We start from the raw sequence: 72,089 nt of genomic DNA on the forward strand, positions 1-72,089 counted from the left end.
TTTTCCCACGGCACACCTTATACTATGTCACGGCACACTAGTGTGCCGCGGCACAGTGGTTGAAAAACACTGGCCTAGACAACTGCTAGATGATAGGAAAAGGTTAGGCTTTCTGTATCTTTTTATCACCGTTAATGGCCATCCAGACTACTAATAAATAATTAGTTAGTGTATGAATACATTATCAAGCAAGGTCACATGATCAGTAAAGTTTATTCTTTTGAATAAAAACTGGTAAGCTTTGACAATATTAATTTTACATAATATATTTAGGGCAATTAGTCAGATTCCATTCAATGTACGAACCTGAGACCTATTCTTTCCACTAATTACATTCTCATTTTGCATTATATCATATACATATATGCAACAAAACAGATTCACAAACACCATGTATTTTCATTTAAAAAAACCTTCTGGTACCATATTGCAGTACCATATTCTATCTCATATTTTACATTTTCTAATGGCAAGGTCCAGCTAAAATGCTTTAATGAAATAAATTCAATATTTTCAAAATTCTGAATATTATAACCTGTAACTTCAGAAAACTAGAAATTATGTTGCATACCATTGATCTGTGAGTGAGGTGAGCCTTGAGCTTAAATAGACTCCAAGGGATGGTAGAGGACAGGAAGGCCTGGAGGAACGTTGTCCAAGGGGTCATGATGGACACGACTTCACGACTAACAACAACCAATGATCTTACCATTGAATTTAGTTGTAGCATAATGTAAACAATTAAACAGACCTATTTTTTTTAAAAAAAGATCTGATTTTTTTCCAGTTACTGGCTTAAATAAATAGCATGTAATTTCTTTGCAATATTCAAATGACCTGATAATTTTTACGGTATGTGATAATTAAGTAAATTATGAAATCCCGATATTTCTGTAATGTTTTTTAAATATAATAAAAATTAGTTTCATTTTTTTATTTATGAAAAGTTGTAGCAATCATGGTTTTTAAAACAATTCCCCAAGCATTTACAACATTTGATTTTTATAGTCTTCTTAAATTCATTTTCTCTTTAAAAAATAGCTTAGCCAAATATTAAAACGAAAGATATAAACATTGAGACAGTCATCTGTTACATTAAAACAAATTAATGGTTTAATATTTTTCCAACTTAAGTAAGTAAATGTAGTCCCTAATTTACGACCATAATTGAGCCCAAAATTTCTGCTGCAGACATGTAAATGATTTTGCCCCATAACAACCTTCCTTGAAACAGTTAAGTGAATCACTGCAGATGTTAATAACAGGTGTTAAGTGAATGTGGCTTCCGCATTGACTTCTTTTGCCCGAAGATCACAAAAGGGGACGATTCAGGACTTTGCAACCATCCTAAATATGAGTCAGTTGCCAAGTGTCTGACTTTTGAATATGTGACCATGGGGATACTGCAATGGTCATAGGTATGAAAAAAACATGCCACTTTTTTCAGTGCCATAACTTTGAACGGTCAGTAAATGAACTCTTGTAAGTCGAGGATTACCTGTACTTTTGTTGGTTTTAATTTTCTTGATTTATGTACAGTAATTAGAGTTTGTCATGGCTTTCTTCATTGATTTTTATAAAAATTAATATCTAGAGAGACCTTTAAATAATTAGGTTCTATGCTGATTTGGTGCAGGAATGACAGACCCCAGGCACTTCACTTCCCACTGTTTAAGGCACGCTGCCAATAAGTAAATCCACGAAATATGGTCACTGATCTTCCTAGCCAGTCTTTTTAAAACCATCCATTACGACAACCATAGTACAGGCAGCCCTCGGCTTACAACCACAACTGAGCCCCACATTTTCTGTTGCTAAGCGAGACATTTGTTAAGTAAGTTTTGCCCCATTTTACGACTATTCTTGCCACAGTTGTTAAGTGAATCGCTGCAATTGATAAGTCAATAACTAGTTATTAAGTCAATCTGGTTTCCCCATTAACTTTGCTTGTCAGAAGATTGTAAAAGAGGATCCCATGACCTCGGGACACTGCAACGGCCGTAAGTATGAACCAGTTGCCAAGCATCTGAATTTTGATCGTGTGATCATGGGAATGCTGCAAAGGGCGTAACTGTAAAAAAGGTCACGAGTTACTTTTTTCAGTGCAGTTGTAACTTTGAATGGTCACTAAATGAACTGTTGTAAGTCGAGGACTACGCGTACACGATTCTTGCTTGCTAGAGTAGGCCAATATTAGTGCCCATGCATCTTTAGGCCCATAGCTTCAAGTCTACTCAACACAGCCCTGAGATTTCTTGATAGGAAGTCTCTCCAACCATTCGGGTCCCACTGACACCCACCCACCCCCAACCCGGGGAATTCTCTCCCGAGACGGGCAATGCCTCGACTTGCAAGCGCTCCTCTTCGACGCGGCTTCTTCTTCTCCTCCGCCGCCGCTTCGTCCCTCTAAAGGCCCGTCCTCCGGCCGCTTCCCTCTGGCTCTGCGTAGCCATAGCCGGCCGCTGAGCCTGCCCTGCGCCAGCCGTCCAATCGCGGCGAGGAGTGGGCGGCCGAGCCGAGCGATGTGGGCCGGGCCTAGGCGCTCCCCGTGCCGTCGTCGCCGCCGCCATGATGCTTGTTTGCTTTCAATGAGTGTGAGAAGGAGGCGGAGGAGGAAAAGGAGGAGGAGGCGAAGAAGGAGGCGGGGGGAGCCAGTTCTCCTGTCCGGCCCGCGGCAGGAAACAAAGAGCCAGGCCGGCAGCTCAGAGACGGGGATGCTGCAGTTACAGGTACGGGGGAAGGGGGGGCAAGGGAGGGGGAGGCGCGGGCGGGGCTGTTCCGCTCCCTTCCTCCGTTCCCCCCCCCTCTCTGGAGGATCGATCAGGCGGCGGGGGGGGGGGAACGGAGGCCGGCCTGGGGGCAGACGGGAGGGCAACCGAGGAAAGGAGGGAAACGGTCGGGGCTCCTCGGGGTTAATGAAGTGAGTCTGCTGGGAGCAGGCGGCGGCGGCGGCGGGGGGGGGGATAAGAGGCGGAGGAAGCGGGCGCTGATATCCCGGAGCTGGGGAGGAAGCGAGGAAACCCGACCGTTGGGTCGGGGTGTCCGGGGGGGGGGAGGCGGAGAAATGATAGGTGTTGTGGAGGTCAGGGGAGCAGATGGTGAGCGGAGGTTGGGGGCTGTATTCGAGGGCCGGGCGTAGTAGTCAGTGCGGGTTTGTGGAAGAAGAAGAGGAAGCGAGAATTACTACTCTGAAGAGTAAGAGAGGTGTTGTTCTCAGGGGAAGAGTGGGAGGGGAGGGGAATGAGGACGAACGCCAGACCCAGCCAGCCGGGAGAGGTGGGGGGGGGGGAGACTTGAATTGGGTGGAGCGGTTGGTGAGGAATTCTGAAGGGGATGCGGGGTGGGGGGGGAAGGGAAAACTCCGAGGTGGGGGCTGCTGCCAGCACTACCGGAAGGAAACGGGGGTTGGCGACCATTCGTTCGAAAGGGATCTATTGCCGTCGGGGGAGGGTTGTGTACAAGGTTCTCTTAGATCTTTACGAAGGGGTGTGTGTGTAGTATGTGTGTGTGTTTGTGTGTGTGAGAGAGGGAGAAATATGGTGGTGTGTATGACGATCCGGGGAGCTTTAAAGCTGACGGAATTGGATCCAGAAAGCGGGGCTTTTTTTAAAGGGGAAGCGAGGAGCCTTCTTGAGGGGGTGGCAAGAACCATCCGAGTCCCTAAGAAGAAAAAGTTTTTTGAGTCTGCGAAAGAGGATGGATGTTTTGCACTAAAAGGGGCGGGTGAGCCTTCCTGGAAGCTATGGGAAGGTTCTGGAGGAAGTGACGTGTGCTCAGTCCTTGTTGACAAGAGCTGGGGTGGCAGGGGCGAGGAGGGGAAGAAGGGGTGGGCGGGGGAGAAGCTTTTCCTTGACGTTTTGGAAGCTCATTAAGTAACTTGGTCTGCCCTCCCCCCAAAAGACCCTTGGCTCCAGTGCACAGATATCCTTTAAGTATCAGTTTATACTAAAAAAAAAACCCAAAGCAATTGAGGGAATAATGACATGAGATGAAACTGGTTTAAACAAATGGAAGGCTGCTGCAACTCTTTAGGGCTATTTAGGAATAAGTAAAGGAAAAGAGGGGACTCCAACCTCTAAAACAATGTCTCTTCCTCTCTGCCATCTGAAAGAAAAATAGATTATGGCTTTAAGGAAATTTGCAGACGAATAAGCCCGATTGCTGGATCCATAGTTGGTGAAATATTGAAGCTTGTTTTTGCGGTGGTGGTGCTGAAAGGCCTAGTTGGTAATACGGATGTGACAATAGAAGGTCTGTGTCTGAAATAGAAAGGAAAGAGCATTAGCTGAAATGATTGGCAGCTGTGCTAGCCAGTGTAATAAAACAAGGGCAGGAGTTGAGTATGTGTAGAAAGACAGCTGGCCTACAGAGACAGCAAACCCCACATATAGGTATAAGCTGGAGAATTGAAATGCAAATGTTTGAGGCTAGAATATAAAAATAAGACTGTTTCCTGTTCTTTGAGTAGAGAGAATTATTTACTAAAGCCTAGTATGTTGGTGAGAAACCTGAACTTTTTTATGGTTGGGAATAAAGGGAAAGCCTACTTGGGCAACAAAAATGGTAAATTGCACTTTTGGAAGCCATGTTTTATGTGATATTTCTATATGCAGTGTTATTTTCATATTGGCCGTTTTGAATATGTAAGCGTTTAACTTGTAAATGTTTGCTAATAAACTTGTGTTAACTTATCAGTACCTGTTGTCTGTTGCAACAGTGTAATTATTAATCTTACATGGTATGTGGCAAGAGCGTTGATAACATTTTCCAAAATATTATAAATGTTATCTGGATCATTTCAGGATTTTTTAATATCTTAATAAACTAGATAATGATATGATTATACTCTTAACCCTTGTGTTCACGTGATTATGTTAAACATATTTCAATGAAGAAGATGGGAACTGTTCTAAACAATTATAAATTTTGGCATTTCAAAATTATCAGGTTGATAACAGACTTAAAATTTAAGAGGATTAATGTTTTGTGTGAAAAGTTTGCAAATATTGACTGGTGATTGTATTGTATTTTGCATTTGTTTTTATCCTAGAACAGGTGTCATAATTGGGGATTTATCAACATTTTCACTAGGGTAATTTTACAGAATTACCTATCCACCTTGTCTTCTCCCTACTGATTTGAATGGACTCTGGAGTGTGTTGCTAGGTATGAAGCCTTCTCTAGAGATTTATTCATATACTTGAAATCATTCACATGTGGTTTAAAGCTTTATTCCTTTTTCACCTGAATCTCTTGGATCAGTTCATTTTTATAAAGATGACTGATATGTATTTCTTGATATTTTCAATATATTTACTGAAAGAGCCATTTTTCTTCATGAAGCATAGAAACCAGGCCTTCTTCCTTTGGTCTGTCATCCATTGTGAACCATTTTGTTTCTTCCTTAACCTATGATTTTAAGTACTTACTTATGCATCATAAATGACAAAGGAAGATGGAAGGAAGGGTGCATCTTCCCTTTATCACAGACTGATTTAGAAAGTTAAGTTTGTTCATGCAAGACCAGCAATTACTATATTTATAATATGTCCAAAAATTCACTATCTGTGTGTTTAACATAACGATACCTCATGCTGGTAGCAGAGGAAAGACATAATCCTTTATAAACTTTGCTACCAATTCCTTGGATCTTACATTAGACAAATAAAAAGGACTTTTGCATTATCTATGCTCAAAATGGAAACAGCAGATTGGTAGATGAAGATGGATGAAATCCTTCATACTATTGTCTGAACTCATCTATTTTCCATGATGAATGCGATTTCTGTCTTCAAATAGAAACTGAATGAACCGTCGGGGGGGGGGGGGGGGGGGCAAAGCATTCCAGCCCTCTTTTAGTAATCTCGCTCACCTAGATGAAACATTTATTGCAGCCAGGAGAGTGAGTCATATGTTGCATTAATCCATAGTTTACACATTTATAGTGATGTGATTCACATATAACACAGATCTAATGGCTAGCCCCACAATTTCTTAGTGAAATAATATATATTAGCTTATATTATGATATAAGCTTAAAATACTCTAGACAATCTGGTTACTTCAGACTGAAATATGATACTAAGCAAATATTACAAAACATACAGTAATTTAGTGGAGCAATGAGGTAATTTTAAACTAGATTCATTTACAATGAGTTTAAAAATAAAATTAATTTTGATTGGCTAAACAACTAGCATCCTCCAGTGTAAATTAGGTTAAACTGTGGAAATATTTGGAAGGCAGTGCAGGTAGTCCTAAACTTATGACTACAATTGAGTCCAAGATTTCTGCTGCTAAGCAAACTTAGTAAGTGAATTTTGCCCATTTTATGACCTTTCTTGCCACAGTTATTAAGTGAATCTGCAGTTCTTACATTAGTAACATGATTGTTAAGTGAATCTGGCTTCCCTATTGGCTTTGCTTCTCAAAAAATCACAAATGGTGATCAAATGATCCCGGGGCCCTGTGGCCATCATAAATATGAGTCTGTTGACATGTGCCTGAATCTTAATCATGTGACTATAGGGATACTGCAAATGGTGTGAAAACTGGTCATAAGTTACTGTTTTCAGTGCTGTTATAACTTTGAACAATCATTAAATGAACTGTTGTAAGTTGAGGACTATCTGTATATTAAAACTTGTATATTTCTATTCCTAAAGCGCTTTTGATTCAAAATGACTATTCAGAGAAAAAGCATTAATAATTCCCCAGAATGTCTAGCTTAAAAATAAATTTGACAATTTAGTCTTGGCGAGCTAAATATATTTCCTGAAAAAGCTGAAAATAGATTAATGCTTAGTTTTCTTTTTTAGAAAGCAAACATTTTGATAAGTTTAAACAACCACTCTTGAACAAGTATTTTTTGTAAGAACACTTCTTGTTGCATGCTTACTGGACAACTTGAGCTTTATGTTCAAAACTGGAATTCTAATTCTAATTCTTCCTCATACACTTGCATATGAATATGATAGGATAGGATCATATCATATTCATATCATAGAATATGATATAGGATATGAAATTAGTCATTTGAATCCCTATTTTTTCAGTGGATGCTTTCCCCTGTGTTAGATGGAAAGAGTGCAAATGAAAAAAAAAAGATGTGTGTTCACTTACCTGTTTTGGGAACTGGATTGAAAATTGGGCCTAGGATGACACATGCAAAGCAGGAATTATTCTCCCATTTAAACAGATATAGCAAAATTTGTGTAAAATTTAGGGAATCGTTTATGCTAACACCAATAGAAAAAAACCTGCATTTTTATTTAGATGTCTTGCTGAATCTGCAGTAATGTAAAACTACAAATAAGAAAAACAGATTTTTCTTTAGCAAAATGAATCATGGTCTGATATAATTAACATTTGAGAAACCAAATTTTCTCAATAAAAATTAATGAAAGTAAATGTAATGGATAGCGTAGAACTCTGTTTTAATATTGTAATCCTTGGTAGCAGGCTACAAACATTAGTAGTTTACTGAAATTGCATCTTTTTATGCAATATAAAATCTTTTTTATACTGTAGTGGACAGTTGTTAAGATTGTTGCATGACATGAAGCTTGCTGAACCTCAGAACTCTAATACAGTACCTATTATGTTTTGCTATATTTCCACAAATTGAAAAAAAAAAGTGTAGCACTGATGTTTGCTGCAGGAGTTTGCTGGCAAATTAATTGAGAAGTCAATAACTTGTCCTTGCTTTTCTATATTGTGTTTAGATACCATTAATAAATTGTAGGATATTATATAATGTGTGTAACAAGGTTTCAGAATCAAAGTTATAATAAACCGTATTTGATAACATAGAATTTGAATGGGGGAAACATTCTGTTCTTTGTGTAAGAGAGAAATTGCATGATGCAATATGAAGTTTCTTAATTACTCTGAAAAGAATTTCAATTTTTACATGAGTCTTAAGCCAAATATTAATTTCACTCAGTTTTGTTTTTGTAATAGGTGCACAAACAAATGTCCATGTGGACAATCTCCTGTCCAACATCCGCTTACTACCAATACTATTTGTCTCTCTTAATTGCTTGAAGCACAGTCTACTTATAACATAATTAGGTCTGGAAAGAAGCTTAACTGCGGCTGTATTTTGCTAGAAAACTAAATTCATTTATGTTGTGCGCTGGAAATAGCTTTCTTGTTTATTACCACAACATCTGTTTACTCGAATATCAGTTCCTCATTTTTCTATTATTTATTTCTACTACTTAAGATTGGAAATTGCTAGCATGTGTATTTATACCCTGTTTTCCTGAAAATAAGACCTCGGGATAATAAGCCCAATCGGGCTTTTGAGCGCATGGGCTCAAATAAGCCCTCTCCTGAAAATAAGCTCTCCCTGAAAATATTGCAACACAGCAGCAGCCATGAGGTGACCACGCTCACTGCCTCCTGCGCCTCAAAAATAATAAGACCTCCCCGAAAATAAGGCCAAGCACTTATTTCGGGGGTCAAAAGAAAACAAGACCTTGTCTTATTTGGGGGGGGGGGCAAAAGAAAATAAGACCCTGTCTTATTTTCAGGGAAACACTGTAGTTATTAGCAATAGCACTAGCACTTAGACTTATATGCTGCTTCATAGTGCTTTTACAGCCCTCTCTACACGGTTTACAGAGTCAGCATATTGCCCCCAACAGTTATGCTCTTTCCTACTAAGGTTTAGTCCCTTCAATATAATATTTTCTGCTGCTTTTTGAAAGAATTTTTTCAGTGTTACCTGATCTCTTCTATGGGGCCATTTTTATATAGGTTCATAGAATCTAGTGAAAGACAGCTTGTCTTGTTGGATGTCATGTCTTCTTAACACAGAAGTGATCTATTTCCTTTTTCTGGTTTTCATTATGTCCAAGATTGTCATTACTTTACACTTTTCTGGATTTTGTCATTTCAGGTAATTATTGGAAATATGTCAAAGACTCAATGTAAACCATAATAGTAAAAATCCTTTAGTGTTTTACCATCTTAAACTATAATACACCAGGTCTTGCAGATATAACTCATATTGCTATCCACCATTATATCAAAAGGTATTGTTATCTATAAAACAATTCAAGATTCCTATATCTTTTTAAAAAAATAATATTGTAATTTATCCAAGAATGCTTGCATTTTGGTGAAGTTTTCTTAAAGCCCAAGTATTTTTCTATAAGATTAATTTATTTATGTCAGTCAATTATCAATCCAAATTTTAAAAAATGGTAGAGAGAAAGGGTGCAATAAAACCAAGTGTACAAATATGTTATTATTAAACAAATAAGTGATACGACAGTGCAACTAAAATTCTTGAATAAAAGTTGTATCTCAGTCAAAAAGGAGAAGTAAATATTCAATTTATAAAAGGATTTGACCAAAAAGCATAGATCATCCTATTAAAATTTAAAAGTTGTATATAAATCACAGCATCTACGAGAATTATTAGATACAAATATCAAGTAATTAACTAACATAAGCTTGAGACCAATTGTTTATGCACATGCAGGGCTATAACACAAAATGTTACAAGTCCACTTGTATAAATTTTCATATCTATTTTTTTCGGTTCTTTATTTAATCATCGTTAACATTTTTATTGCATTATAAAGTAATGTAAAATACAAAATACAAAGTAAATAGGAAAGCAGTGAGAGAGGGAAAGGGGAAGGAAAAGTGAGGAAAGATAAGAAAACAAAAGAAACATTGACTTCTGACTCTCTCTGTTACTCTCTCTACCTTTGTTTTCACATGGACACCACTTCTGAACTTCGTGCTTGTTATGGAGAATAATGAAACTCTGACTTTGGGTTTTAACAGTTAGACTGATAGATCTTTATAGAAAAGGCTTGTTCATATTATTCTGAAAAAGCAAAAAGTTGTGATTTGATTATATTGCCTTATTTTACTGCAACAGGGAATTTTCATATCTAAGAGAAGAAAACGGTCTTAAAATTCCTCAGGCCAACCTGGAATATAGGATGACAGAGGAAAGATTAGACTTTTTTGAATATCACAGTGTAACAGCACATGCAGGATGGGTTCAATTGAACCCTCATCAAAGGGTAGATTCAGCTAGGCATATAATTGTATTAAATTTCCCATGTAGAGCTGGTGAGGGAAGGCATTTTCTTTAAAAACTATTTTAAGTTTCTTATCATTTTCCATATCACAAAAATATAATACTACAAAGAAAATAAGCATATCATTTTACATACACTGACTGCATTCTCAGTCTTTAAAAGTGTTAATATCTAAGAAATTCTTCCAATCAAAACAGGGTTGTTCTTTTTCTTAGTGTGTTTCTTGCTTGGTTGCACAGATTGCTTGACTTGCATTGTGCCCATTTAGTTCTTTCAGTGAAGCTTATCCGTGCATGATGTAGTGAGTAAACCAGCTTAATGCAATGCCTGACATTGATTGGGATGAGAGGGAGTGACTATGCCAAGGTCATCCAACTGGCTTCCATGCCTAAGGGAGGACTAGAACCTGTGTCTTTATACTCTTCATCCAGCACATTAATCATTATGCCATGCTAGGTCTCATGTTTCCAATCAGAATATTAGGAGGAACTGGTCTGCAAAACCAAATAGAAGTTCTTAACAGTTACCCACCTAACCCAAAGCATAGGTAGTATGTCTATATAGGAGATTCCTAAAAAGAAAAACACTTTTCTATTCCATTTGACATATAAAGTTTGTGCTTTTATTTCTATGGGTAGGATAACTTTTGAGTACAGTTTTCCAGAGATGAAGAAGTTACATGGAACTCTGATAAATTCTATGGAATCACATCATCTTAAAAACTAGTTTTCTTTTAATCAGACCTACAAAACAGGTTGCCAAATAATCTAAAATAATTATAAATTATAGAACTAGGAGATGGTATAGAACATGAGTATGTGATGGCTAAAAGAGCTCTACTCTGCTTGTAAATTGTTTAAACAATGCAATGCACAAATACCTAACGCCAGATTAGGTCAAGCCAGAAATTAGTCTGGAATCTTTACGTAGGTCAAGAGGCCAAGGTCTCTCACACACACCCTTGAATGCCATTGATCTAGTCTAGCCCAGGTTCAATCATCAGTCTAGGAAGATTCCTGTAAAATAGGCATGAACAATAAAGTACTCTTTATTGAACTCTTCACATGTGGATCTGGTTTTTCACACCTGACATTTGCTGATTTTAAATTGGCATTTGATTTAATTTCAAGGCCTCTCCTATGGGCAAAACTCAAATGTTTTAGTACTGTCTTGAGATTACTATTTCTCAAACACAGATTCAGGATCTACCATCTAAGCTAATTTCAGCACAGAGAAATGTTGGGCATGGATGTATCATTGTTCCTACCCTATTTAATGTATCATGTAATCAGTGCTAAAGAACTCTTAAAACCCAAGCTTTTATCCCCTCAGAATTGCACATGTGAACGTCCCTTTATTACTTCATGCAATCATTATTTCCCCACTGCAGCTGGCCTTAACCACATTCTTAACACCTTAGTGTGCTACTGCAGGGAATATCAACTTCTGATTGGTTACCATTAAAAGACCAAAATAACAGTCTTTGATAAAACATTTAGGAGTCTCCACTGGATAATAGATGACCAAGGAACTGAGCAGGAGAATGTTTTTTGAATACTTAGGTTTGATCTTCAAGACATGAGGTCATGGCGTGAATATTTTAGCCATTCTAAAGTTCTTTCACACTAAAAAAGAAGATATCCCTGTGGCTGTAAAACTATTAACAGCTAAATCTCCGGCTCAGCTGCTTTATGGTTCCCAGCTAAGTCCTTGCCCAAATTATGGGTAAATGGAAATGATGCAAACTAAGTTGATCAGAATTCTGTTCCATGTCTCAAAATGCATATCCAAAAGTAGGTTAAGAGCTTGGTTAGTAATTATTAATTACTGGGTCAAGTGCCACTATATTCCAGCGGCTTCCATTGATTCCATACATCCTATGTGATAAACTACATGGTTTAAAAAACTCTCCCTTCCTGTGGCTTTTCTTTTGACTTCTCACAGCTTTTTTGAATTTATTCAGACTAAGAAAGTAATTAGAGAATGGCTCCTGGACATTGATTATCAGAATAAGAAAGGTCTTATTCCTAAATCTAGATAAATTCAGTTTAATTATTCCAGAGGGGAACCAGCCAATTATATAAATTCATTAATCTCCCCATCACAATTAAAGTTCTTTTTAAGAGCCAGATTCAAATGCCTTTGAGGTTGTGGACAATTGACAGATGACAATTATGCAACTGGGAAAGATAAGAGACAGAAAATGTATATATTGTTATTTGAAATACTTGAGCTATTAAGACACTATACAGATATAATTACATTCTACACATGTTGTTTGGATATTAGAAATTATATATGCCACATAATGATTGATCCAAAGGGACAGTTCTTGTTTCTCCCTGTGTTCTTTGTACTGTTGACATATATGTATTCTTGATTTCAACTCTCAACCTCTAACTAGGCTACTGTATGATCTGATTGATGTGCCAGAGTTGGATTGGTTGGCCTGTTGATCTAATGTGTAATAGATCAATTCAACTTATCACTTGTTTGGTATTTCCACCTTTCTTGTTGACTGTTCTCCCAAGTGATCTGGTGAAATTTAAAGTTAAAAATGACAGAAGGAACTTTATGATTCCTAGAGGAACCATTGTTTTTCTTATATCACTACCTCTCCTAGGCAGGCTGCCTGATAGATCATGCTGAGTTCATGCATCATGCTAAGTTATGTGGTTTTTGGCTTCTGTTTATTGTGTGAAGCTTTTGACTAGATTTGCATATGCAAAACATATTTTGCCTAACTATGATTTAGTGTATAAGCTACAGTTGTGAAGGTTATTGTTAAGCCATAAATTACATTTTACCAACAATGAGGTCCACACATATGCTAAACCAGGAAAACCTATAGTTGAACATGTTGTGCAAATCAGATTGCTGTTTTAGGTATTCTGTTATCACCTCCATTTCCTTATCTTTCTTGCCTTGCATACAGCTTATGGACCTATTACTTCTTCCACAGATTATTAAGTGAATTAATTATAAAGTTCATAATGATTAACTGGATTTTAACTCTGATTTAAGAGCAAAAAAGAAAATGAAGTACAATTTTAAATTGTATTACATTAATAGGCTTTATTGTAAAAGTTCACTCCGGTGATTGAGCTCCATGTTAGAGATGGTGACCTTGACTTTCAATTTTTTTTATTTTCTAAAGAAGGCTTAATTTACTTCACCAATAAATATGAATTATTTGAAAATCTTTGGTATACAGCAGTAAAAATGGTAGGATTTCAAATATTCTGCCTTAAGTAGTTAAAACAGTGCAAATAAGTTCTTAAGATTTCCAATTTTTAGCATATTTGCCCAAATTCCTTTTATTCCAAATAAGAACATTATTCTAACTGGATTTTCTCTTGTTCTTAATGTGGTTTTTGCAACTCTCCAAGTGATCAGCCATATGTTGTTTCCAGTGTGGCTTAGGCTGGGAGTACTACAAGTCTAACATCAGGGGGTGTAAAATACAAAGAAATGTAAACTTTCTTTAATATTCTGGCACACTTTTACCAGTAAATATTGTGTAAATTTGGCAGCTTTACAGCAATTGGGAGATAGAACTTCAATGGGAAAATCTTTGTTTAAAAAAATCATAGGATACTGTAAATATACCTGAAGAACCAAGAAGCTAGGCCAGAACTTTAGAGACTTGATGCTCCTCTTTCTTTTTATTCAAAATAAATAATTATTTTACAAAAATACCTTTTAAAATGTTCATTCCAAATGTTATATGGTATAACATTTACAGTGTCCGTATGATATTTAGAAAGAGAATTTCTTTTCGTGCTCTAATAGGATTCTGTTTGGACTTACTGAAGTGAAAAAATAATAAGAGCTTTATGATAGCACATAAGCATCACTTTCATAAAAAGTTAATGGGTGCTAACATCTAATGTCTCAATCAGTTGTATCTATTTTTAAAATTGAAGATAGCTAGGAATTTGCTGAGCTGTTTGAATGAACTCTTTGTTTCTCTTAGCAAGCTATATTGTATTCTCTATATTGTAGTTGCTTTGGAATTTAGTATTTATATCTGAAATCTAGTTTTTGCTGACATAGAGCTAATTTATTTAAAATATAGTGCTTGCATATTTTGGAGATATTTCCAAATGCAACTTTCACTGAACTGGAATTGTCATACTCTTGGGACTGCAATGCCCAGAATTAAGAGTATTTTTAATCATGATTTATTATAACGTAAAATAATTTTTGGTGCATTGAATTACATGTACCCTGGTATCTATTAATATTTTTATGCTTTTGATACTGTGAATTGCAGTATGATTTGCTTTTTGGGGTAATCCTGGCTAGTGAGCTTCCAAAAGGTAATATGGTATGATTTGTTTTTTTCCCATTATTTTTGAATTTCCTCATCCATTTTATTTGTGTATACAAAATAAGACAATTATAATTAGACAATTAGAGTTAAATCCACCACATTGCTTACTGAATATCTAGTTATGGCTGACACCTTATTAAATTGACTGAATTCATGAAACATAGGTAATTACTAATGCTATTAACTTTATAGTGATTTTTTTTGGTATTTCTTCCATCTAATTTAGATCTACTAGGAATAGTTGATTGTTTAGAATATACAAACAACTGAATAAATAGTACTGTAATGTAATATGTAAACCTAAAACATAATTGAAGATTCAAGTAATTGAGTTTTCAGTAGCTCAATGTTTGAAGGGAAGTAGCCATTCAACCACATTTTGTGAACTTTCCTATATATTTTGTAGATCAGAAATGAGGAATTGTGTTTAAAAAAACTTAAAGGAAGAAAAAAATTAAAATTAGGCAGAAAATGAAAAATACAAAGCTTATTTGGCTACATTAATATGGCTGTTAATCATGTTTATGGATACATGATTTATAAAATCTGAAATGAAATGGAAAAGGGAATTTGCTTATGTTTTGCAACAAATAATCCACCAATGTCTATCAGTCTTCAATATCCTGTAGAGTTTTAAGCTAGACTTAACGTCTGAAATGCATAGCTTCATGATTCCTCCCCCCCCAGATGATGCAGTTAAAGAAATGCATAAATATGTAGATAACTAATGTTGTTAAATGCTCAAAAGTCAAACCTGCAACACTACAAACTACAAATTTGTACAGGAAGTCCTACAAGTGAATTGATCGGTCTATTTTGCTTCCTCTTAGGATGGAAAGTAAGAGAGTTGTGAGGAAATTAGAGAGATATAGTATGTAGTCTTGGGTTTAATTAAAGTTGCTTTTTGTTTCTTTGAAACAACATTGTTCTGTATAAAGAAATTTTATCACTAATGTTACATTCCATATCATTTCCATATCAGATTACATAATATTAGTGAAATATTACAACAGTAAACATTCAAATTGATAAAATCTGAATCAAAATTATGTCACATGATTTCACTATGTATCAAATAATTGTGGACTATGCAAAGATAGACTAATTAAAGACACATCAACTGCTCTGACCACATTTTAGCTAATGAAATCTAAATGGTCTCTGTTTTGATTTCTTGCCTTAAAAATTAAAATCTTGTAAAAAGGAATCTGCTGCAGCTGTTTTTACTCTTTTATATTATGTGGTATTTTGCACCCAATTTAGATTAACCCAGTGTTTTTCAACCTTTTTTGTGCAAAGGCACACTTTTTTTCATGAAAAAAATCACGAGGCACACCACCATTAGAAAATGTTAAAAATTTTTAATTGTGCCTATATTGACTATATATAAAGTGTTTTTCCCACGGCACACCTTACACTATGTCACGGCACACTAGTGTGCCGCGGCACAGTGGTTGAAAAACACTGGATTAACCTGTCTTCATATTAAATTTAAAACAGAGTCTACTAATTGCATAAATGCTAGGTGCTTAAGAGACAACTTTTCAATCTATGTGTATGTTTTTATTGTTTTTGGCATGGATAGCCTTCTATTGTTGAGCCTCAGACACTCAAATTGAGCCTCGTTTGTTAAGCTTTTCCTAATCCAGTGAATCATAGGCATAGGAGAATGGCCTGTAATTCTTGCTGTGAAGCCTCCTAGGGCAGGTTATACTTTCTGTGCTCACTGTAAGTAGTTTCTTGAGGTTGATAGCATTGATTATATGTTGGGCCAGGTATAAGGTGCTAGATGTACAATACATTTGCTTTTCTGGGCTTAAAATAGATATAGCTGTATTTTCATAGTTAGCCCACCATTTTACACCACATATTTTTTCAAATACAGGTAGTCCTTGACTTGCAACAGTTCATTTAGTGACCATTCAAAGTTACAACAGCACTTTTCCAGAATCTCCGTGATCCTGTGATCAAAATTCAGACACTTGACACTACAGCAACCCTTGCTGTATCTCAAGGTCATGTGATTCCCTTTTGCAACCTTCTGAAAAGCAAAGTCAATGGGGAAGCCAGTGTCACTTAACAACCATGTTACTAACTTAACAATTGCAGTGAATCGCTTAACAACTGTGACAAGAAAAGTCATAACGTGGGGCAAGCCTCACTTAGCAAGTGTCTCATTTAAGAGCAAAAATGTTGGGGTCAATTGTGGTCGTAAGTCAACTACATGTAAATGCATTTACAGAAGGCTTTTGTTTTTGTGTAGGCTTCCCTGAGTTCACATTTGCAATTTTTCTTTTTGTTTATGATCCTTTTCTCTATCTCCAAAGTTCTTCTATAGGGTTTTTAAATGCTTTGGAGCAAATTCATAGGAACACAGGAGCTACAGAAAAAGAGAAAATCAGGAGGGAAATTCTTTCCTCTTTCACTTAGGGATATTTGAATTGATTCATACATCTTTAATCTGTTGACACAGTTGATTTATCTCTTACTTAATATTCCTGAAGAAATGGAATATGAAACAGCTATAAACGTAAAATTCTAGTGTACAAAGAGAGCATACAAAACTTCTATCAGTGTCTTTCCCATTTCAGTAGTTTTCAGGATCTATGTGTCATTCAGTGTGATTTGCATAGTAGGGAATGACTGAGAGCTATAACACCCCCCCCCCCCTTAGAGGTTAACTGGAAAGAACAACCAACTAGAAGCAGTACAAGGCAGGCTTCTATACCTTTACCTGTGTACAGGAAATTAAATTTAACAGCAGAATAATTGCTATTACTTTTTTATCTAATTAAAAGTATAGAGCTTTGTTTGCACTGATAGCAGTGTTCCGATATCTCAGGAGTTGCCACAAAGAAGAGGGAGTCAAGCTATTCTCCAATGCACCTGAGGGTAGGACAAGAAGCAATGGGTGGAAACTAATCATGGACAGAAGCAACTTAGAACTGAGGAGAAATTTCCTGATGGTTAGAACAATTAATCAATGGAACAGCTTGCCTCCAGAAGTTGTGAATGCCCTACCACTGAAAGTCTTTAAGAAGATGTTGGATAGCCATTTGTCTGAAGTGGTATAGGGTTTCCTGCTAAGGCAGGGGGTGAGACTAGAAGATCTCCAAGGTCCCTTCCAAGTCTGCTATTGTATTGCATTGTATTAGGCATTTTTTAAAAAGAAATACAGTATTGGGCTGTCAGAATATGTATCAGATTTAGCCAATTAACTGAAAAATGGGATAAATTGAGAGATGCAAGAATTTGGATTTTATTCTGTCACTTGTTTTACTGATGGATGGATACAAGTTACATTCACCAGAACAATTCCTTTTTTACCCATCTCTGCTGAGATTTATATTTGTCCCACAATTTAGATTGACCCAGATTAGATCAATTTGCATCTGAGAATCTAGGTATCTTCTAGAATGTAAGGATAACGGCATTCCACATGGACTTAATATCTAAAAAAGAAGTTGAGAATACCCTAGAGAATAAATTCTGATTTATGCAGCAACATTTTACATAACTGCTGTAAATAAGGTCATTGAATATATTAGGATGGGTTTTTGGCTTGACTAATTTTTTTAAATTATCTGAGCCTTTTAGAAGGAAACCCTTATCTAAAATCTCTAGGAATGCAAACTGCTATTGATAGCGCGCGCACACACACACACACATGCACACACCTCTTAGGAAAGAAATTGTAAAACGTAGCAGACATCCCAAGATAAGAGTGTAGAAAAATATTCTCTGCCTATTGGTAAAGGGAATGTCATATTGTCAATAAAATTTCATACTGACATTTTCAATTGTTCATTTTCTTATTACTTCCGGGTTCTACGGTGATATTAGATGATGATGTTTTATGTTCTCAACCTCAGAGGTTCCAACATATAAACTATTAAATATTATAAGTTTATTGCTTCATGGTTAGTGGTATAGAATTGTTGGAAATAAATGCATTCCAATGGCTTGCAAATGGCAATTTGTGTTATAAATTTTGGTATGGCTATGGAATAAATTGTTTAATATGCTGTCACATTTGGCAGTTTCATTGAAAACAGTTTGATAATTTAAATCCATGTCAAAAGGATTTAAATGTATGCTGGTGATAGGAATGGAAAGTAAACCACATATTTATCCATCATGTGCGGATAATATAAATTATCATTCATAGCTTTTTTCTTATCTCTAATCCGTTTAGTTTGAACAGAAGTCAAAGAAGCAAATGTGCAAATCTGTAAGATTTTAGAATTAAAATTAATATTATCTACAAAGCATTCTTAGGTAATAAATTTAACTAGCAGCAGGCCTGGTCTCATACCACACCCTAGCATTCTTTGTGAATTTTTTATGCTGCTTCACAAAAAATAAGCCAGCAAAATATACCTGAAAATCTCTCTCTCTCTCTCTCTCTCTCTCTCTCTCTCTCTCTCTCTCTCTCTCTCTCTCTCTCCCCCCCCCCTCTCCCTCCCTCCCTCCCTCCTCCCCCTCCCTCTCACACACACAAGAGTACACATAGTGCAAAATTTAAATTGAAAGAAACAAATGGGAACTGATTTCTGTTTGTGATTTATATATTACAGCAATAATATGAATGTCAGTTTTTTTCTAGTTTTTTCCTAAGGAAATCTTCACCCATTTTACTGCAACCCTTTTGCTTTATTTGTTAAGGCAGTTGTAAAATAGAAACAAAAGAGGACAACATTCTTTATTCTGCAAGCAGTGAAAGGAAATTCCCATTTTCAGAAGTATATTTTCACAGTTTGAACAGTAAAGAATTCAGAAGTACGGCTAAGGGTTGGCAGCACAGTTGGAAGAAAGGGCAAAGAAAAATAAAAAAACAAATACAGAAATAGAATCGCAAAATTTATTTCTCTGCCTAGTTTTTCCCCATAAGTACGGAGATGACTTTTTTCAGATCAACTAATTGTTGATTCATTGGTTGCAACTGGAATTGACCAACCAGCTTGTTGCCTGACTCTGATGTCCTGGGCTGGGAGATAATGACTGGGCCAAAGTCATCCAGGCAGCTTCCTTGCCTACGGTGGGACTCAACAGTCCCCTGATTTTTAGCCTTGTGCCTTAAGCAGTAGACCAAATCAACTACATCACAAAATGTAAGTAGCATTACAAATTAGGAAAATGAATCAATACATTAATTTGGGATTTTGATAACCTTCAATATGCATTTGAATTTTGGAGAACTTTTTTTTCGTACCTAAATGAAGGAACAACCTATCATAAATTATTTATAGGGCAGAAATTCTTCATAATCTGTAATTCATCAAACTCAGTCCCAATCCCCAGTCAAATATGAAAGCCTGGTAATGTCAGCTCCTATTTTTTGCAATCCCAGGCAGCCAATGGTAATAGTTTAGCAAGCCCCTGATGAGGCACAGGATATGTCTGGGAGTCTGTGTTCTGTTTGATGGATCACAGCAGGCCTATGTTAAGAATGACATTAAAACTAGCAGGATTAAGGAAATGAAATGGAGCAATTTAATATTGGTGTTAGCTCTGAAGCAGAATGCATTAATTAACAAAAGAAATAGAACTACATAGGCAGCACTAGAAATAACTGCTATCATTTATTTTGCCAATGATTTTGACTACTCTGGATCAGATCTTTTGTCATTTCAGTGAAAATTGTCTTTCATTCTGGGCTTTCTGAAATCTTGCCTTGCTGTGGTGCCACAAAGTGCTAAAGGATTTAAGAGCAGCCCCTACCTTGAATTCTTTTAGCACTTATGTAATATATGTGAGTGTTTCATTTTCTGTCTAAAATGAATGCTCTCAGCCATATAGCCTTGGTAAGAAGACTTTTTGTCATTGATTTATAAAGGTATGTTTAAAAACATTTTTAGCTTCATAGGTGGTGGTCTTTCATAGAAACAGATTCTTCTGTTAGAATTCATGAGATCAGCTTCAAAGTGGCCATTAAATCTAGTAGGTACTTTGAAATACAAATGTTTGTGTGTGACTTGAAAGACATATCACAGCATATATTTTATTTCAGTGTAGACTTAGAAAGAACTGCCAAAATCTGTTTTTCTTAGGTGGTGTCCCAGACGTCTATTTGAGAAAAACATAAAATAAAATAGTGATTTGGAGACACTTATTAAAGACAAAGCAAAATGAAAACATTTGAAAAGAAAACAATATAATTAAGTAGTACAAACTAATTTAAAATACTATATACACACTGATATCTACAGGGGGGTTCTTGCATATGTCTTACAAGATTTTTAACTTACTGTTGTCAAACTTTTCTTTATTACTTTATTTCTTTTTAAAGCATAAAATTTTAAAAGACCAAGAATTTTCAATGTAACTTTTGTAACTGATTTATATGGAACATTAGCTGTTATCGGTACATTGTCATGACTGATGATTGATTTCTTGATTAAAATTAATAGTGATCATTGCCTTAATGAAAACAACATGGAATGACCCTGTCACATGCCACATGCTTCTGAAATACTTCTCACAAGGTTTGTTTTTCTATAAACAGTTTCGATTCAACTTGTATTTTTTTTCCAGGAATGCCCAAAGAAAAGTACGAACCCCCTGATCCACGGAGGATGTACACAATTATGTCCTCAGAAGAAGCAGCCAATGGGAAAAAATCACACTGGGCAGAGTTGGAAATAAGCGGTAAGAAAAAAAAAGGGTGGGTCCATGGCAAAAAAGTGATTTTGGATTAATTATTGACAAGTCCGACCTCTTCATTATAACTTCAGTTATAGTAAATATTCTATTAAAATTTAATCTACTTCAAAATGAATGTAATATGCTGATAGTGATTTCAAACTTAGAACTAGATTCTTCACTTGGATTAAAACCGACTACCGTACTTTGTTAAAAAATACAGGTAATCTTCAATTTATGACCATTAGTTATGGTGGCACTGAACGTAATGACTTACAATTGGTCTCCAAAGTTATGGCCATTGCAGTGTCCCCAAGGTCATGTCATCAAAATTCAAGCACTTGTCAGCCTTCCCACACTTATGACCACTGGTTTTCTTCAGCTTTCCCATCCAGCTCTCCCCCCCCCCCATTCTAGGCCCTTTTGATACCCTGCACTCCCTGATGCCCTACCTGATCTTTTCCACCCCCTCCCCACTAAGGCTGACTAAGCCTATCTGAACTGTCCCTTTGCAAGGCAGCTACTGGCTAGACTTTCTTCCTTAGATTACACATGATGGTTTCCTTGCAAGACCTGGGAAAGATGTCTTTCTGTGGCCAGCAGCTGCTTTGCAAAGGTCTGAATGCATCTTGTCAGCAGTGGGAAGAAGGGGTCCATAGGTCAGGTAGTGTGGTGGAGCACAGGATGACAGGAGCCTCAGAGTGGAGGGAGGCAATGGTGTCTGTGCCTTGGCTGCAGCTTCATGCTGTATTACAGCTCAGAGGCTTCTTATAACCCCAGAGCCATGGGGTGCCAAGAAGCCCCTTCACTACTGGACTTGGCTTTGCACTGAGCTGTAGCTCAGGAGCTTCTTGCAGCCTGAGAGCTGTGGTGGTCAAAAGGTCCCTATGTGCTGCCTGTTGCACGACATCTTTGCACCACTGGGCTTCCCAGAGTGTAGTGGGATTATGCTGGGCTGGATTGGAGCATCTGAAGTTTCCAAGGGTGGCACATCTTCACACTGCCCTGGGGTTCAAGGGTTTCCAAGAAAAGCCTCTCTCATTTGCATAGATCCATATAACCCTGCATGCTTTTTTGCTGGCCTCCCTGAGTTTGCACTGCACTGCACCACCTCCCAGGTAATGCATAGCCTGCATATTCCCTTCCTCCTTACCTGGGGGCTTCCTGCTTAATGACCTATGTGTCCAGAGCTGCAACAGCAACTAGGACTTCTGAGATTGCGACATAAGCGATGTAGTCACATTATGACCTCATCACTTAATAGAAATTCTGGTTCCATTTTTTCTAAGTCAAGGACTATCTTTATGAGTCCAAACATTATGTATAAATCTTATTGGGGCTTGCATGTGGTATTACTATTAAAAAAAAACACAATTATGGGCCTGATCCAGTCCTGCTTTGTTCCCTTTCACAGGGGGAACAAAATAGATATTAACGAACGCCTCCATTGTAGTCTTCTGTTACTTATATGGTAAAGCAAGAATAAAAATAACTTGTATTGAATGAAAGTGGAAAATTGGAGAAGGATAAGAGAGAAGTGTGTGCTTTGGAAATGGTCTCGTACTGACAGTCTTTGACATTGCTGCTAGAAAATTCTGAATTATAAGTGCTTTTGTTCAGTGTCTTAGCTAGAGGACAAAGAGAGCAGAAAAAGGGGTCCATCTTTGATATTTATGTTGACCTTCCCTAATATACATCAGTGAGAGCCCTGTTCAATCAGATAAATAGGTTATCTAGCAATGACCCATCTGTCTCTCTACAGGATATTAAGCCTACACAGTACTCCAAGGCTTATGTTTCTGAATGTAGATTTTCCATTTTCTTTTATATATTTTTCATCCAAGCATTCAATTCCTTTTCAAAAGCAACCAAGTTAGTGAAGAATGTTTTTTTTTCCAGAGGGATGAGTGGGTTTGTTCTGATCTTACTGAAAGTCTATATCCTAATTTTTTCCCCCACCTTCGCAGAAATGCCTTCCATTTACTGTGTTTTCATACAAAGCTTGTACCATTCCAGATACTGTTTAAACACAGTTCCTAGTATCCATCCTCCCTAGCCTTCATAGGAATTGTGGAGGTTACTGATGAATAACTTCTGGAATGCCACAATTTATTTCCTATGCCACTATTTTGCTTCAATTTATTTTAAAATGTTTTAAAAAATTAGAAAATATTTTTTAAAATGGTTCTTAAATGAATTGTAGTGTTTTTCTGTCTGGTTATATCTTTGGATTTATTTCTTTGGATTCTTTGTTTTCATGTAATCTCTGGCTTTGTCTCTTAATATTTGCTGGATTACTTTTATCCATAAGATTTTATCCACAAAATTAGAAATGTGTCAAAGAAACTTCCCTTTGCAGAAATCATGTTGTATGTTCTTTAGCTATTGGTTGGTTTTGCATATGTTTAAAATTTCTACTTAATATAAACATATTTCCAATTAGTTTTCTGATTTAAATATTAAATAATCTGTAATTTTTAAATTCACGGTACTTCTATCTTCTGGTAAGGAGAGTAGTCTTAATTATTTGTTTCACTATCACAGTAATTTTGCATTTAAATTCTTCAAGAATTTTTAAGAATGTGCTATATATACTGAATGTTTTGATTTTCAGTTTAGATATTCCAACTTTTCCTCCTTAAAGATTTAACATTTAATATTTTATTATCTCATTTGCATTCTATTTATTCTTCTTTGTTCATGCTTTCATACTTTTCTAATAAAACTGCCTGCCTTTCGAGGGAGATTGGCTTTACATTCAGTAATTTTATTTGCAGACCCTTTCCAAATACAAGTGGCTCTTGACTTATGACCAAAATTTCCATTGCTAAGCAAGACAGTTGTTAAGTGAGTTTTGCCACATTTTATGGACTTACTTGCCACAGTTGTTAAGTGAATCACTGCAGTTGTTAAGTTAGTTACACAGTTCTTAAGTGAATCTGGCTTCCCCAATAACATTGTTGGAAAACAACTAGTGATTACATGACCCTGGAACACTGCAACCATCATAAATACATGCCAGTTGCCAAGCATCCAAATTTTAATCATGTGACCATGAAGATGCTGCAACTGTATAAGCTTGAAAAATGGTCATAGATCACTCTTTTTCAGTGGCATAGTAATTTGAAATGGTCACTAAATGAATAGTTGTAAGTTGAGGAGTACCTATAAGAAGGGCTCATTTTGCCAGGGGAAAATAGCATTCAGCAGAACTCGCTGCTTGAGGAGGGCAGAGTGATAATTTTTGCTATTTAAGGATAGCCCTCGACTTAAAACCACAATTGAGCCCAGGAATTTACGTTGCTAAGTGAGAAATTTGTTCAGTGAGTTTTGTCCCATTTTACAACTTTCCTTGCCACGTTTGTTAAGTGGATCACTACAGTTGTTAAATTAGTTACACGGTTAGGTGAATCTGGCTTCCTCCATTGACTTTGCTTGTCCGAAAGTCGCAAAAGATGATCACATGACCCCGTGACTCTGCAACTGCCATAATTATGAACCAGTTAGCAAGCATTTGATTATAAATCACGTGAGCATGGGGATATTGCAAGGGTCATAAGTGTGAAAAATGGTCACAAGTCCCTTTTTCAGTGCCATTGTAACTTCAAACAGTCACTAAATGAACAGTTGTAAGTTGAGGTCTAACTATCTGGTTTTGCTGATTACCTCTCTAGTAGTGTTGACCCTTTTCTCAGCCAGAAACAGGAGAAATAGTAATAGTATTGCACACCCCGTTTCTCATTAGGAGGGTCAACTCCAGCCAAACATTTCCAGCTGGTAATTGCTGCTGCTTCTTCCACCCATGGGTTTATATGCCCTTTTTGTACCGTTTCTTTGGGATGCATTAGTTTAAGTGATTGTAATTGAACTCTTTACACTCATTTCTAATGTTTTCCTTACTTACCTCTAGTCTGATGGACCAAACTACCATTATACCATTATCTTTTGACTACGGTGTCATCTTAAGCCAAGCGTTTTCAATTTTTTTGGGATGTTTCAGAGAAATCAATTTGAAAAGCTCAGTGACCTTTTTGATGTTAGCTACTGGTTGTTATCCAGTAAATCTGAAATTCTGATAAGGAATATAGAAATGACCATGTCAAAGTATAGGCACATACTTTTTATTAGCAAAATATTCAGTATACATTCATTTGGGGACTGGAGTAAACATTCTTTTAATCTATCCATGTTGGGTGCTGTACCAGTGAATATGTGATATATTTATTTGTATTACAGGTAGTCCTCAACTTACAACCACAATTAAGCCCAACATTTCTGTTACTGTGAGACAGGGCAGCTTCCAAAGGGCAACTGGGCAGCTAAAACAGATAGTTCTTAATTTACAACAGTTTGTTTCGTGACAATAGCACTGAAAAAAGAGAGCATCTCCACTCTCATGTGATCAAAATTTAGATGCTTGGCAACTGACTCATATTTATGACAGTGACAGTATCTTGGGGTCATGTGATCTTTTTTTGTCAACTTCTGACCAACAAAGTCAATGGAGAAGTCAGATTTACTTAACAACTATGTTACTAACTTAACAACTGCAGTGATTCACTTAACAACTGTGACAAGCAAGGTTGTAAAATGGAGCAAACCTCACCTAACAAAAGTCTCACTTGACAACAGAAATGTTGAGCTCAATTGTGGTTGAAAATCAAAGACTACCTGTATTTAAACCACAAACATTCTTTATAGGGAGTCCTCAACTTACAACCATAACTGAGCCCAACATTTCTGTCATTAAGAGAGACATTTATTAAGTGAGTTTTATTATCTTTCTTGCCATAGTTGTTAAGTGAATCACTGCAGTTGATAAGTTTGTAATCCAGTTAAACCCATTGCCAAGAATCTCAATTTTGATCACATGTTCCTAGGGATGCTAATAAGGTCATAACAGTGAAAAATGGTCATAATGGTCACTTTTTAAAGTGCCATTCTAACTTTGAACAGTCACTAAATGAACTGTTGTGAGTTGAGGACTACCTGTATACTTTTTAAAACTATTTTTTAATATCTTTTGGGGCTGTATTACCCAGGTTTGAGATGCCTGCTTTAAATTTTATGTTCAAATTTGCTTCCCTTTGTAATGTTGTTTTGAAGAACCATTTGATTGCTCCAGGCATTGATGAACTATGGCTCTCAGCAGCCTCAACTAGCATAGCCAGCAGTAAAGGAAGCTAGAACTTAGTAACATCTAGTTGCCGCTTTGCCACAATATATTAGAAGTGGAAGTGATCTAAAGTAGCCATATCGCTTTTGTTTTTTAGGGAAAGTCAGAAGCCTGAGTTCATCCTTGTGGTCACTGACTCACTTGACAGCTTTGCATCTCAGTGACAATTCCTTATCCCGTATTCCTTCAGATATTGCCAAGCTTCATAACCTGATTTATTTGGATCTGTCATCTAATAAGATTCGCAGTTTACCAGCTGAGCTCGGAAACATGGTGTCACTCAGGTAACACAATTGTTTAGACCATTGTGAACTCATTTCAGGTTCTGTGTCCTTTGGCATTTTGATTTGGCAGAAAGCTTCCAGTTCAGTAGGTGTGAAAATATACACTGAATCAAAGCTAAAGTATTTGTGGGTTTTGGGGTTTTTTTTTTTTTTTGAGATTTCAGTTTCCCTGTGCTTACTAATCCGTGTTAAACTTAATGGATCCGACTCATTATTAGTTGCAGACTGAAACCTGCTATGTGTATTTAATTAATAAGGCAAATAGTATATTTTGTAAGAATTAGAAACAGTAACATTTGAGAGGCGGGAGGTAATAAGAGATAAATATTCTGCACATTGACCTCTTCTCCCACTCTCTATCCACCCCTTTTGGACACTTTGGGTTATGCATTGCTTCAATGTTTTCTTGTGAAAACCTCTTCAAATTATTTGTACTTTCCCAGTTAGTTATCTTTATTGTGCACATGTCCACAAATATAGTCCTATCCATATAATACCTAGTTTTGTTTTTTCCTGGTTTATCTTTGGAGCTGTGTCATAGGTTGCACTATGAGCAGTGCAGTAGTAAATAGAAACTTGATTTCAGTGAGTTCTATAATAAAACACTGGATGAAACATGTTCCATCAATACTGAGCGTATATATTTTAAATCACTTACAATTTTATTGTTGCTTGGAATGAATTTATTTGGAATACTTGGGATAAAAAATGAGCCTAGTCTTTCCCCTTTTCAAACAATACTAAATAACCCTGTGATCCATTGGGCTAATCCTTTGAGAGAAAGGTGATCAGAATAACATTAAATTTTAGGCTGACCAATTTTTTTTTTATCCCAATCCTTGACAATCCCATGATCATCTCAAAAGAGTATATATCATAAATACAAAAACAATCACATTGAAAACAATCTTTAATAATAAGTCCTAAAGTTCTTACCAGAACAGGTAAACAGAATGGCCACAGATGGGCAAAACTGTGGAAATGAGAGTGATGTCCAACTTCCTTCCTGCTTCCCCATTGACTTTGCGTGCGAAAAGCTGAAATCACAATCACATGACCACAGAAACCCTGCAATGGTCACAGTTTTACAAATAAAGTTTATCTGAACATTGCAGACATTTGAATTCCACAGGAGAAGTGGATCTTAGATTTTTAGAGCATTCTTTAACTTAAAAGGATTTTAGGTACCTTGATTCAAAAATTGTTGTGATATTCCTAAATTATTCAGCTAACTTGAGGTTACAAACAAATAAATGAAATGAAAGTTTTAGTACTATATAAATGGATCCAAATGATGCTGTTCCTTCAAGAAGAGCAAAGGATGAAAGTCTGGACTTAAAAAATATTCTGTTTTTGTGTAAAGATCTAATTTACTGTTTTTGAAGTAAGAAATATTTATGAATTTTATATAGTTTTGAATAAGTATTTTTGAGTTATAATATGTGTTCATTGGATTAGCACTAGGAGATCTGGGTTCAAAGTCCCATTCAGTCATGAAATCCTCTGAGTGACCTTAAGCCACTCATTGTCTTTTGGCTACCATTTAAAAACTACTTACTTATTAGCTCCTTAAATCATTTTGATTAGTAATGCTGGCTTAGGAATTATTGCTTCATTGTTTTACTTTCCTAATAGTTCTAATAGGATTATGTTTAGAACACTAGCGGGTTTGTTTTAATTCATTGTGTTTAATATTATTTTATTAATCATAATATTTTGTAGTCTCCAATATTCCTAATCCTCATGGTTCAAGCTTCGTGTATTTTTGATGTGTGCTTTAATATTGTTTCTATTTTTCACTGAAAGGTTTAGTTTAATTAAATATGTTATCTTACTACTTTTTTTCTTTATGTGACTGAACATCAGGGAACTCCATTTAAATAACAACCTGTTACGAGTTCTACCATTTGAGCTGGGAAAACTGTTCCAGTTACAGACCTTGGGTTTGAAAGGTATGCATTTTCCATTTTGTACTTTTTCTCCATTTTTCATTTTGTTTTATCTTTAGCAGCTGTCACTTTCTGTCTGATATTAAATAAACAAGACTAGATTTAAACAGCTTTAAATTATATTAAAAAAATCTTTGTACTGCATTCTATTTCTGTTTTTAAATTTCCCCCTTTTAAGGCACTAAACCAGTCTTGTTTTTTTGTCACGCCTGAACAAAAGTAGTGTGTGAATTTCTTCTTCTCCCCTGCCCCCCAGCTGAATCCAATCTGGTTTACTGATAATTTTATGAAGTGAGAATCTCAGGTTTTCAGTAATTACTTGACTTCTGTTATTTTGAACTGAATTTCCCAGATACTAGCCATAATAATAAAACACCTAAATCTGTGTTCTTGAGCTTTCATTCTTCCTTTTGTCTAAACATTTCTGCAGGAAACCCACTTACACAGGACATTCTGAATCTTTATCAGGAACCAGATGGAACAAGAAGGCTACTGAATTATTTGCTTGATAATCTGGCAGGTACTGCAAAAAGAAGTAAGTAGTGCTTTCCAAATAAATATATGTGTATTCTTTATCACAAAAACTCTTTTATTGTTGAGATATTTTTGTTTTCCTCATTAGTTTCAACAGAACAGCCTCCTCCCAGATCTTGGATTATGCTGCAGGAACCAGATAGGACAAGACCAACAGGTAATGGTGAAGCAATCTTTTTAATAGATTTGCTTGACCAATTTCTTGAACCATGTTCTTCCATTTTAGAGGTGCATATCATATGGTAGCTTGAGGCTAATCGTGAAACAAAACTTCAATTATTTTTGGTCTGAAATACAGGAAGAGTAATTTAGTAGTATAAACCTTATCTTTTTTCTAGAGAAAAGTTTCTTTAGTTCTTAAGTTAAAGTGGTCTTGGGTTGGCTGTTACAAAAAAGATTTTGCAAAATTTTGCAATTTATTCTAAACACAGTTGTGTGGCAGTACAAATTAAAACCCCAAATGGGGTTGGTGTATGTTTATATGTGTTTTACTTAGATTAAAAAAAGATATATTCTTTTCTGATTAAAAAATTGGTGATGTTTAAAAATAACAATTTCACAAAAGCTACGATATAAAGTAGTTAATTTACAAGATTTGGTCAACAGTTAAACCAAAACATAGTATATGAATTATATTCCATAATTTAGTATTTATTTGTTTGTTTGTTAAATTTATCTCCTGCCTATCTCACCATAGAACTACTCTGGGCAGCTTACAACAATAAAAACAGAGAAATAAAAACAAGTGTAAACATAACAGTAGCAAAATAATAAAACAATGTAAATACAGTAATGTGAGATTTAAAGTTAGGTAGAAGAAGCAGCAATGTGGGGTGGAGGTGAGGTTTGTTTGATATGCAGGGATACTTGCTTTTTAAATATAAATTGTAGTACAATTTAGACAAAATATTTTAAAATATATTTATTAGAATATATATTTATTTATTAAAATGGTCTGAGTGAAACTTTTTTCTCTCCAGCTCTGTTTTCTGTCATGTGTTACAATGTTCTGTGTGATAAGTATGCTACTCGGCAGCTATATGGATATTGCCCATCATGGGCACTGAACTGGGAATACAGGAAAAAAGCTATAATGCAGGAAATTTTGAGTTGTAATGCTGACATCATAAGTCTTCAGGTAAGTGCATTTCCTTTTGTAATACGATGATCACCTTTTAAAGCTGTTAATATATAAGTTATAATGTATTTTTGTCATCTGTAGTATCCCTCACTGCCTTTATCACTAAAATGAGCCCTTAGCTTCTGCTTGTGAACTATTTGAAGGTAATCACAGACAAATGAATAGAGCAATAGTAAACAAGTACAATGAAGCTTAAATATTTTCTACCCCACCCCATAGTGAGAGGCACTGAAAGTCATTTCCTGATTTATCATTCATCTGTTGTGATTCAGTTGCTTTCCCATCTGTTTTAAGGATGGGCTACATGGTCACAGATGATGTGCCAAACTAACAGATGTATTGAAAAAAATAAAGTTGCAGAGCTTCTCTGCTAGGGATTACATGGGCCTTGAAGCAGAAAACAGGAATTAGGGTCAACCCCGCTGGCTAGTGCACACTTCACCAAGCCACGGAAATGCTAATTTGTTTTTTGTGTTAAATGTAGCTTGTCATCTCATGAGTTTATATTATATTATAGCTTGTCATCTCATGAGTTTAAAGTGTCCATCAATAGATATAAATTGGATGCTTTCTAAATAGCAATTAAATGGGCAAAAATAGTCCAGATTTCCAACCCTGCCTTTTGGAGTTTCATTTCTCTTCTGTTCTTCAAATGTGTAGCTTTTCATTGTGACCTAGGTTTTTTTCTGTTATAGACATATTTTTGCATAAATAATCTAGTAATCTAGTATTTTTGATCTTACCTTTTATGTGATGCACTTACCACTAGAATTCTGGCATAAATAAATAGCTCTCCTTCTTTATCTCCTAGTTCAGTGATGTGAACCTTTTCGGCATTGAATGCCCAAACCAGAACGCATGTGCATATGTGTGCATGCATGTGCATGTGTGGGCCAGCCAGCTGATCTTCGGGTTTCTGGCACGCACATGCCTGCCAGCCAGCTCATGTTCACAGAGCACTGGAAACCTGAAGACCAGCTGGCTGGCGCACATATGCCTATTTTTGGGGCGTTGATTAGGAGCTGTTTTCAAGCTGTTTTTTGGGCCGTTTTCCAGGCCACTTTCTGGCACTCAGACACCTGCGAAGACCAGTTCACCAGGAACCAGAAGAGCAGCTGGCGACGGCGTGTGTGCAAACAGAGAGAGGGCTCTGTGTGCCACCTCTGGCAGTCGTGCCATAGGTTCACCATCATAGTCCTAGTTTATTGAGGAAACTACATATTATAGGTCCCAAGTTTCTTAAGAGCTATTCTTTATTGATCTGGATTTTTCTGATCTTGAAAAATGCTCAAAAATATATATTTTGCTCCATAAATATAGAAGCTTTTATACCTGCATATTTTGTATATTTAAGTACTATCAGTGATCACTTAAAAGATTATTGCAGTTGCTAATGTGCTAAATTGAAAAGAATTGCTTAGAATTGAGCTCCTCAATTTTAGGGTCTAGCTGCCATTCAACTAGATTTTTTGTAAGTTCAGTGGACTCTAAACTAAATTCTTGATTGGCTGAAGTAACGAAATAATTGTTTTGTAATGATAGTTTAGTTAGGGCCTACCATGAGATCTTACAAATAGCATGTATTGATTGCTTTTCTATTTTGTATTGTTGTTCTCCGATGTTTTTATCTTCTAATTTTATTCTTCACTCAAATAGTTATTCTATTGCTGACTGATACCCTTACATTTTTGAGGCTTTAGACTATTCAGTCAGTTACTATTAGTTTAGTTTAATTAGATATGCACCGTGTGCTTTAGATAGATAATGTGCTTATTTCATGCTCAGTACAAAAGAGGCCCATATTAAAGCAGATTGAATTGGAATCTCCTCTTCACAGCAGAGAGTGTCATCCTTGTATTGTTAAATAAACCCATGAGACATACAGCCAGCATGCAGAGAACAAAGGGAGCTAATCGCTCATTGACAGTCTTTCTATCAGCACCTAGTTTTAGCAGTTAACAAACATTTAGTTCTTTAACAGAGCAGGCCTACTGTTTGTCTGGAAAGACCAGAAGAAGCCTGGTAACCCAGTACAGAAACATTGTGTATTCAGTTTGAAGCTTTGTTTTGTTATTACAAAAATTACTTTGAAATTATTGCACTGTAACTTAGCATTGCACTTAATAATTCTCTTACTATGGTGCGTTGATTTGGAAAGAGAAATTGTACGGTACCATAAAATAAACTGTTCTTTTGTCAGCAAGAAATAATGGAAAACTCACAACCAAACAAAAACATGGTCCCACATATACAGGGCTCAAGTCAAGAAAATTACACTGAGCAGAAGCCTAGCAACACAAAAAGATAAGAAAAGCTCACTGAAAACCGTAAAACAATATTGTCTCTGTTCTGACATTTTTAAATATTTTGGAACCCCAATACAATAGGAAGGCAATAGGAAGGCAACCTGAGCATGCACAGGTTGCTCAAATATACCAAAGCTTAACAAACTAACATGGTGTACAGTACTAGTAGTATTTGCATTTACACAAGCTCAATATCACTAGCAATATGCAAACACATATTTGAGTTATCTCAAGACACAGCAATGATTAGGCTTATTCCGTTAGTCTACATCAGAGGTGTCAAACTGAAGGACTGTGGGGTGCTTAGATCTGCCCTGCTAAACTGCTCTGGAAGCAGTGAAGAATTGGCCCGCCGTGCCTCTCCCAGCAAAAATGGGCTCCCAAGCTCCGTTTTCACTGGCAGAAGGTTGCAGGAGGCTGTCGCAGTCGAAAACGGAGCTCGGGAGTCTGTTTTAGCTGGCAGAGTGCTCGGCCCACCGCAGGCACCAACACGAGTGACATGCCTCGCCCCCCCTCGGTCAAAAAAACCCCCTGATGCGGCTGTCAATGAAATCGAGTTTGATACCCTTAGTCTGTATGTAATTTCAGTTATCTATCATTCTTAGGGCTCATGTTTGATTTAAACTAAAAGCATCCAGAGGGGACTGCGGGAAGGGATGATGCACTGATATAAAATGAGCTCTGACCTTTTGTATATAAGTTGCATGAAAGGATTAGTACAGACAGTGTGACAGCTTTTATCATCTTGATGAAAGTTCTGGATCCTGTGGATGCCTCTGGTTTAAACTATATTGTCATAACTTAATTTTTGGACAGTTATGTATCATTTTCTTATAGCAATTTATATGAAATTTAAATATTTCTACATTCTTAGGCTCTCAAGTTATTCAAATAGTGCCAAAACATGTAACATAACATGTAATTTGCTGAAGAATTTGTCTAAAATTAGTAAATAAAGTGTAATGGACGAGCCCTGTATAACTTTATTTTCCTCACAGAAGCTGTCACTAGAGATGTGCAAAATTATTCAATTTCAAACTTTGTGTAACAGAACACAATGGTTTCAAGCGCTAGTTAAGAGGTTTTTGACTGTTCAGAGCAGTATAATTGGGCAATAGTTTTGTGCTGTAATTGAGTTCTTTTCTCCATCCATTTTCCAGTCTAGCCAGTCATATCTTAGCTATTAATGCTTTAAACTCAGGGTGGGGGGTGGGGATACAATTAAACACATGATCAGACAGAAGAAACCTCGTCAAAGCTTCATGGCTGGCGGCCTGCCAAGTTCCTGCCATTAAAAAAAAACAGTGACTTTGCTCTGTGGAAATTAGAGTTCATGTAGGAAAGAGAGAGCTCTGATTTATTTTGCAGATAGGTATGATTGCAAAGGTATATGTGTGTTTGTACTTTATACAGAAATGTTCATATTAGTAGTCTTGACGTATAGACAGTGTTTTGGTTTGTTGAATCTTGATGTACATGGGTGTGCCATGCGTACTTTGATACCTTGTAAAGTTAATGATATGTGTTCAATTATTTCTGCAGCCAGCAATTGGGACAACAAAGTTTCTTTTGTTATGCTTGCATGTGGTATAAGGCTATGGAAGGAAAGGGAGGAGGAAGGAACAGTGACTGCTAAAATCAGATAAAGGGATTATTCTTTTAAAAAAATAACCCAAATCACTGCAGATTAATTAATTGAAAGACATTTTAAAAAGTTGAGCACTTTCAGTACTCTATTAACTGAAGAGGTTTATTTAAAGAACTTGAAAAGACAACTGTCAGGTTTGATAGTACATTCTAATTTAATCTAATTTTTTAGTTAGATAAGAGCAATATTTCCATTGTTTCCTGCGGGAATTTATGCTATTAATAATATTGAATAGGCCCAGTTTTCTGCGGTTTTAATAGTAGGTAGCATTCAGCATACAAATGTCTTCAATCTACTCTGGAACCATGAGGGAACAGAAACAAGCCCCAGAGTTTCATTATTGCATATAGTCAGAATACTTAAAAATAGAAGGCTTCTGCTGCTAAGGATTTTTTCCAATTTTGCAGTAACTTGTGTCTATATCTGAAGTTGGACATACTTTGGGCCTGTTGCTGGTGTACTATCCAACATTTTATCTAAGAACATTTAGGCTATCAGTCTTTTCCAGACCATATGCAGATGAAATTACAGCAATGTCTTGGCCAGAAGTGGATTTCACATAATTTTATCCACCGGCTCTCCACACACCAAAACTGAGTGTGCACGCACGCTTTGTGAGTGCGCACACACGCTTTGTGAGTGCGCACGCACGCTTTGTGAGTGCACACGCACGCTTTGTGAGTGCGCACGCACGCTTTGTGAGTGTGCATGATTTCTATGCATGCGCTTTGCTCACGCACATGGTTTGCACGCATGCACTGTTTAGAAAACGTGGCTAAATAGGACGGCATAGAGCCGGGGCGGATGGGCAGACCCATACACAGGTTGCCACTACTGGTTGGCATAGAGCGGGGCGGATGGGCAGACCCATACACAGGTTGCCACTACTGGTTTGCTCAAACTGGCTGAATACCATCGCTGGTCTTGGCAATATTATTACAAGAAAGTGTATACGATATTTTGTGGTGTGAGCTATGAAACCTGTGGGATGAATCCATACCTCTTAGGTACTTTAGGCAACCAGGAGGGAGATAAGGGGGAATGGATTCAGGATATTATTAATGCCTCTTTGATACAGGAAGTAAGTGAAAGAGGGGTTAGGTTGCCTGTTCTTAAGATGACTCTCAACCAGTCATATTGTTCAACTTCTTTTAGGGGAAGATTTTGATGGTACTTCAATTGCAAATTGTTCTAGGTAAAGTGGACTGACTGGATCACTTAGAATCAAGATCCAGACTTGGACATGAGATTAAGACTGTTCTGGCTGGTGAACTTGTACAAACTTCAATGAAGAGAGCACACCTGCCTAAACTCCTATTAGGTAGAACTTTTAATGTTAGGAATTAGTCTGAGTCTTCAGATTCAGAAGCTGAAGAGCTCAACCACTGACCCTAAGGCTACACTGCCTGTAGGGATTAGCTGAAGAGATTACTAAGAAGTCACAGTGCAGCTGAGTCAGCTGATCCAGAGCCTGAGTTAGGTAAACTCCTAAACCCAGCAATGCATCCCAAATTGCGAAGAGAAGGCCAAATGAAGTCACGCCACTGAAAGAAAGAAGCATGGCTCAGCAAATTAATCAAGATGATAGTAAGGGCTATGGAAAGGAAACTTGACAATTACCAAATCAATCTGCATGCATGTGATCATATATCAATGCTTCTTTGGATTGTCTGGATGAATTTAAAAACCTGCTCATTCTAGGACCACTTCTGAATTGGCCTCCACCCCACCCCTCTACTGTTAGTTGTTATGTTTTCATTCCCTAAGCCGAAAGTCTGCTGATTGCAATGTGTTTATGCCACTACAGTTAAGGATTTATGACTACAATAAAGACCTTGAGTTTGTATCAAAGCTGGCTATATGTGTGTGCAGTTGGCAGCACAAGATAGATGGAAAGTAAGTCCTTTAATTGCAGTCATTGACAATTGAAAACACAGCATTTCATCTGATCATACAAATTGTACAATGTAGAATGTAACAGCACCAGTTCAAAAATGCCCTGTTGTAGTGCCTGAAAATACTTTAGCCTTTTTAGCCCAGTGCAATTTGTATATGAGTTTTTGCATTGAAAACCTCCCATACACCATTTTCAAGCCAATTTTGTTTTTACTATCTAGTTCAGTAACAAAATGGGTTACATCTCCATCGTTTCCTTGTTTAATTATAGTGAGATTATCAACCATTTCAAGTTGAAATAAACACTGGGCTGTAACAGGGAAGTTGCTCAGTCATTATGCAAATGACTGTGACATCCTCTCACAAGAATTGAAGTGGAATGAGATAGCTGAGATGAACTAGTTGCAGAAAAGATTGACAGACAGGATCCTGACTGAGTTGGCCCGAGTAAAGTGCCCAATCTCTCTGCAGGACCTGATTCACTTATACCTGTGTATTGATGGATGCTTCCAACAATATAGAGGACTAGCTGAATACCTGTGGTCTGCTACGAAACTATGTGATCGGGCTTGATAAATTGACACAGGTTGAAAATTAGTGAGTAGTTACCATCAACCTCTCCTCTCCCCTTCTCTCCCTTAGGCTTGCCCCACAGAATCCTCCCCTATCCTATCCCCTTCTCTATCTCAGCCTGGCCCCACAGAAGCCTCTTTTTCTTTCCTATCCCATTCTCTCCCTCAGGCTTGTCCCACAGAAGCCCCACCTATCTTATCACTTTCTCTTCCTCAGATTTGCCCCACAGAAGCCCTACTTATCTTATCACCTTCTCTCCCTCAGGCTCCTCACCAAACTCCCAGCCAGCAGGCCGGGTGAGTCATACACGGGCCACACCCATGTCCAGGTTTTCAGGTAGGGAGGGGGGAATAGAATATCTAACTTAGGGGTCCTCAACTTTTTCAACAGGGGGGCCAATTCACGGTTCCTCAGACTGTTGGGGGTCTGGACTGGCTGGGTGTGCGTGGCTAGGTCATGTGACTAGGTGGGCATGGACAATTTAACAATCCACTGAACAATGCACACAAATTAAACTTTAGTTTGTTTTGCTCCAGGGGGTGTTTTATTTGCTTTTGTTTGCATACTGCTCTTTTGGTTGCCTTTTCTTTTTACTAGATCATTTTTTCAGTTGTTCAGGAGTCTAGTAGTCCTATTCGGAAACTCAGTTTTGCAGCAATTCTTCTCAGCCCAAGGAGCTTGAGAAATCTCTCTCTCTTCTCCCTCCCTCCCCCCTCTTTCTGTCTGTCTGTCTGTTTGTCTGTCTCTCTCCCCCCTCTCTCTTTATCTTGTGGAGGTGAGGGAGGTAAAGAACAGGCTGTTTTCGCCAGACTTTTAACCTCCTGGGGCGTCTGCGCCCTGTTTTTCACCCCCCTCACCTCCAGAAAATGTCTGCAGGCCAAATTTGTTGGTCTTAGCTTTCAGTTCCAGACCGTGGGGCTCGGAAGGTAAGTCCTGTGCTTGGCCGAAGTGTGGGCAGGGCAGTCTCCTGGTCCTGCGTGGGCCTGATTAATGGCTTTTCAGAACTCTCAACTTCTTCATCCTACCATCTCTGAAAAAATACACCATCCAGATGATAAACCTCAGGCAGAAAGGTTTCCAAGAATTAAATGACTCCTTCTCCACCCAGACTATATTCTAACATCCTAGCCCTCCTGAACTATTTGCAATGGAAACTAATAATTCTGATACCACAATAAATGTTATTTCAACTAGAAGAGAATAGCACTATATCATCTGGGATGAGAAACTCTTAGCTATGTAGGTAGCCTTTGTAACTTGGAGGCATTTACTGGAAGAAGCTCAAAACCCTGTTGAAGTTGGAACGGATCATTGTAAACTGGAATACTTACAAGCAACTCAGAAGTGCTACTAGCTGTTGTCAGAGACCAACCAAGGACTACCTAGACCCCAGAAAAGTGTATCTGTTCTTCATTATTGACTTATGTTGAAAAAAAGTGTTGATACTTTTTCTAAAATGGTACACTTTAATACCTTCTTCATACTTATCAACAAATTAGTTCAATTGTTCCTGAACCACATCCCCTATATTTATGCATTGCATAAACATTTTATTTTGGAGCATGAAATTCCATTCACATGAGAACTAGTTTGGTGTAATGGTTAAAGGCACTGGACTAGACATCCAGGAGATTCTGTGCTTCAGTCCTGCCTCAGGCATGATCTGGGTAACTTTTGGTCACACATTCAGTGCTAGAAGGCTGGAAAGACTGCTTGTTCTATGCCAAGTTTTTCATACCAATGCTTAAAGTCAAGCTTTATTATGGAACATAAGCCAAAATCCAGTACACGGTAAAAAGGCTGCAGCCATGCATAAACTACTTTGCTATTAACAATATGAAATTCTATGGGCTACAAATGTAAATGTAGCATACATCCACAGAAATAACATCTTATTTTGCAAACTGGCTAAACTACTTTTTTATCATTTGCCTACTTTAAATGCCAGCCTTCGAATCTACACAACTGGTGCTTAAGGATCAGACAAGGAAATGTGCAAACATTTTGCTGACTGACTCAACTTTGTCCTGCTCTTTCAGCTGGTCTGGTTATCATCAGATACTATAAGTAATTGGTCTGGATCTGAAGGAACAGGTCTATGACTTGAGGGGTTTCCTAAACTCACAACCCTATGCTTGAGTAAAAATAAAGGCACCATGGTCATGGGAGTCTATGCCCAGCTTTGACCTGCACTTCTGTTGTAACTTCTGAGTTATGAAGCCCTTAACCTGAGTCTTCTGCCCCCATAATGCTGTATTTAGACTATTACAATGGGTCTGTGTTTGGAGATAATTCAGAAACTGCAGTTGGCTGAAAACATAGCTGCTGGCGAAATCTAGCAATTTAGGACTATAACATCTGATGCTTTCATAACTTCAGTGGTTACTAGTAGACTTCCAGTTCCAATGCATACTTCAGTATTCAGCCTATAATCGTGATGGTGAACCTATGGCACACAGAACCATCTCTCCAGGCACGCCAGCCGTCACCTGTTGCTCTTCCGGGTTCCGGCATACACATGCGCACCAGCCAGCTGGTCTTTGAGCATATGGGAGTGCCGTAAACCAGAAACGCAGCTCCCTGGCATGCATGCGTGCACCTGGAACCAAAAGATCAAGTGACCGGCGCACATGGGCACACCAGAAACCGGAAGCTCAGATTCCCAGCGCATTCATGTATGGTGGGAAACTGCTCTTCTGGTTTCTGGTGCTCTTGTGTGCATGCACACCTGCTCCTGTTTTGGCCCTCAGTGCCAAAAAGGTTTGCCAACACTGGCCTATAAAATCACAGCCATCTATTATAGCAAGAATCAAACCATTCTGTCTATTCATCCCAGGAATACAATGTTTACAGTCTACAAGAATTAAAGAGAGGTGATGTAGGAGATGACCAGGTTGAGCCCGAAGGAGAGATCAAACATGTCACTAATCTTGAATCCCTTCATGGCTACAGTGATCTAAGTCCAGTCCACCTTGAAATCCATTGAGTCTTATCTACTGCTAGTTTGCTTTGACTGTTAGTAGTTCAGATTCTTGTAGAGAGCATTAGCATATAGTAAAACATTTTAACTGCCTGGATTCCTGATTTCCTGCACTTGACAAGCAGTCCTTTTTGATCATGGCTATGGTTATGGAACAGCTTACTTTCACAAAGCCATTTATGTTGGTATTGGACTGTCTTTTCTGAGAAGGGTATGTTTTAATGTTTTGCGGGTTTTCAGTCAACAGTTTTCAGTTAATGTGATTTTTGTTTTGTTTTGTGGGTCTCAAGTGTTTTCATTATTACTTTGTAAACTACCTATAGTCTTTTGGAATTGGGTGATATTCAAATCTTTGTAATAATCACAAATGAATATATCGTATTCAACTAATTATTTGCTTTCTTATATTTTAGGAGGTTGAAACTGAGCAGTACTACAGTTTTTTCCTAGCAGAATTGAAAGAACGTGGGTACAATGGATTCTTTAGTCCAAAATCCCGGGCTAGAACAATGTCTGAACAAGAGAGAAAGCATGTTGATGGTTGTGCAATATTTTTTAAGACAGAAAAGTAAGCAAACGCTTTTTCCCTGGATAACATGCATTACCTTGCCTAACAAAATCAGTCCCCCCCCCCGCAACAAAAACTATTGCTTTAGCTTTAGTTACTCTACTAAAAAAAAGGTCTTTTTATAAGTTACTGATTTAAGAATCTTGTAATACCTCAGCCGTTAACAGCAAAACTGTTCATTAATGAGGTATGAAGAAAGGGGGCTTTGGATTTTAAAGTACGGATGTGAAATACATTTCAAACTGAGTTACCTCAAATCTGAAACACTCATATTGGGTGCAAAATGGCCCACATAAGGTTGTAAAATACCTGCTTCAGGTATGAGATGGGCAGTTTCAAGTGTTTGGGGAACGGAATTAATTGGAGCTCAAAAAACTTCAGAGCTATACAAAACAGCCTGCTTTCCATTCAAGATGGAGCACGTCATATTTTAATGAGGTGTTTGGCAGTTGAAACTGTTGGAGTCAAATATTTTGCACACCAGTTTCTTCAGCATTTTTTTCATAATGGCAAGGAGATTTGATTGCTATTGAAGAATCAGTATTGAATCCTCCCCCCTCCTCGATTCAGATGTTTAGAATTGTTGAAAGCAGTTTTTTGTTTTCTTTGTAGTTTGTGTATGACATGAAATGCGTATTCGTTGCTGAAAGAATATGAATGTTCATCTTATATATCCTATGTTGAAGTTACACCATAAAAGTGCTGGTGTAGCATTGAAACTTTGACGAAGCTATGAATTGAGGCATCTTTGTTTGCCACTTTAAATTATTTGTAAATGTATTTGTAAAATTAATAAAGGTGAGATACAAACAAATAAATATAAAAACTCTCCACCATAAGATTGCCAGGCAATCTTAAGCAATTGTCTTCTCTCACTTTTTTTAATCTCTCCAGGCACAATATGAGACATGATGCTTAAACAGTTTTTAACTTACTGTCAATTTTAATAAAAACCTAGTGTGGTATACAGGTAGTCCTTGACTTACGACCACAATTGAGCCCAAAATTTCTGTTTCTAAGTGAGACATTTGTTAAGTGAATTTTGCCCCATTTTATGAGCTTACTTGCCACATTTAATCACTGCAGTTGTTAAGTGAATCTGGCTTCCCTCTTTGCTTGTCAGAAGGTCTTAAAAGACTGTGGGACACTACAATCATCATAAATATATGCCAGTTGCCAAGCAGTTCAATTTTGATCATATGACCGTGGGAAGCGGCAACGGTCATAGGTGTGAAAAATGGTTATAACTCACTTTTTCAGTGCCATTGTAACTTTGAATGGTCACTAAGTGAACTGTTGTAAGTCGAGGACTACCTGTACTGGTTAAAGTATACCAAATCAGGATTTGGAAGATCCAGTGAAGTCCATCCTTAGCCCTGGAGTGGTGGTTTTGGGCCAGTCACATTGTCTCATTCCATTCTATTGAAAGGTTGTGATTGTTGTTGGAAAAATTATGTAGGAAATGTTGTGTTTGCTACTTTGAGGTCAAAAGGCAGCCTATGAATCTAATAAATAAATAAGCTGTATGAAATACTCTTTATATTTAAATGCTATCTGTTTTGGCAAAATGCAACAGATTATAAAAAGAACTTTTTACATCAATACATTTCCAAATCACTAATTTATATCCTACCTTGGTTATGAAGCTATTAATATACTGAATCTTAAGCGAATTAATATATTGAGTTCATACTGCTGCATTATATAGTACTGAAGCACTAGCACTAATTTTTTGAAGGATTCACTAAAATAATTCTGTAACATTTTAAAATTCACTTGGTTCTCAAATGAACAATTCAAGGTAACGTGCAAAATGAAGTGCTTCTATTTTTAAAGAAGACTATATATACATCAGCTATCACAATTAATTATAACAATTATAAATATAGCATTTTTTTAGTTTGGACTAGACTACAATTTAGTTTGGTCTTTTTTTGGTAGGAATAAGTAAAGTAGCGTCTTCTTCAACTCCTGATGATTTCATATGTCTATCCAAGTTGTTTTCTTGGCAACAGTATGGAACTGGTTTGTCAGTACACTACTTGTTTTTGTTTTTTACTTTATTAACTTTATTAAAATTGAGCACAATCCCAAACTTCCTTGGAGTGAGGCTATTTATTGGCATAAAACTCCTTTAAAAATTTATATAGATTGAAAATGAATGCTAGCAGCCAAGTGCTGACATCTCAGTGCATATGTTGGTAACCTGGTTATTTGTTTCATTCTGCCAATGAATCGCTCTTTTTTGCCTACTCAGAAATTCAGCCTGAGGTACCTTTACTTATATATGGCGTAAGCTATCACTTCATTGCTCTATCTATATTAAATACATCTAACTTCATTGACTTCATTGTCTGTATTAAATAGATACTGCATTTCACTATATCTTTTCTATATTTTAAAAATCCTGTTCTTAAGTAAATAAGATGCATCAAGTGTGTGTGTGTGTGTGTGTGTGTGTGTGTGTGTGTATAAAAATGGGAAATGACATCTTTGTTTCTGCCATGTTCTTTTAAGGTTCACCTTGGTTCAAAAACATACTGTTGAATTTAACCAATTGGCTATGGCAAACTCTGAAGGATCTGAAGCAATGCTGAACAGAGTCATGACGAAAGACAACATTGGGGTTGCTGTGCTATTAGAACTGCGAAAGGAGTTAATAGAAATGTCATGTAAGTTTGCTGTTAATCTAGTAATAGATTGGACTGACTCATTTCTCTCTCTCTCTCTCTCTCTCTCTCTCTCTCTCTCACACACACACACACACACACACACACACACACACACACACAGAGTTTGGGAGGGGAAATCATTCAGAAGGGCTGTTAAAAAAAACCAAAACGATGAATGACCAATCAGTGGTGCTTTGTAGCTTTCTGTGTTGTGATCAATTTAAGAATGAAAATTTATTTTATAACACCTTACTAGTTCTAGTTCTTACAGGTAGTCCTCATTTGACAACCAAAATTGTGAGCAGCAAATCAGTCGTTCAGCAACACAGTTTTTAAGTGAAACTGCAACTTTGCTTACAATCTTTTGCTCCCTCCTCTTTCTAGATCTGTAAATGTCTAGAAACTTATTTTTTTCATCATGGTTGTAATTGTGAACAGTCACTAAACAAGGCAGTCACTAAATGAGGACTTCCCTTACTGCAATTTACAGTTGTAAATAGCTATTTACAGTTGGCTAGTTGTAAGTGAAAAACACATATCATAATTTCCTAGCTTTCACTGTTACTAAAAGAGCAAACCTTCAACTCTTGTACCAAAGAAAAATACTTTAGCTGACCCAGCTACAATTGACAATCTTACCTCGTACACAAGAGATGGCTCTACATCTAATTTTTGCAGTACAAAAGACCCTATAATGTCAGAAAATTGAAAGTAAACATGTAACATGAATATTCCTGTGAGTTGTTAGAGCTTGCTTTTCATGTCATCATCTTTTCACATTTCTGTTTATGTTTTGTTAATATCTAATGAAAATTAGATCATATGTTAAATGCTAAAAATGGACATATATTCAGTATTTCATGTAACTATGTAAGGAAGCCATTTTTGAATTGCTTTATAGAAAATGCTGATCCCTTGTACTGTTAGAGGAGAACAGATTCCTTTGGTAGTGCTACAACAGATTCTTTAGTTATTCATACAAAGGGGCAACTTGAATAAAAATGGTTGTAGAACAGTTTATTAGCATTTAGTCCTGCCTCTAAGTAACATGGCACTTTCTTTTTTATTTGTGAAGGTATCTCTTCTGCAAGGGAGACCATTGTCTATTCATGGGAGCCGCTGTGTGACTTAGAGATCTGATATTCTCATATTTCTGTTCATGTAGGGAGCCTCTATGAAGAGAAAATGTAGAAGTTACATTAGAAGATAGAGAGTTCAAGCAACAATAAGGGTCAGGTTAAAGATATGCTGCAGTCCCTTTCTATTGCTACTGTCCCTTAGAGGGTGTATAATTACTGGTTAGTCCGAAGTTCTTTTGGGTTTTTTTACATTTACAAAATTATCACATGTTGCCTCTGATTTTCTGAACAGACAGTGCAAAGACTAAAGAATCATCTTGGCTACATAGTTACAGATAGCAGCAGCAGTTGTTTTAAAGCATCACAATTTGTGTGCAGACTATCACCATGTGGCTTTTTGTTCTTGATTAGTAATGTAATGATGCCAATAAAAATGACACTGAGCTCATTTTTCTTTTTAAATGGTAAAATGGCTAGCTAGGCTAATGAATCCTGGTTGATTTCCATTGACAATCTCAATTTAGTTGCCCAGAAGTAGGCTAGAGTGAATTAACCATTAAGATTCATACAATGCAGTTCCATTCTTGCTACATTGTATATGGTTTTTGTTTTTAGCTGGCAAACCACACTCTGTAATGGATAAACAGCTGATTCTGGTAGCAAATGCACACATGCACTGGGACCCAGAATATTCTGATGTGAAGTTGGTTCAGACAATGATGTTCCTTTCTGAAGTAAAGAACATAATCGACAAAGCCACACGGAATCTCAGGCCTAGTGCTTCGGGGGAACATGCAACAATTCCACTTGTACTGTGTGCAGATTTGAATTCCTTGCCAGATTCTGGTAAGCAGATACATATTTTAATTAATTATTGGAACAATGATATTATTAATTATTTTTTGTACAGTCTAAAAGAGTTTACATTTTATTTACTGAAATATCTCTGAAAGTGTAGGATGGCTTCCTTGCTGTTAATTAAGACTTCAGAAGCGTCAAGCTGTTAAGGTCTTCTTGCGCACACTGTTGTGCAGGAATGATCAGTTCTGAATTCAGGTTCAATTAGTACTTCTAAAGAATAAAAAAAGGCAGAGAGTAGAGTACCAAATTAAAATGTAAGAGGTGCCCTAATAGTTGTAATAATAGTTGTACTGTAGATGGTTCAAAATTATGAGTAGCAAAGGTCCAAAGCACTCTGAATTCTCTGCTTGATCATCACTTGTTCAGGTTCTCAGTTAAGAGGGCATTTAATTGAGGATGGGTGTGTACAGCTTTTTATGGATTTAGCATTTTGTATTAGATTTTTGTTCCACTTTTCTTCCATGGATATTCAAGGTGACATACATAACCATTTCTCCTTCAGTTTTCCCCACAGTAATAATATTGTCAGTTAATTTGGTGAGCTCAGAGGACTCTCCCAAAGTGACCTAATGAGCTTCCATGGCCCAAAGTCACTTAAATCTAGGTTTCTCTAATCCTAGTCCAGCACCTTAACTAATAACGTCTAATAAATTTAGCTTCAATTCAATTGCACTGCACCAACTGGAAATTTTTCTAATCTTCTATATGTAGCATGGAATAATACTGACTTTCAGTAAAGCATTACAGTATTTGTAAAGTGGAAGCATTTTGAAAACTGAAATTTGATATGAACACTTAAGTACAGGTAGTACTTGATTTACGGCTACAATTGAGCCCAACATTCCCATTACTAAGCAAGACAGTTGTTAAGTGAGTTTTGCCCCATTTTACAACCTTTTTGTCACAGCTGTTAAGTGAATCACTTAACAGTCAAGTTAGTAACATGGTAACTTAACAACTGTCAGTCTGGCTTCTCTATTGACTTTGCTCGTCAGAAAGTTGCAAAAGGTGATCACATTACCCTAGTTCACTACAATTGTCACAAATACACCAATTGCCAGTCATCTGAATTTTGATTATGTGTCCATGGGGATGCTACATTTTTATAAGTATAAAAATGATTATAAATCACTTTTTCAATGCCTTATAACTGCAAACCATCACTAAATGAATGGTTGTATGTCAAGGACTACTAGTAATGGAGTTAGACTTGTTTTATTAACCTTTGGCTCACAAACACGTAGAACATCACTGTCTCCTTAATTTAGTTGATTTGGTCCAAATCATATATTTCATGCTTATTGTTGTATAGAAAACAAAAAATACAATCAGCTGATAAACATTTCCAGCTTCTTAGTCAATAAAAGCAGTATAAAAGTGAACGCATGGTAATACTTTCCTTTGGCCATGATGGAGCAATAGTACTGAAATGAACAAATTTGCTTTTTTATTAATAGTTCTTTTGTTAATTTGCATTGTAATAGGTGTGGTTGAATATTTGAGTACTGATGGCGTAGAAACAAATCATAAAGATTTCAAGGAACTGAGATATAATGAAAGTCTCACTAACTTCAGTTATAATGGGAAAAACGGAACTACCAATGGAAGGATTACTCATGGTTTCAAGTTGAAGAGTGCCTATGAGAATGGTTTAATGCCTTACACAAATTACACATTTGATTTCAAGGTAAGATTGATTTTACACAGAGATTATGACTCCTTAAAACAAATTCCCATTGCACTAATGTTGCTTTAAGATTTATGTAGGTTCGCATGGAAAACCCAATCCAGAAACATTATGAAATATGAAGTAACTTATGGTAGGAATTAGGGATCTGAGAGTGTGCAGGACTTTGGAAACTGAAAAGAAAGAGAGAAATAATTTCCTGTTGTAATTATCAAGAAGTGTCCCGTAAGATTCTGTTATTTCATATGCATATGAAGTTTCTGGAAATGATCACAGAATTAGAGCTAGTTGTTGGTAACATGTTTATTTTTATTGTTCTGTAAATTCAGGACATCTCAGAAAATCTTGAGCATTTCCAGGTTATTTGGGAGAACAAATTGAAACGAAATCAGCACAAGACGTATTTGTTACTGAATGTGGGAGATGGACTTAGAATTTTGAAGAAACACTTATTATGAGTGGAGTGGGAGGGCATTTTATTCTTAAGGATCAGGGACGGCATGAGGTTATTCTATTTTATTCATCATTGATGAAGGATAAATCATATAACATCAGTGACCATATGGATATTTTATCATTTTCATCTGATTAATCAGACCTGTCCTTGCCTGGTGAGAGAGACCTGGCTTTGGTGACTCATCTCCTATTGACCTCAAAGAAGCACTTACTGCTTATCTTGCCAGAGATGCATTTGACACTAGCAATTACTTCTGCTTTCTGTAGATATTACAGATGGCCTCAGGAGATGAAGCCAGCTCCTTTCTTAGAGGGGGCTTAGAGAGGGCTCAGAAAATACCTGAGTTTTTATTTGCTTTTTAAAATAGGGTATGTTGTTAAAGGGGTGGGGGGATGGGGGGAACCCACAAGTAAGGAAATGACCAAAACATGCTATGCTACATGTAAAACCTTTTATTGCTTCAATTTATATAGCTCTCACTTTTATGTGACTAGGCAGGTTGCAATAAAATAAATAAAATACATAAAGTATTCAATATAAAAATATATAAATTCATAGCAGCTAGCATAATCTAACCAATCATTCACACAGCCAAGTGATAGGACGTAATACATGCCCAGGGAACCAGGCTAGGCTCCAAACCAAGATTTCAAGGCTTTACAAAAAGCCAAGAGGGCCAGAGCCAATCTAATATGGGGGAATAATGTTCCAAAGGATTGATGCCACAGCAAAAAAGGCGTTCTTGGGTTCCTCTAGCCAATACTTCTTAGTTGAAGGTACCTAGAGCGGGGGTCCCCAACCTCTGGTCCGTGGACTGCACCACATTGGCATGCCAGAAACCAGGCTGTGCCAAACAAAGCCCCATCTATAGAATGCAGGCAACACACAAACCACACCTCTTCCGGTCTGTGGAAAAACCTGTCTCCATGGAACTAGTCCCTGGAGGTTGGGGACTGCTGATCTAGAAAATGCCCTGCCCTGCCAGATCAGTCAGGATAATTAGCCCAATTTGTAAACATGTCATTAAAAATTGACCCTATGGAATAATATTAGGCTTTCCATTGCATTTATAAATAGCCAGTTTGCAATCATACAACAAACATATATTGACAATTCAAAGTTGCAAATTGGAGGTCACACTGTTTTTACAACATGAAGAGGTATTGTTTGTTGCTGCTCCACTCCAAAGCTCGGTAAAATCAGTAATTCTTGATACAGGGAGAACTTGCATTTGGTGTGTATGTATAATTCAAGAATATATTCCCAGTTTTAAATCACATTGATGTTTATAACAGTGCAATTACAAACTTAATGAATATTAAACCAAAATTTGATGACAATGGATCAGAACCAGATCATATGACTTAGTGTCCTGTCATCTATTTTACTCTTCTAAAACAGATAAACAGCCAGACCACCAGTGTTCTAATGTTAGGAGTTTGTAGTTACAATGTTTAATATTTTTGTTTTTAAGCACACCTTTGTAAGCTGCCCAGAGCCATTAAGTGGATGAGAGTATATTAATTTGTTGAATATATAAACTCCAGATTAGGAATTCTATTTATAGCTAATACTCTTACTTCATATTATCTCATCATTGCTTCTCTCGTGTCTTTTCTCCTTTCCTATACTGATTTTGGAGAAAAAGCCCTTGGCTCAGCAAGGTTCAAATATTAGATTCTGATAATAAGATGAATGTTTTTTCTGCTATATTGGTTCAAGGCAATGTTATTATTATGTACATTGGCTAAATTATTGGTATTTCTCAAGAACTACTGGTACTAGTGTACTATGAAAGATGTCTGACAAATGGGGAATTAGTTTAGCCTCCATTGTCTCACCTAGTCTAGAATTACCCGTAGCTAAGTAATCTGGTGTTCTCCAGATGTTTAGGCCCCAACCATTGTAGTCAAGGCTATGAGATTGTGTACATTTTAGTTCTAAGCATTTTGAAAATGTCGTATTCTGTCCTAAGAAGTAGAATTGGACGTAGCATGAAGATTTCTGTTCTGCCTGTGAGAGCAATAAGCCTCACTAATTCTATGGATCTCATATGCCATCTTTTGAGATAACGTGAATGTGTCAAACCAATTCAGATTCTATGGCTATGCTTACATCCCCTCTCCTTTCTTGTCTAGATGTTGTGTTTTTTAAAATCTTTTTGAAAAAGGATATCGTAAACATTGCCATCACCACAGATAGCTATCCCACTAGTTTTACAAATGAGTTTATGTGACTTCAGTATCATCTCTGGCAACTGTAGCTTATTTTCTTCTCTACATACCAAAATATCACACCATATTTTATGGTGTCATAAACCTGATCTTGTTTTTCTGCAAACAGTCTTTCTCTTATTGTGGATCTCCTATCTTTTGATCAGAAAGTAATTAATCAAATTCGGCACCTGAAGTTGTGACCAGGGCCATTTCTTAACATCACAAATATAAGACAATAGATCATTTTAAAATGTCCCCTTTCAAAGTCCTGCATTTCAGCCCACTCACACATGCAGGGTAGCCATTCTGATGCTACATATGCTACACCAGGTAGCTAAGAAAGCATGGCAAAAGCCATCTTTCCTGGCTCATGGTTCCAGATATTTAAATGGTTTTTACAATTTTATACCTCTCCTATTCGGTAGTTATGTGAGCTGATTTATTGCACACATCAGCTGTGGATAGAGAGAACTGTTAATTAAATGTTACAGGCAGATAGGATTGGAGTGACAACCTGATAGCTACAAGCAGTGGAAACTGAAGTAGTAATGCCACATATGATTTTAAACTATAGGAAAATTTATATTGGAGTAGGCATTTTTCTATGTCTGAAAACTGCATAGGCCAGCCATATAAAAATACACCAGTGGATATTTTAAGATGAAATTAATGTTTTCATACAAACCTGTAGTTTATTAATGTAAAGATATTCATGCAGTTCCTTTCTCCTTTCTTTTTTTTTAGGGTATTATTGATTACATCTTCTATTCTAAACCTCAGCTGAATATTCTTGGCATCTTAGGACCTTTGGATCATCATTGGCTAATAGAGAACAATATAAGTGGCTGTCCACACCCGCTCATTCCTTCTGACCACTTCTCACTTTTTGCACAACTGGAGCTGGTGCTGCCTTTCCTGCCGCCGGTAAATGGAATCCATCTGCCTAGCAGGAGGTAGTCAAGTACATTTTAGAGGACAACCTCTATGTAATTTGTAAAATTGTAAAATCTGAATATAGAGGAGTGAGGTATGGCCAACAGGGATCTTTCTTAATGATCTTAATTTTAAATCTAATAATTTGTTAAAGAAATAGTAAAAGCCAGGTGCTATCAGACACACAATTCTGAGCCCAACATGCTTTATATACTGTTAGACAGGGATTGGTGCATGGGCACCTTTCTTAGATTTGTTACCAATAATCTGTTTGTTTTATCCAATGTTATATTTCATGCCTTGAAAATAGGGAATTACTATAATAAATTCTCTTTTGCACAGATATCTGTAGCACTACTTTTTGAGGCCAGTAGTTAAAAATCAAAAGACCATTCTTCCATACTTCACTCCCTTCTTTTTCAGACTTGTTTGTTTGTAAAATATAGAATTTGAATTTAGCCTTTATTGATTGTATATGAACAACAGAAAACCTGATTTATGAGATTTTGTACTTAAAAAAAATCAGATTTGGAAAATGATTGTATTGTAAACTAAGGCTAAATTTTTATCTGTTTCATGTGTTATAAAGGCCAGCTTGTAAAAGAAGTTGCACCAGATTTTCTCTGCTAATGATTTGCACTGTTAGGGCTTTTAGCCCATATGTACTACTTCATTTTTTTAAAATTGAGAACACCGCTTTTAAATCTGAATTTGGTAAATTCATAGTTAACATGCATCCGTTTCTTTCTTTTTTTTAACTTAAAGTGGCAACTTTCACTTGTTTTTGGAGCAGATAAGCTAAGCAGTGTCTGATTAGGCTTTTTGTGGATGGATAGCACTCATCAGTATGATCACTAGCATTTTTCCTGTCAGAAGTGGGTTGGGCAGAACATTGTGTACAGCTCTTTAGTTTCTGTGTTGAGTCACCAATTTCCTATCTCCACTGTGCCTGCTTGATTTTGTTCTCAATTAGCACTGCCTGTGCATGCAGAGGGAACCTGGGCATCCTCTTTTATTTTTTAAAAAATAATGTTAACATTTTGTGAAAATTTTATGAAGATACTTTTGTATAAGCTGTGGCATCTATTTTGTTTTCCTTTTGTGAAGCGTTGGAATATCACTTTTATGAACATGCTCAGATGGTGGGTACACAAATTCTAAGCTTCTGATACCCCTGCACTGCTTCTTTCAATGTTATTGCATAATGCTGTTTCTTTCCTAGCCTCACTTCCCCACTAAATATCATCATGTGAATTCCTTTTTCAATTTAACTGTATTCCTCAGTCGCCATTCCTTGAAGATTAAGTATGCCGTCTTCTATTTTATGAAGCAGTGTAATTAGAAATGCTTTTTCAGTACAGGTTCCCTAGACAACATTTCAGATCAATCATTAAAGTGACCAAGTCCTTTTCTGTAAAGTGTCAACAAAAATAAAATTGTGTACCCGCATAGTGCCATTAGTGTTTGAAAGCCGTGTGTGTGTGTATATTTGTGTATACACACACACACACACACACACACACACACACACAAAATCTGTTCTAAAGGGGAATTTTATCAAATCCTTAATAGGCATACCTTCAATATTACCTTATATAAAGAAAGAACTTGGTCAAACTGCTTTTGTTTCAACTGCAGGCAGAGAAATAAAAGCTCGCTCTTGTATTGAGATTCTGAAAATAATGACTTTTAAAAAAATAAAAATGGATCTTAATTGAATATTTTATAAAGAGGAAATTATCTGCACTTAGAAGTGCTTAACCATTTTGTTTTGAAGAGAACAATAATAAATTTGCAATGAATTCATGTTTAAAACATTTTAAAGTTTCAGTAGAAAAAGGGGAGATCTTGAATCCTTGTCTAGGACCTGATTTTTTTTCTTTTGTTGTTGTTGTGGGGTTTTTTGTTTTTTGTTTGTTTGGGGTTTTTTTTTTAGTTATTCAAATACCAAACATGTCCAGTTTATAATCAGTACATCGGAATGCTGGTAACAATTGATGTAGTAGATCCAATGAGTAGTGATGGTTTTTTTGTTCTTTTGTTCTTTTTTTGGTTCGGGTTATTTTGTAAAAGTGTGAATAAAAGGTGTTTTACTCATCTTTCCTTAACAATGTGTTGGTAATGTATGTCATGACAATTTTCTCTGACAGTGGAACCAATTTAGCTTGTCATATTTTGCAACTCTTTGTTTCCTGATCATCTGGATTATTTAGTAGTATGTCCAGAAAGCTTTATAGAAGGGAAGCACTTATACATTTTATATTTCTTGGAAGGAGTTGATTTTTTTTTTTCCATTTAAGTTGGAGCTTGAGTGCACTTGGTAAATCTTAAAGGTTTAAGCTTTACAAATCCATTTTCACCTTCACTTGTTCCGTCTTAAATACATATCTGTATGAATTTGTGGTAGCATATTCAGTGCTTAGAAACCTATTCAGGTGCTCTTCTATCCTTGCCTGGGCATATTGCAGTCTCCGAGCTGCTCAAATTAATTTTCTATGTTTGGATAAGAAGATGAAGAATAAAATCTCCTCAGAAACAATAGAGCCCCTTTGGCATCAGTGGACCTTTGGTCAAATCCTGCAGCAATGAATTGAAGCTCACATTGAGGAAATATTCTGCAACTTTACTGAATAACATTAATTGCACCAAGTGTAATACTATTTTTAAATAATTTTCTGCATCAAACAAATTCAGATATTTAATAAATAAAATGCAATAAACGATGTCTTCACAAAATGCTAATTTCCAGTAACTTTAACAATTTATTTACTTAAGGTGGCTTTGGATGTTGCCATAATATATGTTCAGTATTTCTTATTAATGTAACCACATATATTAAATCAAAAGTATAGAACATTGCTGGTCATGAAGTGTCCTGTCCCTGTCCCCTAATTTAAGAAAAGAACTACATATGTCTGTTTGGTTATGAAATGGGCATACATTCAATTGTTAACAGAACTTAAATGGAAAATATAAACGTTAGGGATTTTGAAATGTTAAGATCACCGAGAAAAATATAAGAGGATATGTGTGTAATTATTTTGTCCCTGTTTATTTGTGGGTTTAAAACATACAAAGTCTCCATTGTAAAACTAACCATTCAAAATGCAGACTTGCACCCACTTATGTAAATCTCTGATAAAATTATATGAATTTTGCTGTGGCTTAAACATAGAATAGTAGGTTCAGATGTCAAGTTCTCACTTCATCCATAGGACAAAGAACTCAAAGACAAAATAATTGCACTACCATTTTTCAACAGAGTTAATCACTGCAAATTTCCAAGTCAAATTTACTGCTTAAGTAGTGAGTCTGTTTTATTTTCCCCATCCAGCCTGACACAGTATTTTCATATATGTTAACTCCTGATATACTTTTCAGTTGTGTAAGCTTCTTTAAAATGTAGGTAATCTTGGTATGTTTTAAGTAGTGTCTAAATTTTAGGTAGTCTCTATTCACAGTACTTCTGTATAACGTGTAATGCACTGGACTAACTCTTGTTTACCATATGTGTAACAAAAAAAAAAAAAAAACCAGCACATCATCTGCACTAAGCTCAAAGAATGTTGCATTTGTCCATAGGCAGCTCTTCAATATGATAAATGGGAAATTGAATATGGTCTGATGGTAAACAAGGGCTTTTACTGTTCTCTTCAGTGGAACTTTCTTCTTGGTCAAATTTTAACTAGCTAGTATTATATTTATATACAGGGTTGTCTTTTTTTTCTTTACCAATGTATTTTCCTACTCATAGCTGACCAATAAATTCAATATCTGTTTCAAATCTCCTTGAAGTCTAATTTTCGTATTTCATCTGTGTATGAATATAATTTCATTAGATTGTTTGGTGGTTTTTAACAGTACGGGTGAATCTTTGTCTTAAGGAAGATCTCTGTTTGACATATCATAATTCCATTTAATTGACCAGAGCAATTGAGACTGAAAATGCAAGTAGGCACACTTTGAATCCTTGGCTTTCAATCGGAAAGGAATGGCCTTTCTATTTTGTTTGCTTTCTGCCTTTCATTTTTGCCATTTAAACAGGGAATTACGTTTTTTAATATCTGTGATAAATTTAAAAAGGAAGAGTACATCTGATAAAAAGAGTATAAATGTTGACCTGATTATTAGACTACAAATAGAATGGCATATGTTTTTCAAGAACAGGAACAGGGAAATATTTTCAGAGCTGTCATTCAGTCTGAGGAACAAGTTTCTTTCAAGGGTCTTATGGTGAGGAACTTGTAAAATCTAGAATTTACATTTCTGAGAACTTCATGCTTTGGAGTCACGTTTGATCCTACAGGATTGTTACCTCTGCTGTTGATGGACAGCTGTCAATTATGGTATCAAACTTGTATGAATGAATTTTGTTGTCTCAGCCTTTCTTCTGAATACGGTCACTGGTAAAGGAGCAAATTGGGGGATATTGACCATGAGAATGATCTCACAGCTGTTCCTACATTTTCTAGCCAAATGCTAGACCAGCAATCTCCAACCTTTACACCTTTGCGGACTGGCGGCGGGGGAGGGGGGAGAGAGCAGCTCCACTTGTGCCACTTGCACAAGTGGAACTGTGGACACAAGCCTGCTCACCCGCTTCTTGCATGGCCCAGGGGTTGACCACTGCAAGTCCTTCATTGTGTGGTGTTTGCATCTAATCCTGAGTGAATATATATCGTCTTTTTCTATAACTGGTTTTAATGCTCTTCCTTCCCCCCTTTCATGAGTGACCATATCCTCGGGGACATAGCTCTTGTGGCTCTGGGGAGGTTAAACTCTTGCCCATCTCTTTTTACAGTCTCCCCTGTGTGTGTATGATATCCTGACATGTTTTGCTCTCCCCAATTTCCAAATTTGAGGGTCATACAGATAAATTTTATATTCATTATTTTTAAACCATGTTAAGTTTTCACTCATATTCCAAGTTGGCAAATACCTTTACTGAGCCATACCACTATGTAAAACTCTGACTTAGATGTGTTGTTCTATTGTTTTATGATTCCTTGGTAAGAGGTTTGCCATGGCAATCTTATTTCCTTTCTCTTATTTATAATGCTGGTCAAAGTCCTAATAAAATAATTTCATTTTATTGACATTGCTGGAAAGATTGAAATCAGTGATTCTGAAGCCTTAGTGGAGGTAACTCTAGATGATGCAGTGAAGAGGAAGAAAAATACTCCAAAATGTTCTGATACAAAATAATTAAATGTAAATTTACCAATCTAGATAGAGGGAGAGTCCAGCAAAGCCCAGGAAACTCGACCTGTAAGTAGCCAATTAGGAGCAAGAAAGCTCTTCACAGATTAATTTTGGAAGATGGAAAATGGGCTGTTTTGGATGTTTGTTCTATAATGTATCTTCCGAACAGGAAGAGGGAAACTTTGCTGGCTTGCTCCTCCCAAGGGAAAACCAATTGTCCCAGTCCTGGAACGAGGCTTGGAAAATCAGAAGTTAATCCTCTGCAAAAATATGGGACTAGATCCAATTATGAAGCTTCTAACAATGTGTATTATAGATTGAACCGAACTCTTCTTTGTGTACTTGCTATATAGTCCTGTTGTGGACAGGAATCCTCATTTCCTTGTTTTCCTTTGTCTTTTTAATTCTAAATTGGTTCCTTAACTGTTAATACATAATCTTGAAATATCTTCTTATCCTGACATTCATTCTGCCAGAAAAGAACGCTAAAACACCTTGCACTACTGATGCTATAGAAGAGAATGAAAGGAATAATAAGCAGGAGGACTTTCCACTCTCTTCCAGAGTGTGGAAAATTTGTTGCTGTGTGAAAGCAGTAGCAGCACTTCAAAATTGTGGTGGTTCCAACAGCAGCGTATGTAAGAGAAAGATTAATATATTCCAGAAGGGCCAACTTGCTACACTTTGGTGCAGAGGTGTCTGAATATACTCTACTGCAGTGAGACACAAGTCAGTGAAATATTGAGCTTAAAAACTTGAATAAAAAAATAGAACAGAATGCTTATAAATATGTGCCTGTCTTTTTCAAGAAATAACTGGAGCATTTCTATCATAAAAGGAATCTGGTTCTAGAGATCTACAGTTACATAGTAACTGTATGACATAGCCGTGACATAGATATAAAAAGCTACGAGCTAGTGATCTAAATTGCATTAAATACTTTAAATATATTTATTAACTCTATGGGTGTATTAAAAATGATTTTAAAACAAGGACTGAAATTTTTACAGCTTTGAGAACACTTTAAGAGTACTGTATTTTAAAAGTTAAACCTAAAAGGGAAAATATTACCTACTTAATTTTTCTGACAAATGGAAAGATGTATCCATGCCTTTTCTCTGGTACATCCCCATGAGAGAGAGGTGCTCTAAATATCTCCTATGTAGAGTAACTGTTCTTTCTTCTTCAGAAATATTCAATTTGTCATTGTTCTGTTTTTGAAAATGGCGCATTTTGCATTTCCTTTAGGTCAAGTCTTAGGAAGGATTTATATTCCTTGCAGAGAGCTGGTCATTTGCATTCTTTTAGCGAGTTGTTGAGGTTTATCTGTCTCATCGGGGTCACCTGAATGGTATAAATGGATGTGGAGCCTTCTTGGAACTGCTGAAAGGACTGTGTTGTAGACTGGAGATAGATGATGTTGTATCCTGCATTCTTGCTAAGAGAATGCAAATGACCAGCTGTCTACAAGGAGTATAAATCCTTCCATTCCCCACCATCCTGTCAGAGCTGAAGAAGCTCCTTGGATGAGAAACTAAAACATCTTCAAAGAAAAACCAGAAAGTCCTGTTGCCTCTTGAAAAACCATACTATACGTGTTAAAAGAAGGACAGGACTACCTATGGCATCCAATAAGTCATAGACTATCTGGTCTGCCACTCATTCCCCATTACAATAGGCTGGAACCATCTACTGATGAAGAAAGGGAACCAATCTATTCAATCTCCAACCTTTATAGGTGATCCAATATAATATGGTTAAAGTACCTAGGGAAGTGTGCAATCCCCATCCAGGTCCTGACAGGTCATCCAGGACAGCCATTTCATTCATAATCTGGCAAGATTATTGTATGTTCCTAGGAATACATTACTTAAAAATCAAAGTAAATCACAGCACATTGAGCTCACAAACAGATTAGACTTGGAGCCAACTTCAGGTACACAGAAAATGCTTTGTACACTACAGATTTCAATCCCAGATGGGATGAAATAACATTTCAACAGTTCTATTTTTAGAAAACAAATCTATTAGGGGCAGAGTTCAGTTTACAAATCAGAGTTTTCCCTTCACCTGAATGTAGCAAATACACATTTGAATTACTTGAAGGACCACCTCTTTCCCATCTCATCAGATCTGGCAGGAGGAGCATAATGTGGGGATCCCATCAAACAATGAATGTCCAGAAGATAGTGTTTTCTGCTCAAACATCCATCAGGTGGAACATCTTCCCACTGGAGATCCAGTGGGCACTGACCCACCTGGCTTTTTGCAAAGCCCTGAAGACACAGGAAAACTAGCCAGTGTGGTGGCTATGCTGAATTTGATGAATGGGAATATGAGCTCTGAGTTTTATGTATCTTACAATGCTTTTTAAATAGGCTTTTATATTGTTTCTTGTTTTTAAATTGTATTGGGTTCTTTATGTATTTGTTTAATTGTTCATAACAACAGCAACAATATAAAGACTCTGCTTCACTTCCTAATTAATAACTGGACTAGTTTTCACAGCATTACGTATCTGCAGATTAATAGTTATGAAAATGCTTGGCATTTTAAAGATATGCATATTTATTTTCTTCAATTTGGAATATCATGCTTCCGAGATTTGTGTCAGAACTATTAAATCAATCCACTAGAAACTTGATAAACATCATTCTTACTTATCCAAGCTTGAGCTAAAAATGGAGCCTAAATCTTTAAAATGGTTAGCAAAATCTCATACTTTTTCACATCAAGCAAATAAAAATGTATTAAATCTTCTTATCAATAGAAAGATAAGAGAATATTAACATTTTATTTCTACTTTTTAAAGTCACTGAGGAATGCAGATTAAGGTACTTGATAAAGATTAGCAAAAATTTTCCAACCATGTTAGGTATCCATCATATTAAAATGTTATCCATCATAAAGGTGAGGGAGGTCATTTATTAGTTGCCTTTGGTATTTCATTATTCTTTGTATTTTTCATCCTATTTTTTATAATTGTGCTATGAAACCAATAATGAAGGAGCCATAATTAAATTTCTGATGCAACTATGATATTATTATTTATACAGTTATCTGCACTGCAAACATTTTCACCAAACTTCCTGAAACTCAGTTTTATAGGCATCATGTCCCCCTTATTTATTACCCACCCAAAACTGACTAGTGGAAATGTTTTAGAAGCTCTCTATGCATGGATAACACAATATTGTGTATGGACATAAGAAATTGTTTACAATATTGATGCCTTAAGCTAGTGATTTGTCTGTGAGATTCAGTTTGTTCATATTTTATATTTCTGCATGTTTATTAAAAATAATAATAGGCGTTTGGATTTCATATAACATGCAAACCACAATTAATAAGATAGAAGTTGTGTTATTAATATTAGACATGTTGAATTGCTTATAGAAAATAAAAGAGATATAAAGAAAATAGGTTAATAAATTAATAAAGAAATATATTAATAAATAAACACAAGGATGTCTTATGAAACTTGAAAACATAAGATTCAGTATTATATTTTGTTATCTCCCTTTAGATATCAGCAGATATCACATGAAGTTCTGACGATGTTCAGTGGTAAAAGTATTCAAGCCTTCAGAAAATCTGAAAGAGGCAAATTATTTTTTGCACCAAAATGTACATTACTTAAAGCCTTGTGCAAAATGCTACATTACCACAAGGTGGCAGAATTGATGTGTATATGCATAATGGGAGGACATTAACCATTTTTAAGTAAGGGGAAATAGTCTAAAGCATTGGCCTAATAAATAGTGCCATCCCTGTCAAAATGCATGCCCTGTAATCCCTCATCAGAAACATTGAAATGTTTATTAGCTGTCACAAAATAAAGTTTGTTACCAGCAAATTGTTCAGTTGCAGAAAAATGTACTATTGCTCAGAGATACATTGTGTGCATGCAGAGGAAATCTCAGCGAAAGATTGATTTCATCACTAAAGTGGATTTCATCAGAGCTGTTCAATCTCTCTGAAGTAAAAGATTCTATTGTAGGGTGAAACATCGGAAGTCTCAAATGCCTTGTCTATTAGGTAGAGGCAGAAGATGTTTCACAACCAGGGCTCCTATTAGCACTTTCCCTTCAAACACTCCATTTAAAAAATAACAGGAAAAGAAAAGGGGAAGTAGGAGTATGTAATGGATGGGAACAATCTTATCAGGTATTTATTTCACTAAATCATACCTGTTTTAACAGGGATGCTGGGGGAATTTCCCATTTTGTGCCAAATGAGAAGAAGGCAAAGTTGAAACACTTTTTCATGCATCCTAACTCCCCAAATGTTGAATCCATTTTTTCCTGAAATTTGACAGGTTGTTGGCATAGCAATCTCGCCATTTTATATGCTCTTTTGATTTAAAAAAATTACACAGGAATTTGAATTTTAACCTCTTTTGCTCCCAAACATCTGTGGGAATCCATTTGAAATCTGTATGGCTTCAGCATCTGAGGGCATTGTGCTTGCAAGCATTTCCCAATTTTATGATAATGGGAATTTTATAGTCATTTCTTCATCATCTTAATTAAACGGGAAGATATACCAACCCCACTGTTTTTAAGATGTCTCTTCTGCTCTGGTAACCAGATTAAGTGCATATATCTGGGAGTTGGTGGGATGTGGGGAAGCCTACGTTAATTTACAAAATAGACTTTAGATCAGAGATTCTACCTTGCATAAAATAGGGGGAACATACTTTGGGTAAATTGAGTTTTGTTTGTGATTTTAGCACACCTTGCCCAAACAGGCTAAAATTGTGATTGTCTTCCCGACTAGCTGGGAATACTGCAGCTGGCAGAGGTGTGACTAGGTCTAGAGTCTAATCTCCCCCTTCTAAATAAAAAAAAATGTGAAAGTTTTAATGGGTGCTAGAGGTGGACAACATTGATACTAGAGTTTGAACAACTTTTTTAGTTTGGTGGAAGTAAATTTGGTTGATGGAAAAATTATGTCATCTATACTATTATTATTTTTTTATGTTGCTAGCAAGTAATGTTATGCGAGAAAGGACACTGTGAAATGTGGAACAGGAATAAAATGCTAGAAGACCGATTCCTGCAATAAATGAGGATGAAAGAATGATAATATGTATAAAGTGCACATAGAGAAAATGTGCAAAAGTATGTAGCCAAATGAAAGCAAGAAATGGTTAAAAAGAACAGAAAATGTAGAGCAATTCTGATGGGTTGGGGAAAATGTAAGCAGATGAAGTATGCTAAATAAGGAGGCTCCAGCAGTGTGGGTGGAATTAAGAATAGAGAATGCTGAAAGAAAGATATTAAAGATTAGATGAGAAGATTGTTAATATCTCCAAGAGTGGAATTGAACCAAATGCTACAAATGTGATTGTACATGGAAGGCTACATCTGTGATAACTGGAAGAACACAATTATAGTTCCCCTATTGAAAAGGAAATATAGTAAGGGTAAATGCAGGAAAATGAACTTGCTAATTGTTCCAGTCTCAAGACTACCTTTCCAGCTTCTTCAATCTCTCTCCTTAAAATATCTCCTGTTTCTACCATAACATTAGCTTCCTATCTTTGATATTCCTCTTTGCTAAAGAAAGGAGGTGATAGTATGCAGAGTAAGAGTACAGACTGGATCTTAATTTGATTATTTCTGAGAAATTATTTATGCCTTTTTTATCCTCGGAGAGTTTGTTAAACTAAGAAGAGTCAAATGTCACTCTGGAGAATCTCTTTGCATTCATTATAGGAGTCTGTAATCATTATGTGCACGTAACATTACCCCAATGGCCTTTTTAAAGCTAGCAATGCTTGCAAATCCAGACATAATGGATTCATAATATGAATTTTCATTGCTTCAGTACTCCTTTTATTCAAAATTACACACAAAACCCTTATTATTTTCGCCTGAACAATAAGATATATTTTGAGGTATTTTCCAGGCTAATATTCTATTCTTAAAAGACTAGTAGCTGCAAATTATTGCTTTGCATCCTTACTCCATTTTACTTCACACATTTATTTATTTATTTGTTTTACTTAAGACATATATCCAGCTGACCACTGACTAGCTTACGGAAACAAATTATCAAAACCTAATGAAAAGAATACAAAATCAGTATGCCTTTTCCTATAAAAAGGCAGGCAGGCAGGAAGGAAGGATGGATGAATTACATGGCATATCAAATGATAATATTCCCCTCATCCATCCAGATACATCACAAAAGACCCAGAGAAAAACTCAAAACTTGGCAGGTTTTTTAAAGACCAGTAGGGTTGATATAATACAGTACATTACATTTCAGAATTACGGATAGAGGTGGTATTCTATCAGATTGATTTGCCCGAATGGGTAGCGGAAATCGCTACCCGCCCTGGCTCTATTTCGTCCTATTTAGAGACTTTTTTGAGCAAAGCGCATGCACGGAAGGCCGAGCACATGCGTGGACGCGTGCACACACATATTTGCGAACCGGTAGGGAAGGTAAGTAAAAACCACTCCTGGATACGGGGCATCACAAAAATAGAAGCCAACTACCCGCTATTATGTCCACTTTTTAAAATAGAATTAGGCTGTTCAAATAATTTAATGAAATGTAAAAATGTGTAAAATGCAATTAGCAAAATATCTGTGAAATTTCTACTAATAAAAGGTGTGAAGAGCAAAATGATTCATTCATATTCTTTGGAGTTATGTGAGATTATAAAATTTCTGGAGAAGTTATAATTAACTGGATAAGTAAACATCATAATGGAAGACTCAAATCCAATTTCCATATGTTCCATGCTGCAGTCTGAATTACTACCTTTTCATATAACTCATTCCATATTTGCTTAACTGTGATTCAATAAACCAAGCAAAAGTTGCTACTTATGCCATACTAAACCATAAACTGTGGTTTATATTGAGGGGCTTCTATAACATGCTAAACCAGCACCAAAGTCAACAATCTGGTTTATGGAGTCAGGATTTCTTTTGACAGAAGTGGAAGGCCAGTGCCTGGAGGCTGTTAGGGTCTGGATGGGAACGAACAAGCTTGCGCTCAATCCCGACAAGACTGAATGGCTATTGATGTTTCCTCCCAAAGATTGGCTAATTACTCCATCTCTCAGTCTGGGGGGTGAAATTATATGCCCCTCAGAGAGGGTTCGCAATTTGGGAGTCCTCCTGGACCCACAGGTGACTTTAGATCACCATTTTTCGGCTGTGACCAGGGGGGGGTCTTTGCCCAGGTCCGCCTGGTGCACCAATTGCGACCCTATCTGGACTGGGAGGCACTTCAGATAGTCAGTCACACCCTCGTTACCTGAAGACTGGATTACTGTAATGCGCTCTACATGGGGCTGCCCTTGAAAAGTGTTTGAAGACTTCAGCTTGTCCAGAATGCAGCCGCGCGAGCGATTGTGGGTGCACCTAGGTTCACCCATGTTACACCTATCCTCCACGAGCTGCACTGGCTGCCCATTGGTCTCCAGACTCGCTTCAAGGTGCTAGTTATTACTTATAAAGCCCTGCATGGCATCGGACCTGGGTACCTGAGAGACCGCCTCCTGCCAATTACCTCCCAAAGATCGATTCGATCACACAGGCTCGGCCTTCTCCGGGTTCCATCTGCCAGCCAATGTCGGCTGGCGACCCCCCGGGGGAGAGCCTTCTCTGTTGCTGCCCCGGCCCTCTGGAACGAGCTCCCCGTGGAGATTGGATCCTTGCTACCTCCCAGCCTTCCGTAAAGCTACTAAGTCCTGGCTGTTCCGGCAGGCTGGGGGTTGTTGAAGTATCCAGCCCCGCTTCAATTGTGACTGTTGTGTATTTTAATATTGTTTGTACTGTCTTATTTATCCCCTCCCCGGTTTTATTGTGAGCTGCCCGGAGTCCTTCGGGAGTGGGCAGCATACAAAACCAATAAACGAAACGAACGAAACGAAATGAACGAAGGCCTTCCAAATACTCCTGGCCCTAAGTTGCTTTGTCTATTTTATTTTGTTTGGAGAGTGGTGTCAGCCTTCTGTAGCAGTCTAGACAAGAAGCACATCCAGAAATGGGAACTCTAACTTTATTGTATGATTATGTTAATGGAATGTTGCAAGTCAGAAAGTACATTTCCGTTACCTTTACAGTCCCAAGAAATTGGGGGCGTTTCTTCTGAGATATTTGTCTTGCCCCCATTTCTTCTGCAGGCTCAGCTGCTTCTTGTTAGACAGTCATCCACAACATAGAGGGAAGAAAGGAACATCCTAAAGAAGGAAACAGTAAAAAAAGGCAACTAACTAGCAATGCCTGTTAAAGGCTGCCTTGTCTTTTTGCCATCTCAGAAGATAGGGTATGCCAGAAGATCTCAACAGATCTTTTTTTTTTCATATTCATGTTGAGTTGGAGAGTGGAGATGGGGGGCAGGGGTGGGTTTCAACCGGTTCGCGGCGGTCCCTGCGAACCGGTTGGTCGGCGAACCCGGAAGTAAGTAACTTCCGGGAACGGCGAACGGCGCACCCGCCCGCCTGCGTTCCTTACCCGGTTTTGACTAGGTCTGCAGTTCCACGCATGCGCAGGACGCATACAGCCCCTGCGCGATCCTCCAGGAGCAGATGGAGCATCGCACAGACGCTAGTACGCATGCGTGCACCGCGCCCGTGCACGAGGACGCCGCCGGCCCCGTTCCAACCGAACCGGTTGGAACGGGGCGAGAAACTCACCCCTGGTGGGGGGTGGCAGGGAGGGAAGAAGAATAGGGCCTAGTGAGTACTTTAATTGTGTCAAAAGGATCAGACACCCTTTTCCAAAGTTCATGCTGAAGGCAGGAATCCAATAAAACATGCCAGACAATCAGTGGAGACCAAAGGAAACAATGTTTATTCAACCCAAGATTGTCAGGTAACATTGGGTAGTGAGCATGAAGAGACTGCTCCTCTGTTTCCCTTCTTACAGGCTTTTAATCTAAAGATTTAGAAAAATCATTATCAATAGAATGGAATGCATTAACTTATTTCTCCTCTGCAATCCTTCTTTTCATATTCTCTTAAAACAGATGTGTCCTTATCTTCAGTTAACTACAATGTGTATATAAATGGGCATTTTGTCTTTCCCATACACATGTCTTCCTCTACACAAGTTTTGTTGTGTGATGTACTCAACTGTTTACAATGGCAGGAATCAGTCCTTTTTGTTTTATAAAATGGCACTACCTATAAAATCTTTCACCAATTCTTATTTTAAAATTTTTATGAACATATAGCATAAATATACCAAATATAAGAAACCACCACAAAATCATAGAATGTAAGAATGAAGAAACCCATAGCAAATGGCTTCCCTATTGTTGCCAAGCTTCTGTCAACCTAGCAGTTCGAAAGCACATAAAAATGCAAGTAGAAAAATAGGGACCACCTTTGGTGAGAAGGTAACAGTGTTCCGTGCACCTTCGGTGTTTACTCATGCTGGCCACATGACTATGGAGACGTCTTCGGACAGCGTTGGCTCTTTGGCTTTGAAACGGAGATGAACACTGCCCCCTAGAGTCGGGAATGACTAGCACATCCAGTATGTGCGAGGGGAACCTTTACCTTTTTATTGTTGCCAAGACACATGTATGAATTGAAAATTTGTATGCTGTAAACAAACTATATCAGGTGATATAAGCCTGCCTAAAAAAAATAAAAACAAGCAAATATTTTGAGACTTTAGAAAGAGTGCAGAGAAGGGCAACAAATATAATTAGAGGACTGGAGGCTAAAATACATGAACAGTTGCAGGAATTGGTTATGGCTAGTTTAATGAAAGAAGGACTAGGGATGACATAGCGGTGTTCCAATATTTCAAGGAAGAGGGGTCAATCTATTCTTCAAAATTCCCGAAAGCAGGACATAAAGCAATGGATGGAAACTAATCAAGGAGAGGACCAGTGGTGGGTTTCAAAAATTGTTTGAACCTACTCTGTGGGTGTGGCCTCCTTTGTGGGAGTGGCTTGCGACCCATGTGAGCGGGTGGTAGTGGCTTGCCGCCCATGTGACTGGATATGAAGATGCCGACGACACTTGTCAGAACCACCTTAAATTACCTCACACACAGCACTGGCATGCTTAAGAATATGATGTAAACTTGTTTTTTAAAAGGCATCTTTGGTTTGCGTTAAAACAACTTCAACACACGCAATGTTCTGATTGCACCACAAACGCAGTAGTCATCCTTACCTTTCACAGAGGCACTGGGTTTTATAAATATGAGCATGACAGTGTAGAATAATCATATCCAAGAGGACCAACCTAAAAATAAGGAGAAATGTCTTGACAGAATAATTAATCAGTGGGGTTAGTCAGAAACTGTGGGTGCTTCAACACTGGAGGTTTTTAAAAAGAGACTGGACAGGTATTTGAAATGGTACAGAGTTTCCTTCTTGAGCAGGGGGTGGACTAGAAGACCTCCCACTCTTGTTATTCTGCCTGTGAAGTTAGGTGACTAGTATATGGTTCATTCTAGGTTTCCTTTTTTATTTATTGAAATCTTGTGACAATTAAAGGCCTCATTAAGGACTGGTCCAGAGCAATCCCCTGATTTACCTATTCCTTAATCCAGGATTTGTAGGTAGGACATGGCAGCAGTGAAGGCAAGACAGAGGCTCCCTTTTTGACATCATGCTCAGTTACACCATGAAGTTGAGCAGAGTGGAAAAACCAGGACAGAACATTTCCAATAGCTTCTTTATCTTTCACTGATAATGAACATTGCATAGGATGCATGGGTCTCTGTTTACTAATACTGGTTGTCACAGGATTAGTGTGTAAATGTCAGGAGTTACAAGCTTTGGTGCTGTCGTGACCACTCAGTTTACAGAGTATATCAAGGCAAAGTGATCCAGTCATAATTAGTCTAGCATGTTGTGCAAATCCAACTCATAGGATTATTTTATAGTTCAGTATGTTGTGAGAAGAGCTTAGGTTAATTCAATAAAACATGGTTTAATTAAATGTTAATATAGCCAATTAAGAGGATTGTGGTGGTAAAAATATGGTTGGCAAGATGCAGAAACCTAATGTGCTTCCAGATGGTATCCTAATGTTTTTCAGACATTGCTCTTCTCTTGAAAGCTAATATAAAAAGTACAGTACAGTAGAACCTCTAGTCATGAACGCTTCTCACCACGGCCAAATCATTTTTTTTCATGGCTGATTTCCCCTTTCACACCATTTTTTTTTTTTTGTAAGAGCCAAATTTCCAAAATTAGGTTCAGGTTACGACCAAATCGGTTTGCAACCAGAGTTATGGAACGAATTATGGTTGTGACAAGCAGAATTACTATTTATTTTTTCACTCTGGTCTTTCCCCAAAATTGAGGTATTTATTTATTTATTAGAGTTATATGCCACCTGTCTCACTGCCAAGTGACTCTGAGCAGCTTAATACAATTCTTTCCACCTGATTTTTCACTGTATGATTTCCTATTCATGTCACAGGGAAATTGTTTTTATTTCGTGGCATCGGCGGCGGCGCGAATTTCGGCCTCGCCGCTGGCGGGGCACTTTGCATCGCAGGACCTGCCAAGCCCCTTTGCTGCAGACCCGGGCCAGCCAAGCACCATACCCGGGTCTGCAGCAAAGGCGCTTGGCGGATCCCGTGATGCAAAGTGCCCTGCTGCCGAGGCCGATATTCACACTGATGCCGCCGCCCGCCCGGCTGCCCCGGCCTGCAGCCAGCCCAGCAGTTAAGTCTTTGGCCTTTACTTCTCAGTAGCCCCATATTCTCTTACCATGTTTGTTGGCCATAAATTCCCAAGTGGCTTCCATATGCAGATTGCTTTAATTTCCCATGTCGGGGATGATAATAACAATAATGTCTTAATGCAGACTTAAGGGAGAGTTTTTGAAATAAGAGACCTCTAAGTCTTCTGACTATAGATGGTTCTGCTCTTGGCGGCTCCCGCGATGCAAAGTGGAGAGTTGAACTTGCTCGGAGCATGAACTTTTCCAACATAGGCGCGTTTTACAAGCAAGGCTCCTGCTGCTAGATTGCGCAGTTGCTCAACTGCAAGGCATGATTTGCTGCTCCCAGATCAGGAGGCGGGAGAATCAGTGCCTCCTTTGCATATGAAATTTTTCACTTTTTAACCGTTGCTTAACTCTTAAAAGGCGAAAAATTCCTTATGCACAGGAGGCCCATAGTTCTCTCGCCTCCTCCTATAGTTAACACTAAGCAGACTCCAAGCCACTGTGACTTGGAGTCTGGCAGCAACTACCTTGGCTTTAATTATTTTTAAAAAATTCTTTAAAATTCTTTCCTTTACCTCATGACTGGTGAGGCCACGCCTCCCCTGCCTCTAGTGACTGCACGTCCCTGCTGCTATAATGTTTTTTTTTAAGCATTTAAAACCTGAAAACAGACCTCACCACAAAAACTTAACCAGGTAAGAATACTATGGAATACAGGAAAAGAAAGGAATGTAAAAAGTGAAGAATCAGGGGTTGGATTTAAAAACATTTATACTGGTTCTGTAGGTGTGGCTTTGTGAGTGTGGCAGGGAAGGTTACTGAAAAATCCCCATTCCCTTCCCACCCCACTAATCTGGTTTTCAGCTCCAGTTTCCTCTTCAGGTCAACAAAAGAAGATCAGCTGGGAGGCAGCGGAGGTGGGGCCAGCCTATTTGCCGGTTCTCCGAACTACTCAAAATTTCCACTACTGGTTCTCCAGAATACCACCTCTGAAGGACATGTATATTTTTCTGTTTCCCCAACAGTTGCAAAGATATAGTTTGTGGTCTGTGTTTGAAGAGAGATGGTAAAATGAATCCCACTGATTTTGGCATTTGAGGAAGATAATACCTCCCCCCCCCCCAAAAAAAAAAGGAGCCCCCCACTTTCTCGGTAGCATAGCCATCTCTTAGTTTCTAGAGAGATTGTTACAGAGCGTGGAAGTAAGGCTTCAAGCCAGAAAATATGCCCATATGAGTCTTCTGATTGACTTTACTATTCATTTGGGAGATATTCTGAGAGAAATATTTCCAGAAATTGCATCTGCTTTTATGTCTTCAGAAGTAGACATTTTAAGATGCTTTGCACTTCATTAAATTTATACTTCTTGGAATTTGCTTTTCAACCTGGTAAGATTGACAGGAAATATAGCAATATCAATAAACAGTTAAAAGTACACATAAGTAAAGTTGACTGAAAAATTAATTGCAAGTGCAACTTTTCAAGACCTAGCAAAAAGGAGCTCGTATTTTTGCCAAGAAGTTTTGGATCAAACTGGAGCAGGAAAAAAAAATTGCTTGACGTTTCTTCTGTGGAGCATAAAGATGTTCAAAAATATTTTTCTTTATCTGTTTCATACTGCAGCCTATTGGGTGTTATCTAGAAAGAAGCGAGCTTCACAATCTTATGGTCTTTTGAATTCTGTCAAAGAGCTGATTGAGATAATATATTGCAGACAACTGGAAATATGATAATCTTGTCAGATTTATCTTTCAGACTCATACAGAAAAGTTCTCTAATCTTTTCTTATGATCACAACCAAGAATTACACATTTCTTTCTATATCCTGTAAAATTGGCCTTATTATTTATTTAATTTCTATGGCCACCCATCTAAATCAAATAACACTGGGTGGCTTACAGTTCTTGCCTTGGAAACTGGCATGAGAATATTTTATAGTCTTGAAAAACCTGTAAATCATTACAAAAAAGAAGCAGCTTTCCCATCTAGATGTAGGAGTTCCATAGCAGAAAGCTATGTTGGTTTGCAGGATCTATGGGCCTATCAATTAAATATAATTTCTCTTTGTCTCCTTTTTTTCTCCCAATTTTCATTCTGTTTACAGCTTTGGTGGACAGGCAGAGAAAGAGGAATCTGGTTAATTGGCAGGCTTCATCTGGTAATCCTGACTGTTGTTAATTTTATTTTTTATTTGTTCATTATTTTTATACTTTTAATAGTTTGCTATTTCGGATTTGGGTAAGTGTGTTTTGTCAACACAGTGTGCTTGAATAAATCATTTTTAGCAGATACACTTTTAATTCATTTCCTTTTTTCTATTTTTCTCCAGACATTTTCCATAAGTTACTTATTGGTACGGGTGTTCCTTTATTTCCGATGAATTATATGATTATTATTTGAATTTTTAGTTACTTTAATTTAGACCTGAAGCATAGTCTGGTTGCCACAATATATTTATATTTACAAAATAGCCACATTTTCCTCTTGGGTGCCAATGGCTTGAGAGGGAGAACTTAAAGACATATAAAAAATAAATTGAAAAATAGAAGATAAAAGCTTAGAGAAAAGAGGGCTTCCCGGGAGATATGTGATGACATAGATACGAGAAACAAAGTTCTGAGAGAACAGAAAACAGAATTAAAAATAAATGAGTTTTTAAAAAATTCAATTGTCCCTTGAGGTAAGTTTAACTCCTGGTGATTACATGGACCAATTCATGTTGTTTTCTTTGAAATACAGCAGACATAATTTGCCATTGTGCTTTCTTTCTTTCTTTCTTTCTTTCTTTCTTTCTTTCTTTCTTTCTTTCTTTCTTTCTTTCTTTTTCTTCCTTCCTATCTTCCGCTCCCTCTCTCCCCCTCCCCTTCTTCCTCCTCCCCCTTTCTCTTTTTCAAGCTTCCTACCCTAGCCTACTTTCATGTTTGCCCTATCTAATTATTCCTTTTCCAAGATTAGCCAAGACTGATGCAATACTTCAATGCAATTAATATGGTGATGTTCTACTGAATTTAATAAAACACAAAAGGCCTTCCCCTAATAATCTTAACTGAATTCTATTATTCTAAGAGTAGCCCTAAATGTTTTATATGTGGCACAGTTATGTATGTACCATATTCTATGACTCTTTAAACAGTTGCACAAAATGAAAGTTTATTTGTATATAGAACAGAAATGCCATGCAATTCACTTTTTATCATTTTTGGAATCTGGATTTTACATGCACAACATAGGACATACTGGCAAAATGAATTTGTGTTTAGCGGTAGCTACCACTTAATGTTTTTTGTCATAGGTACCAGCAAGGCTTGTAAGATTGACTTCCTAGTTTTTGTTTTGTACTTTATGTACAATGATAGGAAAACATAATTTTAATCAAGACAATAAATGCATTTTTTCAATGTTTATTTGCATAAATTTTCATATATATGTATCATTTTTAGACTTATCAAACTCATTAGCCATTAACTGTTCCAATGTGTTTGAAGTTGTGACAAAGCAAGAGCTTCTCATTTTACAAGCAATTCTTTAAAGCATTCTTTTCAGCATTACAAGGTACCATTACACAGCAAAAAGCTTATGGGGGAATCTCAGACTGGAAAAAACCTCCAGGAAAAAGATCAAAGTCAGCCATCAGAGATCCTCCAACTTCTTCCATATATCCAATGGAGAACGGGGTATTGTTTTTTAAACCATCCAACCTTCATATCACATAACAAGTCACTTTTGATATTTGATACTAATTTAACTGTAGGTAGGTAAGTGTGCCTGAAACAGTTCTTTGATTGTCATCATATTAAGTCCGCATGAGTTCCATGAGATGCTATAATGGTTCATAGGCTGTGATGCTATGAGACACTGTGATGGTTCAGTGGCTTTTACACGGCAGAAAAATCCTTTTGAAATAACAGGAGTTTAACAATATATCATTCTGAAGGGTTTCTCTGTCAATAGCATCTTAGTTCTTTTGAATACCAGAATGTTCTGCTTTTTTTGCAAAGCCATTCCAAGGTGCTAAAGGTCAGTTTGGATTAGCAATACTCCAGTACCCTTCTCAGGTCAAATTTATACTCCACTCTTTATGAATACCGCCCAATGGACTCCATAGAATATATTTCACAATAAATGTGCATCACAGCTCCAGGGAAAAAAGACATTAAGGTGGTTATCTATCCATCTGATGTTAACACAAACAGAAAAATATTCCAAACACACTTTTAAAAATCCCTTTTCCAGAAGTGGGATTCAGCTGGGTGAACCGGTAGCCACGGCTGCGGGAGGCTCTGCCCACCTGTTCCGATGTAATGCACGAGCACTGTGCATGCACAGAAGGTGGTGCCCATGCACAAATGAGGTGTGTGTGAGCGAACCGTGCTCGTGCACGCTCACATTTGCAAACCGGTAGGGAAGGTAAGTGAATCCCACCTCTGTCCTTTTCATTAGGTTATGGGTGAGCTGGTGATCCTTCTGCTGGTGGCCTTACAGCTTCAGCGTACCTTGGAGGAAGCTAACTATCTTGACCCCTTCCAGTCTGGCTTCAGGCCCGGTTACAGCACTGAAACCGCTTTGGTCGCATTGACCGATGATCTCTGGAGAGCCAGAGATGGAGGCTACGCGTCCATCCTGGTTCTCCTCGACCTCTCAGCGGCTTTCGATACCATCGACCATGGTATCCTTCTGCGACGACTGCGGGAGGTGGGGATGGGTGGCACTGTTTTACAGTGGTTCTCCTCCTACCTCTCGGACAGGTCGCAGTCGGTGTTGGTGGGGAGGGAGAGATCGTCCCCGAGGCCCCTAACCTATGGGGTGCCGCAGGGCTCGGTTCTGTCCCCCCTGCTATTTAACATATACATGAAACCGCTGGGCGAGATCATTCGGAGGCACGGGATTAAGTACCATCAATATGCGGACGATACGCAGTTGTATCTGTCCGCCCCGTGCCAACTCAATGAAGCGGTGGACGTGATGAACCGGGGCCTTGAGGCTGTTAAAGACTGGATGAGAGCTAACAAACTGGTACTCAACCCGGAAAAGACCGAGTGGCTGTTGTGTTTTCCTCCCAAAAATTTGGCTAACGTTCCATCAATCAGGCTGGGGGGGCAAAATTTATACCCCTCAGACAGGGTCCGCAACTTGGGAGTCCTCCTGGATCCACAGCTGAGTTTTGACCACCACTTGTCGGCTGTGACCAGGGGGGCATTTGCCCAGGTTCGCCTG

The 72,089-nt window shown here is 37.2% G+C and overlaps 1 protein-coding gene across 4 annotated transcripts; it reads left to right on the forward strand.

The window, feature by feature from the left end:
* Positions 1–2,573: 2,573 nt before the first annotated feature.
* CNOT6 (CCR4-NOT transcription complex subunit 6) lies at positions 2,574–53,793 on the forward strand. Of its 4 annotated transcripts, XM_032209482.1 has the most exons (13): positions 2,574–2,729; positions 5,056–5,166; positions 20,938–21,051; positions 26,319–26,505; positions 28,372–28,457; positions 28,885–28,989; positions 29,077–29,145; positions 29,969–30,126; positions 39,946–40,100; positions 42,618–42,772; positions 44,467–44,697; positions 46,197–46,399; positions 49,817–53,793. In XM_032209482.1, the coding sequence occupies exons 3-13, from the start codon at positions 20,940–20,942 to the stop codon at positions 50,027–50,029; spliced, it is 1,674 nt and encodes a 557-aa protein (XP_032065373.1). In that variant the 5' UTR covers positions 2,574–2,729; positions 5,056–5,166; positions 20,938–20,939; the 3' UTR covers positions 50,030–53,793. The 4 variants fall into 4 exon arrangements, with proteins under 4 accessions (XP_032065373.1, XP_032065372.1, XP_032065374.1 ...); XM_032209481.1 differs by lacking the exon at positions 5,056–5,166 and having other exon boundaries at positions 2,575–2,729; XM_032209483.1 differs by lacking the exons at positions 2,574–2,729; positions 5,056–5,166 and adding an exon at positions 2,859–2,920.
* The last annotated feature ends 18,296 nt before the right edge of the window (positions 53,794–72,089 follow it).

The sequence above is a fragment of the Thamnophis elegans genome, chromosome 2 (genome assembly GCF_009769535.1).
Source record: "Thamnophis elegans isolate rThaEle1 chromosome 2, rThaEle1.pri, whole genome shotgun sequence".
Classification (NCBI taxonomy): domain Eukaryota; kingdom Metazoa; phylum Chordata; class Lepidosauria; order Squamata; family Colubridae; genus Thamnophis; species Thamnophis elegans.

What these genes read in the sequence shown, in the direction of transcription:
- CNOT6 (XM_032209482.1), top strand. Translation starts at nt 20,940, where the DNA reads ATGCCCAAAGAAAAGTACGAACCCCCTGATCCACGGAGGATGTACACA. An exon ending in GGCAGGTACTGCAAAAAGAA is followed by an intron (nt 28,990 to 29,076) that starts GTAAGTAGTGCT and finishes TTTCCTCATTAG; the next exon opens with TTTCAACAGAACAGCCTCCT. An exon ending in GGAGTTAATAGAAATGTCAT is followed by an intron (nt 42,773 to 44,466) that starts GTAAGTTTGCTG and finishes TTTTGTTTTTAG; the next exon opens with CTGGCAAACCACACTCTGTA.